Source organism: Aquarana catesbeiana, linkage group LG06 (genome assembly GCF_042186555.1).
Source record: "Aquarana catesbeiana isolate 2022-GZ linkage group LG06, ASM4218655v1, whole genome shotgun sequence".
Lineage (NCBI taxonomy): Eukaryota > Metazoa > Chordata > Amphibia > Anura > Ranidae > Aquarana > Aquarana catesbeiana.
The window spans coordinates 33,338,049-33,410,137 of record NC_133329.1 but is presented as its reverse complement, the minus strand read 5'-3'; the positions used below and the strand labels follow the sequence as shown (position 1 = coordinate 33,410,137).

The window sequence follows — 72,089 nt, the reverse complement described above, 5'->3', positions numbered from 1 at the left end:
ATACAACTTCTTCATCCATGATGATATAGAAGGAGGAAACCTTGAGAGGAAAATATCTGAAGGACTTGTGGAAATATCTTGGTATTTTCGCTGCAGTAAATCTGATATTTTTCCAGTACCCTTTGCAGTGGCCAACCTACATGGAGACCTGGAGACCAACTGGGACCAGTTCACATTTCTGAGTGAAATCTCATCAGCTGTGTTCATATTTATGGAGACAATCAATGAGCAAGAACTCCAACTGTTATCAACATGCAGTCAGTGTGACACCACATTTTACTTTGCTGTTATTTTACTCCTAGTCCAGAAAAAGATATAAAGAGACATTAAGTATTCTTCAGTGTCTATTACCAGTATTACAATGTGAGAAGGAACATGTTGTCTTGAGAAGCAAGTCAGAGAATTATGCAAGTTTCATAATAAAATCCAACCAAAACTTCAAAATATTTTAAATAAATGCTCCAAAAAAATCTCCCTAAATTCTTTAATAAACATAATGTTGTGGTGGTTGAAGATACAAATGAATGCCACAAAGCACCTTGCCAATAAAATCACTTGAGAAATTCAGAATATAGCACAGTATCAAAAGCAAGTAATGAAATTGCAAGGAGATCTCTGGAAACAGTCGTCCAAAATAAAAAAATAACTTTGCAGAATGTAAAATCAAGGAGAGAAACATTCAGAAACATATCAGGCTGATCTGCAAAATAAATGCAATAACCTGCGCTCAGAGCAATATAGACACCAAACTGCAAAAGGTATACAGATGTTTACAAATGCCCTTACTGAGTTGTCTAAGAAACAGAGACAACATTTTATAAAGTGAATGAAATTTCAGCTTGATGCAATTGCTAGACACAATCTGACAGAACTTCAAAGTGCATATAAGAAGAAATGTACCAACACTGCACATAGAAAAGAACTTCAGGACTTTGATCAGAAACTTTCAGATAGCTCTTTAGGGATAGAACACTTTCTACGTGAACTGGGTCAGCTCTATGAAGCTGAAAGTTCAATGACAAATCAAAAACAAATTGAGAGACATCAAAAAAAGTTTTCTAAACTTCCAGGAGTAGCACCCGATCTTCTGTTAGATGAATTTCCTTTGGAGCTTATTGATGGCGATACCTCCAACATCACCCTGCAATAGATAACATGTTTTAACTGAGTTGGACATCAGAACAAAGGGACAATGTAAATTGAGAGTTATAACTGTGCTGGGATTGCAGAGTACAGGAAAATCCATCCTTCTCAACACCATGTTTGGTCTGCAGTTCCCCAATGGCCAGTGGAGGATTCACACGAGGAGCCGTCATGACTCTTCTAAAGGTAAAAGAGAACTTTCAGGAAAAGCTGGGCTGTCACTTCATCCTGGTGATTGACAATGAGGGGCTGAAATCTCCAGAGTTGGCCTCTCCAGAGGGCAGCTATGAACATGACAATGAACTGGCCACACTAGTGGTTGGGCTGAGTGATATCATCATAGTCAATATGGCCATGGAAAACACAATAGAAATGAAGGATATTTTACAAATTGTGGTCCATGCTTTTCTTAGAATGAAAGAAATTGGAATGAAGCCCAACTGCCAGTTTGTACACCAAAATGTCATTGATGTATCGGCTCCTGATAAGAACACGAGACACAAAGAAACTTCTGGAACAGTTGAATGAAATGACAAAGGAGGCTGCCAAAATGGAGAATAAAAATGAGTTTTCAACTTTCACTGATGTGATAAAGTACGATATTAAAAAGGACAATGGGTACATTCCAGGCTTGTGGCAGGGAGACCCACCAATGGCTCCAGTAAATCTTGGCTACAGCTCAAATGTGCTTGAGCCTCAGATGTATTTGTTTGCTTGGATAGAAAGTTTGTGGTGGTCTGTGAAACACGAGAAATTCATCTTTAGATTTAGAAACAGCCTTGTGGCCAAAGCCTACAATAAATTGTCTTCATAATATTCCTTGTGGTAATGGGGTTTCTGTAAAATAATTCACAACTGGGTGATCAGCGCAGAAAATGAAAATAGAAATCAGTCCAGAGAAACATATGAAATCAATAAACATGAGCTGCAGAATATTCTTCTGGAGGAAGAAAACAAGATGACTGAATCACTAGAAAAATATTTTGAAAGCTCAGAAAAATGTTAATCTCATAGAATGACACAGAGAATAATTCAAATTAAGTATTTAAAGAAAAGCTCTTGAAAGAAACGCTCTTAGCAAGTTTCATAGGCTGTTTCTATGCAGAAAGGGAAAATAAAAATCCAGGACATTCAGAGTAAATCGCAGACATTGAAGATAAAATAACACATCTCCTGCAAAGATATAGACAGAATAATATTGAAGTAAGTGAAGAAGAAATTCAACAAGAATTTGAGTTGATGTGAAGAAGACGTTATCAGATTTGCAGTTTGAAGAACTTAAGAGATGTGATGATGATGATTCCCTTCTTCACCTTCTCAAAAATGACATGAGCAATAAAGGACCTGAGATAAATAGAGCATTAATTAGGATTAAAGTTTTAAATCAGTATGCAAAGAAAGGTGTCAGGTTTTGTATAGATGATAAAAAGCACTTTGATCACTCCATTATATCTGTTTTAGTATTTAAGCAAGAACATATTAATGAGGTTAGCGATCTTATTGCTTCAATAATTCAGATCAGTGATGAGTATATAAACAAGAAGTTGTCTTCCAGTTATGATTACAATGTAATGTACTCCAAGGAATTGCTACACAAGATGAATAATATGCTAAATTATAAAAATGTGAAAAAACTTAACTTTAACAAACAGTTTGAGCTGGATATCAAACTTTTCATTTTTGGAAAAGCCTCTCAAACTTTCCAGAAGTTACATGACACGTTCATTCATGAGAATGACCCTAAACTTTGCTTAGAAAAGCTAAAGCCTCAGTACTTGTCTACATTTATCAGTATCTTCCACAACAAAGATGAAAATCGAAGCAGAGCTAGACAGTTTTGTAAACTGTGCCTAAAACCAGCAATGGATTATGTTTTCAAACATCTTGGGCAAAAAATGGTGGATGAGCAATTGTGAAAATGTGACATTTAGCAGCCAAAGTTTTTTCCAGTGTACCATATTAGAGGAGCTTCTAGAAGACTTGTCCTTCCAACTGTATGTTGAATACATCAGTTCATTTGGGAGCTTTACAAAAAAATTGATTTTAACTTACATCACAAACAAATATCGCCGAGCATCAACTTTACAGACATTGCAGGGATTTATTTTGTCTTCCATTGACAAGAAAATAAAAAACGCTCTTGAGAAAGGAAAGATGTTTGGAGGAAAACTCTGTGTCAGGTTTTTTGGAGCAGTTCTGTGAATTGCTAAAAACAGAATTGGTGATTTCACAGACAGAGTTGAAAGTCATCGCATTTCACAACTTGGTGAATGTTCAGGAGTTTTCGTCAGAAATTGAACACTTTCTCACGGGGACACAACAACAAATCCTATCAGAATTTAGATCCTTTGATATAGAGTCTGTTCTTACCAGGGTGACGGTGAAGCCTCTGGATGAATTGTTCAGGAAGGTGGTAGCTCTATTTGTGGGAAAAGGACATCAATTTTGTTTGGGAGCCACGTCGCACGACCTTGCAATTGTCAGTTAAAGCGACGCAGTGCCGAATCGCAAAAAGTGGTCTGGTCTTTGGCCAGCCAAATGGTCCGGGCTGAAGTGGTTAATGCTAATTCACTGCCCTATAGTGATTCATAGTAAAGAGAATATTACTAACTGCTTTTCAATGGGGACAAATGAGGATTCACAATATTTTTACTGCTCAAAAGGTCTGCTGCTTAAATAGTAACATACCAACCAAAATGTCATACTGTGTAGGAAATCTAAAAAGATCTTGATGGGACTCTATTGGATTTATCAACTTCATCTGTCAAGGAAATGACATGCCTCTACAACCCATGCGACTCCACATTTACAATAATGTCAATGGTATACACTTTTCTTGCTGCATTTTACCTAAACAATAATAAACTATTACAAAACGCATTACATTACTGGTTACTTCTGTGCCAGTCAAGATAGATTTATATAGAGCCTTTTTATTTCATCTTTTTGGGGACTTTTGTTTTATTGAACTTGAGTTTTGAGTCATGTTGATTACAGTTGATTTATTGAGAGATTATTTACTTGCAATGTAAATGCTGTAGTTGATGGGGTCTGCTATAACAAGTTTATTATGACTGGTATATGTCATGGGTCCCCTTTGATAAATGTAACCATTTGACTTGGTAGAAATAATAAGATTAAAGCCTTTGTACAAATGGTTTTGTGTGTATTTATACTAACTGCCTACAATTAAAATGTTAGGGATCTGTTTATTGTTTTTTTCCCAATATTTATACAACTTTCACCTAAGATTCACAGTTTTGTAATTGGATTCAATTTGGAGAAATGTGTAAATCTTGGGTGAAAATATTTATAATTGGACAATAAGTGTGGTATTCTCTGGTTTGGTGGCTAGCTTGTTAGTAATGATTTAAATGAGAAACCATACACCCAATAATCTTCCTGATACACCCAATAATCTTCTTGATACACCCAATAATTGCACATACTTTTGCTCAGAAATTAACAGGTATGAGTGAAATTAGGAGTTTTAGCGTTGCTGACATTTCAGAAAAATGCTGGCAATTTTTTTGCAATTTCGGGTGAACATCAATGGACTCTATACAGAAGGCAAAGTTAAGGGAAAAAATCCAAAATACAAAAGGACACTAATGCCGCGTACACACGATTGGAATTTCAGCCAGCAAAAGACCGATGAGAGCTTTTCTTCGGAAAATGCGACTGTGTGTATGCTCCATCGGAATTTAGCTGGCCGAATTCCCGCCAGCAAAAATTTGAGAGCATGTTCTCAATTTTTCCGACGGAAAAACTTTTGATCGTGTAATTCCGATCGTGTGTATGCAATTCCTATGTGCAAAAACGCACGCATGCTCAGATTCAACTACGAGACGGAAGCTATTGGCTATTGGGTATTGAACTTACTTTTTCTAGTCCAGTCGTAAGTGTTGCACGTTACCGCGTTCTTGGCGGTCGGAATTTGGTGTGACAGCGTGAATGCAAGACAGCTTGAGCGAAATCCCATCGGAATTCCATCAAGAAAACCATCAGAGCTTTTTCCGACCAAAAGTCCGATCGTGTGTACGCGGCATAAGGGGTGAATTTATAAATATTTTCATCCAAGACTCCCACAACATTTTTTAATTTGATTAAATTGGAAAATATTGAGAATTCTGGGTGAAAATTGTATAAATTTTAAGTGAAAAATCTATAAATAGCCCCCAAAATTATATAAACTAAGCAAAACTTAACCTCCTTAGCAGTATTCCCGAGTGTGGCTCAGGGTTCATTTCCAATGGCAAAAACGGTAACCCCCTGAGCCACACTCCGGATTGCATAGCAGGATCCATGTACAGCTTACTTACCTTGTCCCTAGGATCCTTCGATGTCCTCCTGCTGTGTTCTCCGCTGGATCATCCGTCCAATGATTTACTATTCAGGGCTCCGTTCACCTGGTCTTGAGAAGGTTAAAAAAAACTTCTTCGGGAGGGGATCTCCACCATAGATTCCTCGAGAGGGAAGTCTGGTGGATTTTTCCTTGAATACTAGAGAAAATTGAGTACTGTCCGTGATACTTTTTTTATTTGCACTAACATACAATTTTTCAGGACAAGCTTTCGGGGTATGTCCCCTTCTTCAAGGTCCAAGCAGTACTGATTCACAAATTTTTAAGCAGAATGTTAAAGAAGAAAAAAAAAAAAAAAAAAAGAGAAAACCAAACACATACAAATCAATGATAATCAAATCAAGTATCCTTGAATACTAGAATTCCCGCTTGCATCTTCTATAGCCATAGCTTTCTGAGTATGTTTTAGTTTGAGGCTTCTTTGTATCACTGAGGAAAGTTGTTTAGATAGATAATAATATAAAATTATGTTTTCTAGATGGGTGACATTTCTCAATTTTTGGTACTTCCTTTCCCCAGTATGGGTTACATACCATGTGATTACCATTTAGTGCTGATTTTTTCCTCTGTCCACTGACTAGATTTGATTTTTTGTAATTTATTAATTGTTTTATTGTAGTATCCACCCTCAAATGAGGTGTGTAGTGTCATATATATATATATCTTTCATTTGTAAAAATATGCTGTAATCAAGTCTTTGTGCCGAAACATGTAAGCTGTTTTTATCCACCTACAGTATCTCACACAAGTAAGTACACCCCTCACATTTTTGTAAATATTTTATTATATCTTTTCATGTGACAACACTGAAGAAATGACTCTTTGCTACAATGTAAAGTAGTGAGTGTACAGCTTGTATATCAGTGTAAATTTGCTGTCCCCTCAAAATAACTCAACACACAGCCATTAATGTCTAAACCGCTGGCAACAAAAGTGAGTACACCCCTAAGTGAAAATGTCCAAATTGGACCCAATTAGCCATTTTCTCTCCCCGGTGTCATGTGACTCGTTAGGTGTGAATGGGGGAGCAGGTGTGTTAAAATTGGTGTTATCGCTCTCACTCTCTCATACTGGTCACTGAAAGTTCAACATGGCACCGCATAGCAAAGAACTCTCTGAGGATCTGAAAACAAAAATTGTTACTTTACATAAAGATAGCCTAGGCTATAAGAAGATTGCCAAGACCCTGAAACTGAGCTGCAGCACAGTGGCCAAGACCATACAGCAGTTTAACAGGACAGGTTCCACCGATTACAGGCTTCACCATGGTCGACCAAAGAAGTTGAGTTCTGCATCATATCCAGAGGTTGTCTTTGGGAAATAGACGTATGAGTGCTGCCAGCATTGCTGCAGAGGTTGAAGGGGTGGGGGGTCAGCCTGTCAGTGCTCAGACCATTCGCCGCACACTGCATACTGGAATCATGTCCTGTGGTCTGATGAGACCAAGATAAACTTATTTGGTACAGATGGTGGTGTCAAGCGTGTGTGGTGGCAACCAGGTGAGGCATGGTGGTGGGAGTGTCATGGTCTGGGGCTGCATGAATGTTGCCAGCACTGGGGAGCTACAGTTCATTGAGGGAACCATGAATGCCAACATGTACTGTGACATACTGAAGCAGGGCATGATCCCCTCCCTTCAGAGACTGGACCGCAGGGCAGTATTCCAACATGATAATGACCCCAAACACACCTCCAAAATGACCACTACCTTGCTAAAGAAGCTGAGGGTAAAGGTGATGGACTGGCCAAGCATGTCTCCAGACCTAAACCCTAACGAGCATCTGTGGGGCATCTTCAAATAGAAGGTGGAGGAGTGCAAGGTCTCTAACATCCACCAGCTCCGTGATGTTGTCATGGAGGATTGAAGAGGACTCCAGTGGCAACCTGTGAAGCTCTGGGGAACTCCATGCCCAAGAGGGTTAAGGCAGTGCTGGTAAATAATGGTTTCCTGTGCTTACTCCAATAGAAAGGAAGGCAGCAGTATGGATTCCTCTACTATGCTTTAATTCACAGATCTACACAGTGGTTTACGTAACAAATCTGGTTTACATAACAATATTTCAGGGATTTATCGATCTGGGACAGGATCAGACAAATTGAACAAAGAAACAACATTGTAATCCACCCTGCGGACAAAGGGGGAGGTATTGTTATACTAACCAAAGCAGTTTATGATAAAGAAATGATGCAGATTTTGAGTGATGATAGCACCTATAAAATCCTATCAAAGAAGCCCACCCAAGATTCAAAATTCCAACTACAGGAATTGGTGAACCATGCAGTAGACAATCATATTCTCAAAAAAAAAAAAAGGAACAAGATATCTAATTCCAGACACCCCTATTATGCCAGTATTGTATCAAGTTCCAAAAATACACAAGAATGCTACCAATCCCCCAGACAGACCTATTCTGAGCAGTATTCATTCACTTTTTTCCCAACTGGGGGAATCTTACCTGAAAGATAGCAAAGATGTTATTAACCACTTACAACATGTGGAAATAAACTAGACTAGTTTTTTGGTTACAATAGACGTTAAATCTTTGTACAACCAGATGTCATGAATGCAGTCAAATGGGCCCTAAATAGGTTCACTAATTTAAAATACAGACAAAAACAGTTCATCCTCAAGTGCCTGAGACTCACCATGACCAATCATTTCTTTTGGTATGGGGGACAATATTATAATCAAACAAAAGGTGTCTCCATGGGGGCTAAATATGCCCCAAGTGTTGCAAACCTTTTTCTCAATAAATGGGGAGACGAGGTTGTGACGGATCCTATCCCACACTCCGCTGAGTGCTTCCGCCAGTAATACCGCTTTCTCCAGTCTGACCATCAGAATGATATATTATTATAGCTGCATTGAATACAAGTCTAGCCGAAAATAGCTTGTAGAATCTTGAATGGTTTATCGGACAGAATACAGCCTTTTTATACACTTTTAACAAAAGGGGTTAGATAATGAGATAGGGCTGGCTCATGGATACTCCCCCCTCCCCTCTAGCAAAAACTTAAAAGACAATTATATAATTAACATGTTAATTAACACAGCACTTAAGGCAGCCTAGGTGGCCAGACAGTTCATCTCCGCAGGTCAATGTGATCAGCTCTTTCAAGGATCATGTATTGTTCAGAATTAACAACCAAGAATAGTCTTTGGGCAAGTCCAAGAAAACAGTCTCTCAAAAATGTAAAAAAAAAGATTAATATAGCATTACCAAATAACAGGGTGAATGTGGACAGAAAAAGGTCCTTGCAGCCAGTGTCCACAACAGAGGTAATTTATGGCAATCTTTGGCCAAAGTGGCAGATGTACTGCAGGTACATAGATGCCATTTTGCTGGTGTGGAAAGGAACAGAGTCCACCCTAGGAGCATTCATTGACCACATCAACAAAAACGTCTATGGTATGAAATTCACGGTAAAAGTCCACTGACAAAACATAGACTTTTTGGACCTGCATATTTTTAAAACAGAGGGCAAGCTGAACACCAAAACATATTTCAAAAGCATGGACAGAAATTATTGCATTCCTACTAGGAGTTGCCATCATCTCAGGTGGAAAATGGCCATTCCTAAAGGGCAATTTGTGCATATAAAAAGAAACTGCACTCTATATCAAGACTATAGAGAACAAATGGATATCTTGATTAAACGGTTTACAGACAAAGGTTATCCTCATGATATATTATTAAAATTAAGAGAACAGGTAGGAGATATGGACAGACAGGCACTGCTAACAACAAAACAAAGAACAGAAAAAGAATATGATCACGTTCATCACAGGTTTTAATAAACAGTTAACATTTTTGGAACAAAGTATTAAAAAATACTGGCCCATTTTACAGAAGCATCCCATTTTAAACAAAGTACTACCAATTAAACCTAGATTTATTTATCAAAGAGCACCAAGGTTAAGAATAAGAATAGTAAAAAACATACCTGAACCCCCGCAAGAAAATAGCTACCACTATGTTCAATCTAGAAGGGTTTTATAGGTGTGGAAGATGTGGACCCTGTAGAAGTACACAGAGGGCTCCTAGGAAAAGGACATCTTTTACCTCTCATTAAACTCATAAAGAGTACCCCATTAAACCATTCATAATATGTGGTACTAGACATGTTTCCTACATCCTGGAATGTACATGTGGCTACCAGTACGTAGGCAGGACCACCAGGACATTAACTAAAACAGTTAGTCAACATATAACAAATATCAGTAATGGATTTCCTAAACATAGTGTGTCCAACCACTTCAGGATGGTACATAATAAAGACCCAGCTGGTCTATCATTTTATGCAATTGACACCATCAATAGACCCTGGAGGGGTGCCAATATGACCCAGAAGATATCCCAGAATGAAACTAAATAGATTTTTGAATTGCACACTTTGACACCATTAGGGTTAAATGTAGAATTAGACTTAAATTGTTTCATTACAGATTATTAATGGTGGAGGTCACTTCCATTTATTTTATCAGTATTGATTTCCCTCAGCACAATTTTTAATCTGTTTTAGTAACCATCAATATTCAAATGTATAGTTTTTAATATATGACTAGTCAGTTATTTTATTTCTAGTCCACTCCCAACAAATTATTACATTTAATTTTTTAAATATTCTGGTAATACCCAATTTTTAATATCTAATTTTGCGAGTGTTCATATGGGTCACCTTATTCACTTAACCTATCCATCTAACACTAAATAATATGTCACGTTCTAATATGTAATATTATACCACTGATTTTCACTTAGTAATTTGTCCCACAGCATCTACCCTTATCTCTTCACTTTATGTCTAATGTAATATCACATCACTCCACTAGATGGCCTCTTTAATGTGGTTGAGCAAGAGCTCCTTTAATGTGGTTGAGCAAGAGCTCATTTCCTGCCTGTGACCAGCAGAGGGCCTTGTATTTTTTACCACCTCACTCGTCCTATTTTCATTTTCACCTTTTTATTTTTATTTTCATTTTTACTTGTTTCTCCATATGGACATACATTTTTTAAAATAATCTTCGTTTGGTAGATATCAATGTCAGCCCAGTCCTTATAGACATTGTTTAAACCAAGATTGTACGCTCCCCGAGTATGCAGCAAGTGTTTATATTGATTCAACCAATCAGACCTGTAGTAAGGGTATAAATGCCCACAATAAATATGGCAGATTGACCACTTCCTAATGATGGCTGTCATAGGCCAAAATGTCAAAGGTTACACAGCGTCATCGTGTTACTTCCGCCCAAAAATGAACTTATCATTTTTCCTTCCCCGTGTGCCTCTTCCCCTGATCTCTCGATCAAAATTGATGGTACAACTATCAGCCCATCCCCACATGCCAAGGTCCTAGGTGTAGTCCTGGACTCTGAACTCTCCTTTAAGCCCCATGTCCAATCACTGTACAAATCTTGCCACCTCAACCTCCAGAACATCTCCAAAATATGCCCCTTTCTAACCAATGACACAACAAAGCTCTTAATTCACTCCCTGGTCTTCTCTTGCCTCGATTACTGCAACTCCCTCCTCATTGGCCTACCTCTGCATACTCTATCCCCTCTCCTGTCCATCATGAATGCTGCTGCCTGACTCATCCACCTTACCAACCGCTCTGTCTCTGCTATTCCTCTCTGTCAATCCCTCCACTTTCTTCCGCTCACTCAACAAATTAAATTCAAAATACTAACTACCTACAAAGCAATCCACAACTCTGCCCCCAGCTACATCACTGACCTAGTCTCAAAATACCAACCTAATTGTTCTCTTTGTTCCTCTCAAGACCTCCTGCTCTCTAGCTCTCTCATCATCTCCTCCCATGCTCATCTCCAGGACTTTTCCAGAGCCTCTCCAAGCCTATGGAACTCCTTACCCCCAATCTGTCCGTCCATCTCCTACTCTATTAGCTTTTAGACGATCCCTGAAAACCCTCCTCTTCAGAGAAGCCTACCCTACCCACACCTAACAACTGTATTTTCATTTTGTCCATCTGATCATCCCCCACAGCTATTACCCTTTGTTCCACTTGACCCTCCCTTCTAGGTTGTAAGCTCTAACGAGCACGGCCCTCTGATCCCTCCTGTATTGAATTGTATTGTAATTGTACTGTCTTCCCCGATGTTGTAAAGCACTGCACAAACTGTTGGCGCGATATAAATCCTGTATATTAATAATAATAATACTTATGAGGTTCATTCATGTATGAGACGTCATTTCAACAGGCTCCCTAGGGGTATCCCCACATGCCTATTAGACCATACTAGAGATAGTTGGTCAACATCCAGGGTGAGTGTACATCTATGTGGGGCACCCAGTCTGAACACCATTGCACAGGAGATGTCAATTTAACCACAAGCGCTTTGTTTCATCACCTAATGGGACTTTATTCATTTTTTGTGTGTTCTGCATGTTTACATGAATGTGATCAACCCTAAACATAGCAAACTGTTTTTATATGCCTATTCTCACATTTGGCCTCCTGCAGATGATGCTGATATACAGTATGAGCAATTGGCTGAGCAGAGGAAGAGGAGAAGGGCATTAAGTCAATATTGGGTACATCCAATTGTCTCTCAGAGATATTCTAAAGGGCACTTTTATGCCCTGTATCATGATTTATGCACCTACCCTCAGGGGTTGATGTCAGCCATCTTCAAGCAGCACAAACAGGAAGTGCACAGAAGGAAGTGACTGCAGGACACTCTATGCTCTCCTCTATCATTACAGAGCATTGTGGGCCTCCTGCACGATTTTTTTTTTTAAAACAAATTTTAACACGCTGAAACTGCACCATAAACTCCTGCCAGTGCATTTGCGGAGCATTACTATAGACTTGAGTGGGAGGCATTGAAAGGCTTCAGGCCTCCAGACTCGACATGAGGTTTCAATTTTGAAGCGACGCAACACCAACACTTCATGTTTTCACCAAGTGAATCCATAGTATCATAGGCGTTTGAGGAGCGTTAAAAAAGCCCCTCAAACACCTGCTTTCAATGCCAGTGTAAGAAAATGGGGGGTGATAACACAAATAATAATACAGACATTAATAAATAATATCAATATTAATCCACGTCCACTTTTCACCGTTCTTTTTTGGAGTAGGTCAGCAATGAAACAAACAATACACACTGTAGGTGAGATAGATTATATTGCACAAAGAATTACCCTGAACAGCTTTCTCACAGACAAGGAAATATTACATAAATCTCTCATTGGCGTCGCACACGTGCCTTCTATTCCATTTAAAGCGGCTGACGTACAATGAGGTTATTTTCCTTAAGTGATTTAATGTTAAAGTGCTAAACGCTCATAGTGGAGTTTAGCAGCTTTTAGTAGTGTCAAGAATTTTTTCTGCCCAAACTCTGCTGCTCCTGGATGCACTGGCAGTGTTTTTTTTTTTCCTGCTTCTAAAAGTCTCTGCCACTAAACACTGCTAAAAGCCTATGTGTGTATGGGCACAGAGGCTAACATGATGGGGAGTTTAGAGACAGGGGAAAAAAAATGACAGATGCCCCTATGAGCAGCTGTAAAAACGTTCGATGTGCATTAGACTTTATCTGCAGTAACACTATTTCTTTTTAAATGAACATTGCTCAAAAAAAAAAGAAAAAGTGTGTCTTGCTTGGTGTCGTTCCATTTTGTTGTCTAAGGATTGCAAAAAAAACAAATCATTGCTGTAAGACAAGCAATGTATGTATTACATTGTTTTCTTAAGTAATGACAAAGTTATTGCAGAACAAACAGGCCCATAGCTGAAATGTAAAAATTGTTCTGCACCATAGGGGGGGGACAGGAGTGAGAGGCGAAGGGGTTAAGTTGAACAAAATCAAAATTGATGTTTTGATCTAAGAATGTCGTTGAACCGGGCATTATACAGTATCTTTTTCATTAAAGTTTCTGGGAACTCACGCAACAGAGGGGGTCACATTATAAGAAAGAAATGTTCTGCATTCTTGTGCTGAATACAGAAACTTCCGTGTGTATTAAAGAGATTCTATAAAGTATTAAAATAGAACCAGGAACAGAAATAGAGAAAATTTCAATGGATGATGGATGACGGCTCTGTCATTATTTTAATTTAAAAAAAATCTAAGTACCCATTTCCTAACAGATATACAGCTGTGACCCAGCTCTCTCCCAGCCTGTCTGCAGGGAAACACTAAGAGCTTCTGGTCCTCTGCTGCTGGTCACATGTTCAAAAAAAAAAATCAGCCTTTGAAATACAGAGTAAAAATAAATAATATTAATAAACAGTGTTAAATCGTCATACAAATATATATTTGAAATTAAATCTTTATTATTTTATGGAAACAACATGGTGCGAGCAGATTTCTGCCAGTCACAGGCTGTGTCACTCCCCTCCAGCCTGTGTCTGAATAAGAGGGAGGTGAAGCCTCCATTAATCTACATTTTATATCCTGCCCCCCATTGTGTTTAGCTGGTTAGTGGACATGGAGGAGGAGGGAGGGAGTGGGCTGTCATTTACCATTTTGTATACGCCGACATGTGTGACTTTATAGTCACATGGGCTGCTCAGATGTGATAGAGAGGAAATGCTCAGCATAGAAACTCACTGAAAACTGAGGATGTGCAGAGCTGCCAACACTGCACTGCAAAATACCTAGCTGCATTGGGGACATGGACAGAAAACTCACTGAAACCTGAGCATGTGCAGAGTTGCCTCAGCAGCTGCAAAATCCCTAGCTGATATGGGCAGAAGTTGGAGATAGAGAACAGCAGGATCAACCAGGTTTTTTTTTTGCAGAATACAGAAAACAAATCTTATAGTGACTGGGTGAGTCTAAACAGCATGTGACCATTTATTCATAGTTTTTTATGATGTGGGTTTAATGACACTAAGCCTTGATGAAGGAGGAGAGTGTTTGGTTCCATTGGCTTTATACTGGTATGAATTACTTTTATCATTAAATTACCTTGGACTATTGGTCATTTGTTTAGTGTTCTCATTGGATTGTATATGTGGATTCTCAAATCTGGGTACTTTCCCTTTTTTCTTAGGGTGGCCCCCATTATGTGCTGTGCTGCTGAACCAGAACCTGTGTTTACTATGCTTCAGTTTATGACTGAGCAGGAGCCTCTGTATCCTGTTCATTCATCTGCGTCTGCAGCTGAGGCCGCAGAAAGGAACCGGGAAATGTGTCACCTCAGTCCCTTTCTCTGTTTCAAAAGTGAGACTTCAGCGATCTGCTTATATACTTGATATTTTATAGACCCCCCTCCCCCCACAGCATTGTGCAAAAATATATAACACATTTTAACAAATTGTAAAAAAAAAAAAATTAAAATAAAATTGTAAAACAATCTGACTAAAATTTTTAATTAGACTAAAAAAGCCACACCCAATATGTAGTATAATTTAGCCACACTCACTGTTTGCCATCCCACCATCTCCCTGGTAGGGGCCCCAGTGCATAACTTTGCCCAGGGTTCCATGATGCCCTTAAGGTGACACTAGTGCTCAGTGATAATTTCAGTAACCTTTAGAAAATACGAATCCAACGTCCTATTTGTTCTTGTGTTTAGAAATGAAATAAAGACAGCTTAGAAAGGAATGAGGAAAAATGTCCCATTGGGCTTATGGCCAAAACATGGCTGCAGATAAACTGCGCTGATTAGAGAAATTGATATTTCTTGACACATAGTTTTACTTTCACTTTGAGAGCAGCATACTTTTAAAAATCTAAAACGCCCCCTCCTCACTCACTCTACTTCACTCACACCACAACTTATGGCTCACCATTGCACGTAGCAGCAATACACCTTCATCTTCTTGAGGCCGAAGCCTTGAAAGCAACAAGCAACTCTAGAAGCCACCGCACCGGAACTCACTCATACAAGGTTAGTAATACTTAAAACAAATCAAGACAGACATGGACAGACATTTTAAGACAAACAACCAACAAACATAAAAGACTACCTACAGAGTTAGATATGATGATGTGCAAACCTGTAGATTGTATACATCCTCTAACAGCAAGATTCTCTAGACATAATAATGAGAATACTCATCAAGGTGTCTTTTTCTGAATGTCAAGGATGTTATAAACGTTAGGGCTTCAACCATCCAAGTCACCAAGATATATACTGCAAATATATATATATACTATATATCATATGTAAAATTGATGATTCAATTATTTCACTAATGTACATTAGCCTATACCTAAAGCCAAAACTTGTTTCTGTAGTGTGGTTTAGAGAATTAGACCCCCTGTCATGTTTTTTTATTGCTGTGTGTGCCCCTGCTGAGAAGGCTAAAGGGAGGATTTTGTGAATGTCTGTGCAAGCATAACAAATACGTGTGTGTTTAACAAATAACAACAAATGTGTAATCGCTTCCTTATCCCACTGAACGTAACAACTCTAGCATTCGATCCTATGAGAAAAATAGATTAAGAACATTTGACCCTATTAGTTAAGCAGGGTTCCCCACAGAGATGGGACTAGTTAATCATTTCTGGGTGCAAGTAGAGTAATCCTCCATGCCAAGGGATCACGACTAGGGCCTGCTTTAATATCCATTGAACCCTGGGCAAACATTTTCTTGGGCCCTCCCGAATCCACTTATAAACTATTTTCAGGCAGTGTGGGCTCAAGGAGCAGCTGCTTTGGGCCTCAAAACAGTGACTGGGTCGGGGGCAGCTGCCCCTTTTGCGCTGCATTAAAGACGGCCCTGATCCCGACCATAAACCTCTTCATGACTGGAGGTTAAACAAATCTTACTTAATGCCTGCAATTCGGCAACTTTGACATGTGTTAGTAAAACTGTACATATCATCACAACTACTTAGCATGTCCAGGTGTATTATAGTGCATTTTTTCAGGACAAATTGGATCTTTATTTGATAGTAAATAGTAATGGATATCTCCTCAATTTGTATTATCAAAAGAAAAAACTGTCCCAAAATATACAATATATCATTTTTGCTGTCCCCTCAAAATAACTCAACGCCCATTAATGTCTAAACCGCTGGCAACAAAAGTGAGTACACCCCTAAGTGAAAATGTGCAAATTGGGCCCAATTAGCCATTTTCCCTCCTCGGTGTCATGTGACTCGTTAGTGTTACAAGGTCTCAGGTGTGAATGGGGAGAAGGTGTTTTAAATTTGGTGTTATCGCTCACTCTCTCATACTGGTCACTGGAAGTTCAACATGGCACCTCATGGCAAAGAACTCTTAGGATCTGAAAAAAAGAATTGTTGCTCTACATAAAGATGGCCTAGGCTATAAGAAGATTGCCAAGACCCTGAAACTGAGCTACAGCACGGTGGCCAAGACCATATAGCAGTTTAACAGGACAGGTTCCACTCAGAACAGGCCTCGACATGGTCGACCAAAGAAGTTGAGGTCACGTGCTCAGCATCATATGCAGAGGTTGTCTTTGGGAAATAGACTTATGAGTGCTGCCAGCATTGCAGCACAGGTTGAAGGGTTGGGGGGTCAGCCTGCCAGTGCTCAGACCATACACCACACACTGCATGAAATTGGTCTGCATGGCTGTCGTCCCAGAAGCCTCTTCTAAAGATGATGCACAAGAAAGCCTGCAAACAGTTTGCTGAAGGCAAGCAATCTAAGGACATGGATTACTGGAACCATGTCCTGTGATCTGATGAGACCAAGATAAATTTATCTGGTTCAGGTAGTGTCAAGCGTGTGTGATGGCAACCAGGTAAGGAGTACAAAGTGTGTCTTGCATAGAGTCAAACATTGTGATGGGAGTGTCATGGTCTGGAGCTGCATGAGTGCTACCGACACTGGGGAGCTACAGTTCATTGAGGAAACCATGAATGCCAAAATGTACTGTGACATACTGAAGCAGAGCATGATCCCCTCCCTTCTGAGACTGGGCCACATAGCAGTATTCCAACATGATAACGACCCAAAACACACCTCCAAGAAGACCACTGCCTTGCTAAAGAAGCCGAGGGTAAATGTGATGGACTGGCCAAGCATGTCTTCAGACCTAAACACTATTGAGCATCTGTGGGGCATCCTCAAACAGAAGGTGGAGGAGCGCAAGGTCTCTAACATCGACCAGCTCCGTGATGTTATCATGGAGGAGTGGAAGAGCATTCCAGTTGCAACCTGTGAAGCTCTGGTGAACTCCATGTCAAAGAGGTTTAAGGCAGTGCTGGTAAATAATGGTGGCCACACAAAATATTGACACTTTGGGCCCAATTTTGGCATTTTCATTTAGAGGTGTACTCACTTTTGTTACCTGCGGTTTAGACATTAATGGTTGTGTGTTGAGTTATTTTAAGAGGACAGCATATTTACACTGTTATATAAGCTGTACATTCACTACTTATTACTTAAGGGGCAACCACCCCTTATGGGAAGAATACATGCTTAGCAACTAAATATGACCCCCTAATTAAAGAGAAGTCAACTGAACTTGCAATCGAGCACCCAGCTTTAGATCACCATAGAGCAACTCCTCACTCTCATCTTGCTGGCTGATGGTTATCAGTCGGTTCTCAATCAGGTATTGTATGTGACCCTGTAGCTTACGCAGCAGGAAACTACGACAACTTGCTGTCCACTTGCTTTGATCAGTTGCAGGGTAGTGTGCTGTCCTTTATCTTCCTGCCAAAATATCGTAATGTTGTTGTCCTACTAAAGCTAATGCTGCAATATGGAGGATCTGAGATCCATATTTGCCTACTGATATTTAAAGGAGTAGTGAATGCAGCTTATTAATGATGGTGTAAGGAGTTCACAGAAGGAAAATACATCAGGTATGTTTGCATGTTTTCATCTGAGCGTTTCCTCATTCTCCTCAGCCAGGACATGCTCAGATGAAGACATGCAAATACTTGATGTATTTTCCTTCTGTGACCTCCTCACATTAATAAGCTGTATTCACGACTCCTTCTTTAAAAATCATCAGGCAAATATGGATCTTAGATCTTTCATATTGCAGCAATATCTCTAGTAGGTATATTCTGATAAGGGACAGCACACTACCCAGCAAATGGTCACAGCAACTGGAGGGAGTGGACAGCAAGTTGTAGTTTTCTGCTGCCAAGGCTATGGGGTCACCTACAAGACAGGGGAAGACACAGAAAAGGTGAAGAACCACTTTAAGCTGCCTGTGGATGGTGCCAAGTCAGCAGGTGATCACACGGTCAACTGGGTTTAAGGAGATTAACTTTCTGGGGTGATGCCTGATTGAGAACTGACTCATAACCATTTGCCAGCAGGGCCAGACAGGCCTACCGGGATAGCGGGAAATTTCCAGGTAGGTCGCTTGCCCTGGGGCACTTTTAGCTGTGTCTGCGACCGCTTCATAGTCTGGAAAGCTGGTGATTCACCTCTAGAGGTCTAACAGCGACATGCAGTGTTTGGGAGTCTTTTAAACAGAAGAAACAGACAGCGCAAAACCTACTTACTAAAACTCAGCAGCTGGACACTGTAGGTCAATATACAAAACCTAAAAAGACATACACAAAATATAGCAGTGCAGCGCTCAATACAGGTCAGATATATACACATAAAATGTACATATTAAATGTACATAAATAAAATGCATAAGGCAAAGTCTCAAAAAGTATATCTTAGTCCGGGGAGATCAAAAGCTGCCCACTTGCAGAAGGGGGATCCCTCAGTTGGCAAGGAAAGGGTGCAGTGATAGGATAAGATTGTATTCGTTGTATCACCACCAATATGAACCTCCACCAAGGGTCTAGGCTGCTCACCTTATTGAGTGGACCTTCTGCGTTAACAGCAAGGTCACTCATGCATTCCCCTCCACAGGGTAGATAATGGAGATAGGGGTCCACAGGCAGGTATAAAATTTATTAAATAAGAAAAATATTACTCACAAAGCAAGCACTGTTTCCCAGTGCAGGAGTATACAGCATAAAATGAACCAGATGGGTGGCTATACTGACATCACAGAGCCCCTCGCACGTGTATCATCCATGTGGACTTCCTCAGCGAATCTGATTGGGGGCCCGTGTGTCAGCTCTTATATCTAATCCTGGTTCCACATACAATTCATGATGATACTGGAAACCCCGCCCACTCTCCAATAATACACAGGTGAATGGACTTAACTACTAAGTAGTAGAGAATCAGGAGTGGCTACAAATCTAATAGGGCACAAGCAAGCTGAATACACTGATAACTTACTGATAGGCAGCCACCATTCCTCCCATGTTATGAGCTAAAGAATTTCCAGGTCAAATCCTTATCTTCCAATAGCAGTGAACACTGTTGTGTCCTGAAAGACAGCCCGCCCCCATTTCCGGGTCAAAAAAAAAAAAAAAATTAAAAAAAAAAAGTTTTTAACCCTACTGCACCTGGTATTCCCAGGCAGTCTCCCATCCAGCTACTGACCAGGCCCCATCCTGCTTAGCCTCCGAGATCAGACAAGATCGGGCGCTTTCAGGGTGATGAGGCTGTAGGCAAATCTATCTCGTTCAATGGCAGCTAACGCTGCTGAGTCCTGGGAAGAAGCCCGCCCTCTAAAGGGGCGTCCATACGGAGACGGGGATGGGGGGCGGGAGCACAACAAACAAACCTCCCCTTTCATACACGTCGCTCACAGACTAAGTGAACAGCAACAGGGAACGCAGGCGCAATGCGCGCTCCGCCCCTCCCTTCCACGTCACCCCCTGGACAGATCGAGATGCAAACTCCATTCTCCTTGGCAATGACATGAAATCACTCCCAAGAGCGCCTCCTTCATTCCTCTGGCCTGTTAGCGTGGGTAAAAACACCATTCACCCACAATGGCAAGCAGGCTAACATAAAATTAGCAACTAATCAGAGACATAGGGAGCAGAAACAAGGCTAACGTTAATAAAAAAATTATTATAATAAAGTAAAAATTATTATAAAAATAATGTAATATAGTTATAAAGCTAAGAGGAGGGAGGCTACTCAAAAAGTACCTATGGTGATACCCCAAAGAGGCTATAATTGAAGCATATGGGGGAAGTAGGCATGTGCATTTCGTTTCGTTCCGAATCAAAATTCGGACAAATTTTTCATTATTCGGAAATTCGGATGCATCTGAATTTCCGAATTACAAAAGTAAAGAATTTAAACGAATCCGAAAAAAAACTAATGAATTCGAAAACATATTTGAATCGAATTCGAAAACATATTCGCATCGAATTCGAAGACAATTTGAATCGAAAACGTTTTTCTAAAAAAAACAGTAAGATATAATATAAAATAATAAAGCAATAGAATATATATATAATATATATATATATATATATATATATATATATATATATATATATATATATATATATGTTATTATTATTCTCTTCTGTTTTTTTTATGCTTTTCTTTTCTATTATTTTATATTCTATAATAGTCTTTTCAATTTAAATTCAAATTCATTCTATACGAAATTCGAATTTCGGAACATGGCTTCTGAAGTTTGAATTTCGTATAGAATGAATTCGAATTTGAATAGAAAAGATTAGAACAGAAAATAATAGAAAAGAATAGACTAGAAAAACAATAGAACAGAATAGAAGAAAATATAATATATATATTATATTTTCTTCTATTCTGTTCTATTGTTTTTCTAGTCTATTCTTTTTTATTCTATTCTAAACTTTTCTATTCGAATCTGAATTCATTCTATATGAAATTCGAATTTCAGAAGATGGCTTCTGAAAGTGGAATTTCGTATAGAATGAATTCGAATTTGAATAGAAATTTTATATTCAAATTTGATTTCGGTCCATATGAAATTCGAATTTTGGAAGATGTTTTATATATATATATATATATATATATATATATATATATATATATATATATATATATATATATATTCGCATTTCGGAAGATGGCTTCTGAAAGTGGAATTTCGTATAGATTTTTTTTGGAATTTGAATAGAAAAGATTAAAATAGAAAATAATAGACTAGACAAACAATAGAACAGAATAAAATATAATATATATATTTTATTCTATTCTGTTCTATTGTTTTTCTAGTCTTTTCTCTTCTACTCTATTCTAATCTTTTCTATTCAAATTCAAATTCATTTTATAAGAAATTCAAATTTCGGAAGATGGTTTTATATATATATATATATATATATATATATATATATATATATATTTTTTTTTTTTTTTTTCTTTTTTTTTCTATGCTGGTGTATTGTTTTTCTATTCTTTTCTATTATTTTCTATTTTGTTCTAATCTTTTCTATTTGAATGCGATATTCATTCTATACAAAATTTGAATTTCTGAAAATGGTTATACAGAAACAGAATGAAATAGAATAAAATCGAATTCTAATAGAAAAGACTAGAACAGAAAAACAATAGAACAGAATAGAAAAAAATTATATATATATATATATATGTATATACATATATATATATATATATATAACCATCTTCCGAAATTGGAATTTGGTACAGAATGAATTCGAATAGAAAAGATTAGAATAGAACAGAAAATAACATAAAAGAATAGCATAAAAAAAAAACAGAACAGAATAGAAAAAAATATAAAATATTCTATTCTAATCTTTTCTATTCGAATTCATTCTGTACCAAATTCCAATTTCGGAAAATGGTTTTATATATATATATATATATATATATATATATATATATATATATAATATTTCTTTCTATTGTTTTTCTATTCTATTCTGTTCTATTAGAATTTGATTTCATTCTATTTCTATATAACCATTTTCTGAAATTCGAATTTTGTATAGAATGAATTTGAATTCAAATAGAAAAGATTAGAATATAATAGAAAATAATAGAAAAACAATAGAACAGAATAGAAAAAATATTATATATATATATATATATATATATATATATATATATATATATATAAAGCCATCTCCTGAAATTCAAATTTCATAAAAAATGAATTTGAATTTGAATAGAAAATATTAGAATAGAGTAGAAAGAATAGACTAGAAAAACAATAGAACAGAATAGAATAAGATATAATATATATATTAAATTTTATTCTGTTCTGTTCTATTGTTTTTCTAGTCTATTCTTTTCTATTATTTTCTATTCAAATTCGAATTCATTCTATACGAAATTCGAATTTCAGAAGCCATCTTCTGAAATTCGAATTTCGTATAGAATTAATTCAAATTCGAATAGAAAAGTTTAGAATAGAATAAAAAAGAATAGCATAGAAAAACAATGAAACAGAATAGAAAAAAATATAATATATATATTATATTCTATTGTATTCTGTTCTATTCTTTTTCTAGTCTATTCTATTTCTATTATTTTCTATTCTAATCTTTTCTATTCAAATTCAAATTCATTCTATACGAAATTCTAATTTTAGAAGCCATCTTCCGAAATTCGAATTTCGCATAGAATTAATTCAAATTCGAATAGAAAAGTTTAGAATAGAATAGAAAAGAATAGCATTAAAAAACAATGGAACAGAATAGAAAAAAAATATAATATATATATATAACCATCTTCCGAAATTGGAATTTGGTACAGAATGAATTCGAATTCGAATAGAAAAGATTAGAATACAATATATTATATTTTTTTCTATTCTGTTCTATTGTTTTTCTATGCTATTCTTTTATATTTTCTATTCTATCCTAATCTTTTCTATTGGAATTCGATTTCATTCTATACGAATTTCAAATTTCGCAAAATGGTTATATATAGTTTACTTGTTCAAATTCCGTTTATTGTTTTTTACGAATGCGGTAGAATTTTTTCAATTTTATAGTTTTGTTCGAATGTGGTAGAATTTTTTTGAATTTGACAGTTTTTTTTCAAATGTGGTAGAATTTTTTCGAACTCGATAGTTTTTTTTCGAATGTAGTAGAATTTTTTCGAATTTGACAGTTTTTTTCAAATGTGGTAGAATTTTTTCGAATTTGATAGTTTTTTTCGAATACGGTCAAATTTTTTCGAATGCGTTCGAATTTTTTCGAATACGAAACGAAACGAATTCCGAAAACTAATGTAACGAATGCAACTAATTTAACTAAACGAATTTAGTTAAATAACGAATCGAAACGAAACAAATTTTTCATCCTGCACATGTCTAGGGGGAAGTTCATAAAGTCACCCCCCTCCCTTATGGCAGAATCCATCCTAAGGTGTCCTACACACTCTTCCAGATGGAGAATGAGGGATATATGAAAAGTGAAATGGAAAAAGTCAAACAAAATACATATATTGCCACCCCATGTAATATCGTGTAGGACCTACAGGGGTTAAAAATATGAATATAAATTTGATAGAAAAATTATAATAAAAAGACATCAGTATAAACACCTCATCTGTACACAAATACAATTAGAATGTATACATATACCACAAACAAATATACATTATAGACCAATATTCTAAATGGTAAGGGGCTAGAAACCAACATAAACTAACGGTCTGAAATAAAACAATTAAGGTCAAACTCAACGTTCAACCCTAAAGGGACGGAAGTGCCCTTCCACGAAAAAGAAAAACAAGAGAGGAAGGAGAGGGGGTATCAGAACTCAAAAGAATAAAACCCCACTAGGTGCGGGATATACAATCTGAGCGGAATACCCCTAAGCGAAGAGAAAGTTAAAGTACTGGATAATGGTTTAAAATTCGCTCCCACACTCAACCTGAACAAGTTTCAGACATATGTTAACTTACAAAAGTTCATACGTACACTGAACATCAAAAAATATTTTTTACACACCCCGTCAGTTAGAACTACCATTATTAGTTCCCAGGGGGGCCATCATTCCAACCTGCGGAATAAGTCAGTGTTCAACCCCCCAGCTACTGATGCTGAGCACCTAAAAGTGTTTAGGAATATGGTGGTGAAGGATTTGGATGCACTTAAGGTTAGGAAAGTGAATGACCCTCTATACATTAGTAGAGGTATTAAGGCATTGTCTGACAGGAACGATTTGGTCATCCGCCCCACTGATAAAGGGGGGGGGCTGGTTTTGTTGAGTAAAACCTACTATAGGAATGAAATGAATAATTTGTTAAGTGACAGTAACACCTATAGTATCCTGACCAAGGACCCGATGTTGGAATACAAGGGTGAACTTCACTCCCTTGTGGAGAGAGGGAAGCATATAGGAGTACTTAGTGCTAAGGAGGCCCAGTATTTGGATCCCTTGTTCTGCCGTACACCAATTAACTACTTTCTCCCCAAGATTCATAAGAACAGTGTCAACCCACCGGGTAGACCTATAGTCAATGGTATTGACTCTGTCTCTTCCAGACTGGGTCAATACATTGACACCTTCCTCCAACCGATGGTCATGAAAACGAATGCATACCACAAAGATACAAAACACGTCATACAGATTTTAGAGTCTCTGACCATTACATCTTCCTGCTTCCTCATTACGGCGGATGTGGGCTCTTTATATACCATCATCAGCCACGAGGATGCATTAACCTCAGTACAGTGGGCCCTGGGGTCCTCGGACCTATCTAGGAGGCATCGTAATTTTTTGATTGACAGTTTGACTTTCTGTCTGTCAAAGAACTACTTCTGGTATGACAAGCAGTTCTTTCTCCAAACCAGAGGGGTAGCCATGGGGGCACGCTTCTCTTCCAGTGTTGCCAATCTATTTATGGCTCACTGGGAGGAGAAGGCAGTCTATAAGAACAAACCCCCGGAACTGATCTGCTACCAGAGGTATATTGATGACCTTATCATGGTCTGGGAAGGGGACAGAGATAGTCTGGACGTGTTTGTATCCAGGCTTAACGACAATAACAAAAATATAGTCTTCTCGTGGAATATCAGTACAGAGAGGGTGGTATTTTTGGATCTTGAATTGTCAAAAAGGGGTGACCGCATCAATATGGTCACCCATTTTAAGGCTACTGACCGAAACGCATTTATCCCTGTTGAAAGCTGCCACCACAGTAAGTGGCTGTGCAATATCCCTAGAGGACAGTTTATTCGCCTCAGGCGGAATTGCACAGAGGTGGGGGATTTTCTGTCACAGACTCTTATCTCTAGGTTCACCGAGAAGGGTTATGATAAAAACAAGCTAGTCCAAGAATTGGATAATGTTGTGACTCTTGATAGGAAGGTACTGGTGTCGAATGCCCCTAGAGTAGCCCAGGATGAGCCTAAACAGATCAGGATGATCCTTGATTTTAATATTCAGCACAAGCAATTTGAAAAGATAGTACAGAAACATTGGCCCATTTTAAAACTTGACAGAACCTTGGGTCCGGTCCTCCCAGACCGACCATTGTTTATTTACAAAAGAGCTCCTTCTCTTAGAGATAGACTTGCGCCAAGGGTGATAGATCCCCCGGTTACCCGGTGAATAGAATGCTTGAATTCCTTAATGGCTTTTATGCCTGTGGACACTGTCCGGCGTGTAAACAGGCTAGAAACAATTTAAAGAAGAGGAAGGAATTTGTGGCTTTTTCCATGGGTAAAAACTACACAATCAAGGATTTGATTACGTGCAACACTGCCGGGGTGGTGTATATGTTGCAATGTGAGTGTGGCTACCAATATGTGGGTAGGACTTCTAGGCCCCTCCATGTAAGAGTCGGAGAACATGTTAACAACATTAAACGAGGACTCCACACACACAATGTCTCCAAGCACTTCCGACTTTTCCATAACCGCAGCTCAGTCGACGAGAATCTTTTTGGGTATTTGAGACAAAGGTTGGGGTCCCTTTAGGGTTGAACGTTGAGTTTGACCTTAATTGTTTTATTTCAGACCGTTAGTTTATGTTGGTTTCTAGCCCCTTACCATTTAGAATATTGGTCTATAATGTATATTTGTTTGTGGTATATGTATACATTCTAATTGTATTTGTGTACAGATGAGGTGGTCACTTTTCATATATCCCTCTGGTGACAACTGGGAGGGAATAGCATTTGTTTTTGGTACACATTCTCCATCTAGAAGAGTGTGTAGGACACCTTAGGATGGATTCTGCCATAAGGGAGGGGGGTGACTTTATGAACTTCCCCCATATGCTTCAATTATAGCCTCTTTGGGGTATCCCCATAGGTACTTTTTGAGTAGCCTCCCTCCTCTTAGCTTTATAACTATATTACATTATTTTTATAATAATTTTTACTTTATTATAATTATTTTTTTATTAACGTTAGCCTTGTTTCTGCTCCCTATGTCTCTGATTAGTTGCTAGTTTTATATTAGCCTGCTTGCCATTGTGGGTGAATGCTGTTATTACCCACGCTGACAGGCCAGAGGAATGAAGGAGGCGCTCTTGGGAGCGATTTCATGTCGTTGCCAAGGAGACTGGAGTTTGCATCTCGATCTGTCCAGGGGGTGACGTGGAAGGGAGGGGCGGAGCACGCATTGCGTCTGCGCTCCCTGTTGCCGTTCACTTAGTCTGTGAGCGACGTGTATGAAAGGGGCGGTTTGTTTGTTGTGCTCCCGCCCCCATCCCCCTCTCCATACGAACGCCCCTTTAGAGGGCGGGCTTCTTCCCAGGACTCAGCAGCGTTAGCTGCCATTGAACGAGTTGGATTTGTCTACAGCCACATCACCCTGAAAGCGCCCGATCTTGTCTGATTTCAGAGGCTAAGCAGGATGGGGCCTGGTCAGTACCTGGATGGGAGACCGCCTGGGAATACCAGGTGCAGTAGGGTTAAAAAAAAAAAAAAATTTTTTTTTTTTTTTTTCACCCGGAAATGGGGGCGGGCTGTCTTTCAGGACACAGCAGTGTTCACTGCTATTGGAAGATAAGGATTTGACCTTGAAATGCTTTAGCTCATAACATGGGAGGAATGGTGGCTGCCTATCAGTAAGTTATCAGTGTATTCAGCTTGCTTGAGCCCTATTAGATTTGTAGCCACTCCTGATTCTCTACTACTTAAGTCCATTCACCTGTGTATTATTGGAGAGTGGGCGGGGTTTCCAGTATCATCATGAATTGTATGTGGAACCAGGATTAGAAATAAGAGCTGACACACGGGTCCCCAATCAGATTAGCTGAGGAAGTCCACACGGACAATACGCGTGCGAGGGGCTCTGTGATGTCAGTACAGCCACCCATCTGGTTCATTTTATGCTGTATACTCCTGCACTGGGAAACAGTGCTTGTTTTGTGAGTAATATTTTTCTAATTCAATAAATTTTATACCTTTTCATATGGAGAGCACTATGTCCTGTTATTTTTGTTTTTAACATGATATATATCAACCAATGAGACTGAATTTGGGATACTGCCTGTGGACCCCTATCTCCATAATCTACCCTGTGGAAGGGAATGCATGAGTGACCTTGCTGTTAAGGCAAAAGGTCCACTCAATAAGGTGAGCAGCCTAGACCCTTGGTGGAGGTTCACATTGGTGGTGATACAACGAATACAATCTTATCCTATCGCTGCACCCTTTCCTTGCCAACTGAGGGATCCCCCTTCTGCAAGTGGGCAGATTTTGATCACCTCGGACTAAGATATACTTTTTGGGACTTTGCCTCATGCAGTTTATTTATGTACGTTTAATATGTACATTTTATGTGTATACATCTGACCTGTATTGAGAGCTGCACTGCTATATTTTGTTAATGTTTGGGAGTCACCGCCATTTAGTTGTAGCCACCGGCTCACTGTCGGAAACGCAAAAGTTTATGCGGCTGTAAAGGCTCTCTGCCGCGTGGTATTGTGAGAATCTTGAGAAGCCTGAAGGGCTTGCAGGATGTGGTACAGGAGTGAGGACACTTCTGGTTAAGGGCTCAATTCCTGGAAGGCATGCGGAGCACTCGGCTTATGCGGCCATCTTCATGGGTAGTCACCACGCCCCCCTTCTGGGAACTATTGAAGGAGCATGGAATTCAAACTCAAATTGGGTCCGTAAAATCAGTAAACAGGCATTTTTTCTAGAAGGATTAAGAAACAAAAAAGAGCCACCATCTCCTAGAATGCTACCAGATGTCCTTACCTACCCTAGGGAGAATAACTAAAAAAGCTATAGCTTCATACACTTTCAATGCTTAGCCACTTAGCATAATAAAATAAATGCATATTAGCATATACAGTACAAAATATGTATGTACCTATGACCACCTCCTGTACCATGTCAGCACAGACTATTACCACCTCCAGCACCATGTCTGCACAGCCTATGACCACCTCCTGCATGGCTGCACAACCTATGACCACCTCTTGCACCATGTCTGCACAGCCTATGACCACCATTTGCACCATGTCTGCACAGCCTATGACCACCTCCTGCACCATGTCTGCACAGCCTATGACCACCTCCTGCACCATGTCTGCACAGCCTATGACCACCTCCTGTACCATGTCTAAGCTTGCCACCTGTCCGGGATTCACCCAGACAGTCCAGGTTTTAAATCACGTGTCCAGGTTTCAAGTGGACTGAATCTCGGACACATTAAAGACCGGGCTGTTTTCCCCAAGTAACCAAGATAGTCACACACGCAAATCTGTTGCTGGAGCTGCGGGCGGCTGTCTGTGGGCAGGTGCAGCATCACTGGGGGGCAAGGCGATAATGTCAGCAAGAGTTATTGGGCCACACCCACTGTTCGCTGTGGCACGCTATGCGCACCGCAATACTACTCACCTTTGCAGCACCCAAAGGTGTCCCAGGCTGCTACAGTGTTCAGGTTTGGCTTGAAGAAAAGGTGGAAACCCTAACCATGTTTGCAAAGCCTATGACCACCTCCTGTAACATGTCCGCACAGCCTATGACCAGCTCCTGTACCATGTCCACACAGCCTCTGACATCTCCTGTACCATGTCCGCACAGCCACCTCCTGTACCATGTCCACCCATGTCCACACTTTTACAACTTTTAACTTGAAATTTGCTTTTATATATATATATATATATATATATATATATATATATATATATATATATATCCTATGTGCTTTCATATCTGTCTTATCTATATATAATACACTCTTCAAATGTGCAAATGTGCTTTAAAATGCATGATTTTCACTTTTATGAAGAGAAAAATTACGTTGTTGCTTTTGGGCTGGTATAATAATGCTATGGGGCTGGAAAAAAATTATTTCCATGGCTGGTTTTTATTCCCAGTCTGGACCTGACTGTGATCTATACCTGGGTGCTCGATTGCAAGCACTGTTGACCTCTCTTTAATTAGGGAGTCATATTTAGTCGGTAAGCGTGTATTATTCTTATCACATATATGAGAATATATGAACACTTCAAAGGGGGACTTTTTCTTTTGCGTGTGGACTTTCTTCCTTTTTTTAATATCTTTTTGAATTTTCCTTTGCTTTATATATATTGTACATAACTTGACTCTTTCTGGCAGTACGACTCCTGTTGATGTCAGATTATATATCAACAGTATTATTTTTAGGAAAAGTGCCATCTGTTCTCATTAAAAGGTATTGATGAGCTCCAGTCATTGACTTTGCCTAGGCTGAGATGATGTCATCAGTCTTCTGCAAGCAGGAGTAAGAATTTTCTCAGTCCCCCCCCCAGTGATCAGACTGAACATTGTAACTTTGTAGCAAATTACAAAGTGAGAAGCTGCAGCAGTGGCTGAATTTTTTCAAACATTAGTCAATATGGGCAGCACAGTGGTTATTATGGCTGCCTGGCAGCACTATGGTCATCAGTTCAAGTCCCAACCACAGCACCACCTGTCTGGAGTTTGCATGTTCTCCCTGTGTAGGTTTCCTCTGGGTACTCTGGTATCATCCCACACTCCAAAGACATGCTGGTAGGTTAATTGGCTCCGATCTAAATTGGCCCTAGTATGTGTTTGCATGAATGTGAGCTAGGAACCTTACATTGCAAGCTTCTTGAGGGCAGGGACGGATGTGAATATGCAATATATATGTAAAGTGCTGCGTAAGTTCATCGCTCTATGTAAGTACAATATATAAAATACAGCAGAGAACTGCAAAAGTGGCAGGATTTATTTGACTGTGTCATCCCTGAAGCATGCAATTGACTTACTAAAGTATTAGAGCATGCTGACTTAGTAATTAAGGTCATGCCGGTATAATTTTGAATACCCAATCATGTCCAAGGAAAATTTTAAGGATATGTGCTTGCACCTGATTGGATAAGTAAAGTGAACAAAGTAAATGAACATTCACTTTGCAAAGTGCATATTCACATTCCTAAATGAACAGCTTCGGGAACATAGGAAAAGAGATTAGCAAAATGAAAATACAATTTTTGGGTGTATATACAGTATTTATAGAGAGATACAAAGATCTATAAATAAGTATGTTCTGCTTTAAATCTTTTAGTTCGTGGATGTGGATCACGGAAGATAACTTCACACCTTCCAGATGGCTATAACAGGAGGTATGTTTTGTTCTCAATTAGGATGAGCTTCAGGCTTGGGTCTTCCATTGATTGGAGGCTAATCCAGCAAATTCAAGGATCATGCTCCTCGAAAACAAATGTAACAATCTGATCACCCAAATTCTTCATAACATTAATGCATTGCATTGGGTCAGCTGACTTAGAAGGGCTAATAATGGGGGCTTTGCTTTGTGCCAGACACCTCACTATAAAGGGGGGCGCAATGTGGTAGATACCGTTTCTATGGTATTATTATCAATATTCTGTAAATTATATTGATGAGGAAAGTTCCAAGTCCATTCGGTTCTTGTGTAAAAACTCAAAAATTGATTTAATAATAAAATAGCAAAATATTACAAGAACAATATCAAAATGTGGAATGTAAAAATAATATCAATAGTGTATTATATTCTTAAGATGAAAATTTAATCAGATATGTGTCTTTGTGTGTGTGTGTGTGTGACAGAAGCAAATCTGAATTAATCAGTCTTTCTGTTTCTAGCTTTTACTCCTAAAATCTGACCCCCACTTTAACCACTTGCTTACTGGGCAATTAAATCCCCTCCTGTCCAGACCAATTTTCAGCTTTCAGTGCTCACACAATGACAATTACTCAGTCGTGCAACACTGTACCCAAATTATTTTTTTGTCCTTTTTTCATACAAATAGAGCTTTCATTTGGTGGTATTTGATCACCTCTGGGATTTTTATTTTTTGCGCTATAAATGAAAAAAGACCCAACATTTTGAAAAAAATGCATTTTTCTTCGTTTCTGTGATAAAATTTTGCAAATTAGCAATTTTTCTTCATAAATGTTGGCCACAATTTATATTTACTGCTTACAATTTATTTATACTGCCACATATCTTTGGTAAAAATAACCCAAATTAGTGGATATTATGTGGTCTGTGAAATTTATAGAGTCTACAAGCTATGGTGCAAATCATAAAAAAATTATCACATCTGATGTACTGAGGCCTATCTCATTTCTTAAGACCCTAACAAAGCCAGGAAAGTACAAATGCCCCCCAAATGACCCCTTTTTGGAAAGTAGACATTCCAGGGTAATTAGTAAGAGGCATGGTGAGTTATTTGAAGTTGTCATACAGAGGCCCAACATGCAAGGAGCACCATCAGGTGTTCAAGGAGCATAAATTACCCATCTAACTTGTTGACTACCTATTACACTTTTGAAGGCTCCAGAACATCAGGACAATGAAAACGCCCACAAAATGACCCCATTTTGGAAAGTTAACACCCCAAAGTATAATCTATGAGGCATAATGAGTCTTTTGAACGGTTCATTTTTTTCCAGAAGTTTTTGGAAAATTTGGAAAAAAATGAGAACGCATTTTTTTTTTTTACACAAAGTTGGATGTTTATAGGATATATCCAACACATAGCATTTACATAGCAAAAATAACTCCCCAAAATACATTCTGCTACTCCTCCTGAGTATAACGATACCACATGTGTGACACTTTTACACAGCCTGACCACATACAGAGGCCTAACATTGAAGTAGCACCTTCAGGCAGTCTATGAGCATAAAATACACATCTCATTTCTCACCCACCTAATACACTTTTGAAGGCCCTGGAGCACCAGGACAATGGAAACGCCCACAAAATGACCCCATTTTGGAAAGCTAACACCCCAACGTATAATCTATGAGGCATAATGAGTCTTTTGAACGGTTCATTTTTTTCCAGAAGTTTTTGGAATATGTGGAAAAAAATGAAAATGCTTTTTTTTTACACAAAGTTGCCAGTTTATAAGATATTTTCAACCCATAGCATTCACATAGCAAAAATAACACCCCAAAATACATTCTGCTACTCCTCCTGAGTATAACGATACCACATGTGTGAGACTTTTACACAGCCTGACCACATACAGAGGCCTAACATTGAAGTAGCACCTTCAGGCGTTCTAGGAGCATAAATTACACATTTCGTTTCTCAACCACCTATTACTCTTTTGAAGGCCCTGGAGCACCAGGACAATGGAAACGCCCAGAAGCTAACACCCCAACGTATAATCTATGAGGCATAATGAGTCTTTTGAACGGTTCATTTTTTTCCAGAAGTTTTTGGAAAATGTGGAAAAAAATGAAAACGCATTTTTTTTACACAAAGTTGTCCATTTATAAGATATTTCCAACAGATAGCATGTACATAGCAAAAATGACACCCCAAAATACATTCTGCCACTCCTTCTGAGTATGGAAATACCACATGTGTGAGACCTTTAAACAGCCTGGCCACATACAGAGATCCAACATGAAAGGAACACCGTCAAGTGTTCCAGGGACACATAGCATGCACATACCAAGAATTACACCCCAAAATACATTATGCTGAGCAAAGGGTAAACAAAAGATTACCTGTGGTTTTAGTAGCACAGTTGTCCACAGGAGGATAGCACTCGTCCAGGCAGCAGGCAGGGTCAGCAACAGTGAACACAATTTTTCAGGTAGCAGGCAGGGATATTGTCCATATACAGTCCAGGGTCAGTGCAGGCAGAGATATTGTCAGCAGTGCCAAAAATATTGGTTCTGGTAGTAGGCAGGAACATGGTCCATGTGCTGTGGTCAGTGCGACAGACAAAGGCATGATGGCAGTAAGTCCTACAGGCAGCAGGCAGAAGTAGGGCCTTGTTCAGGACAGAATGGGGACAGGGGTAGAGGCTTATCCCACCCAAATCTCTTTGAAGCCTCCAAGTCTCCAGACCCTAATCTAGGAATGAGAAAACAAAGAAAATAGTTTTCTTCATCCAGAAAAACTATTCTGGAGCCCCTCACATATGTGAGACCCCTGTGTTGAATCCCATTAGTCCAGTTGCAGGGTACAAGATCAGTCCAAGAGGCAGGCAAATAACATAGTCAAACAGTCCAAGGTCAGTTCCAGATCAGGCAGCGGTATGTACAGAATTGGCAGGCAGAAGCGTGGTCGAATAACAAGCCAGGGTCACTTACAGAGCAGGCAGTGGCATAAGGGGTGTGAAGGTGTGTGAAGGCAGGAACTGAGGATTACATTTACCATACTTCACTAATAATTTATTGAAGTATGGTAACGACCAAAACATTCACCTATGCAGAGGCCTGGTTGGGAAGGACATTGTACACAATAATAAGATGTGTCTCTTTTGACTCCTCTACTGGTACACACCCTACATCTTTTTTGACGTCTTTGGCCTGTTGGTTTGGGGGGGATTTTATCGGGAAAGTGACGTTCGGAGAGTCGACTAAGAACATCTGATTGGATGTTTTCTGGTGTTCAGGAATATAAGGGCAGTGTAAATTTCCTCCTGGTAGCCAAGGAAGGATTGGGGGTTTTGGGTGGAGTTGCGGTAAATGATTTAGGAATTGAATATGGCCAATTGAAAAAAATAAATTGCTACTTTTTTATACCAATGGTATGTCCGTCTTGTGGCATGGTATGGTTCGAGCATTTGGTCGTTGAAGTTGACTCCCCCCATAAACAAATTGTATTCATGGATGCATGTTGGTTTTTGGATGGGGCCATTTCTTCTGGGGATTTCCATGTAGGTGTTATTGTGGATCGAAGACAACATGTAGACATCCCTTCTGTCCCTCCACTTCACTTCCAGAATATCCTTGTTTCGCAGACTTTCTCAACTTCTTATTGACAAGACTTTGAGGAAAGCCCTTCCAGTTCTTTTTTACCATGCCACATGCTGGCGTCTTCTTCCGGTGAAGGTTGTGGAACAGGAGCAGAGATGTGTAGAAGTTGTCTACGTATAAATGGTAGCCTTTCTCCAGTAGGCGGTATATGAGGTCCCTAACAACTTTCCCGCTGGATCCCAAGAAGTCTGGGAAATTAGAGGGCTGCAGCTGGGTGTCCTTCCCTTCATAGACTATGAAGGAATATGTGTACCCTGTGGTTCAGTCACTTAATTTGTACACCTTCACCCCATAACGGGCCCTTTTGCTGTGGATAAATTGCTTAATTTTAAGCCTGACACTAAATTTAACAAGGGACTCATTCACACATATGTGTAGGTCCGGGGTAAACAACTGGGGGAATATTTTTGAAAAATAATTTAGTATTGGGCGAATTTTGTAAAGCCTGTCATAATTTGGGTAATTTCAGGGAGGGCACTGGGTATTGTCACTGAAATGTAGGAACCTCATGATCATCAGATACCTGGTTCTGGGCATTACCGCAGAGAAGAGCGGCATGTGGTGGATGGGGTGGGTTGACCAATAGGAACGCAATTGATTTTTTTTGGTGAGTCCCATATCAAATGTGGGGCCCAAAAAAACCTTACACTCCTCCATTGTTAGGTCTCTCCACTCGTAGGGACGGGCATAATATGATGTTGGATTTTGCAAAATAAATTGCTGTGCATACAGGTTGCACTGGGCCACAATTGACGCCAGCATATCCTCTGTAAAAATTAAATTAAAAAAATTAATTGGGGTAAAATTCTCTGTGTCCACCTGGACTCCTGGCTGGGCAGTGAAAGGGGGAATGTTAGCTTCTCCTGAATTAGGAGGAAGCCACAAGGGGTTCTGAAAGGCATAGGGAAGGCTGGCATGGGTCCTAACCCTTTGGGGCTGAGGTGAGACCCCATTGGTACTTGGCCTTTCTTGCCAAGTTTCTGCGGTGCTGGTGGATGGCACTGCGGTGCTGGTGGATGGCACTGCGGTGCTGGTGGATGCCACTGCCTCCTCAACAGAACGCCTTCATTTGGCGGGCCAAATGTCTTCCTCCTCTGAGTCTGTCAGTGTTCTACTACTGAGGACTGGCTCATAATTTACGTCAGACTCAGAATCCGAATTTGAAAGGGAATTTGAAAAAGAGAGCTCTCATCGGACGTGGAAAGAATTTGGTATGCCTCCTCGGCTGAAAAGAATCTTTTGGACATGGTTGCTGGTGGTGATGAGACTGCACAGGTGTGTGCTAAGCCTGAACTGATGGGCACTGATGAGGTGGCACTGATGAGCACAGATGCACTGATGTGAAGAACAATGTGTGAAACCATTTAATGTATACAATATAGGCTTCCTTTAAAATTGAAATCAAATACTACATAAATTAAGTATGTATATTATATTTATTGAAAACCCAATGTTCTTATTAATATCCTAATCAAGAAATATTGTAGTATAAAGAACTTAAATTCTCATATATACACAAACTTTTGCATCTTAAGAAATATGAAACCTAAGAGTCTATATAATTTCACTTTTTCAATAACTAAAAGATATATATATATATATATATATATATATATATATATATATATATATACAGTCAGGTCCATAAATTTTGGGACATTGACACAATTTAAATCTTTTTGGCTCTATACAGCACCACAATGGATTTGAAATGAAACTAACAAGATGCACTTTAACTGCAGACTTTCAGCTTTAATCTGAGGGTATTTACATCCAAATCAGGTGAACGGTGTAGGAATTACAACAGTTTGTACATGTGCCTCCCACTTTTTAGGGGACCAAAAGTAATGGGACAATTGGCTGCTCAGCTGTTCCATGGCCAGGTGTGTGTTATTCCTTCTTTATCCCATTTACAAGGAGCAGATCAAAGGTCCAGAGTTAATTTCAAGTGTGCTATATGCATTTGGAATCTGTTGCTGTCAACTCTCAATATGTGATCCAAAGAGCTGTCACTGTCAGTGAAGCAAGCGATCATTAGGCCGAAAAAAGAAAACAAATCTATCAGAGAGATAGCAAAAACATTAGGTGTTGCCAAATCAACTGTTTAGAACATCCTTAAAAAGAAAGAACGCACCGGTGAGCTCAGCCACAACAAAAGACCACGGAAAACAACTGTGGTGGATGACTGAAGAATTCTTTTCCTGGTGAAGAAAACACCCTTCACAACAGTTGGCCAGATTAAGAACACTCTCCAGGAGGTAGGTGTATGTGTGTCAAAGTCAACAATGAAGAGAAGACTTCACCAGAGTGAAAACAGAGGGTTCATCATAAGATGTAAACCATTGGTGAGCCTCAAAAACCGGAAGGCCAGATTAGAGTTTGCCAAACAACATTTAAAAAAGCCTTCACAGTTCTGGAACAACATCCTATGGACAGATGAGACCAAGATCAACTTGTACCAGAGTGATGGGAAGAGAAGAGTATGGAGAAGGAAAGGAACTGCTCATGATCCAAAGCATACCACCTCATCAGTGAAGCATGGTGGTGGTAGTGTCATGGCGTGGGCATGTATGGCTGCCAATGAAACTGGGTCTCTTGTATTTATTGATGATGTGACTGCTGACAAAAGCAGCAGGATGAATTCTGAAGTGTTTCGGGCAATATTATCTGCTCATATTCAGCAAAATGCTTCAGAACTCATTGGACGGTGCTTCACAGTGCAGATGGACAATGACCCGAAGCATACTGCGAAAGCAACCAAAGAGTTTTTTAAGGGAAAGAAGTGGAATGTTATGCAATAGCCAAGTCAATCACCAGACCTGAATCCGATTGAGCATGCATTTCACTTGCTGAAAACAAAACTGAAGGGAAAATGCCCCAAGAACAAGCAGGAACTGAAGACAGTTGAAGTAGATGCCTGGCAGAGCATCACCAGGGATGAAACCCAGCGTCTGGTGATGTCTATGCATTCCAGACTTCAGGCTGTAATTGACTGCAAAGGATTTGCAACCAAGTATTAAAAAGTGAAAGTCTGATGGATGATTGTTAATCTATCCCATTACTTTTGGTCCCTTAAAAAGTGGGAGGCACATATACAAACTGTTGTAATTCCTACACCGTTCACCTGATTTGAATGTAAATACCCTCAAATTAAAGCTGAAAGTCTGCAGTTAAAGCACATCTTATTTCATTTCAAATCCATTGTGGTGGTGTATAGAGCCAAAAAGATTAGAATTGTGTTGATGTCCCAATTACAATATATAAATAAATATATATATATATATATATATATATATATATATATATATATATATATATATATATATATATATATATATATATATAAACTCAATTATTCTGTAAAGATCTAATCCATTCATTCATTCGTTAATATTTGTTAATTGATGTATATTATATTAAAGAAACCTTCTAACATTTCCCTCTCAAAATGATTGATTAAACAATCTTAATCATTTTCTTATCTAAATCCATTTACAACTGCATCTCATTCATATCCATACATGCTTTTAGATCTTAAAATAATTGATTTGAATATATTTTCAATTTTGATTCTATATGGGAAAAAGTGAACTTAATAAATTTTTTGCTTCATATACCATAAAAAATATTTTCACCCTTATTATTTTCTTTTTCTTTTACCAAATAATCAATCCCCTTAACATTGATAAATGTAACATTGTAGTACAATACTTTGACGTATGGATGTCACTTCAAAAATATATATTTCACTTTCCCTCCAAATTGTGTTTAGCATAAATCTACAATCCATACAAACTTTCAAATAAGCTTGTCAAAATTTTAACCTAAAATATGTTTCTTAACTTTAATTCATTCATATATGTGAGATGATTTTAAAAATAAATACATATTACAATGTAAAGTTAGTCCTAACTTGTCTATATGTACTTTAGGAAAATGTACTGTTATCTTAATTAACACCAGATGTTCCTCCTAACTAAAGTGACTCTATTGTGAAGAGGTTTAACCCTTTGAACTCTGAAAATACACTATATGTGATTATAAAATTTGATGTGTAAAAATGATCTCATCTTGATATTATTCTGTGTATTTTAAATATAACAGTACACAATTTCTCCTTTTTGTCATGATTCGAAACCTTGTTTTCACAAAGAAAGGTATCAAATCAACACAGAAAACTGAAGTGAACTATGTCTATTTCCTGATTTAGAGTCATGCGTGCTGTACTCTAATTTTTGTCATCTTCCAGTTCAGCATTTTCTGTAAAATTTTTGCTGAATAGCATAACCATTCTTTGGGTAACACATAGAAAGAGCTACTGAACAAGTCTTGATATTATTAACAAACACTGGCTTAAAGCCTCTCTCAGCACTTGTTCTAAAAACACCATTTACATGTTTTATGAATACATTTGTACAAGCATTATTTTGTACATATTGCTGAGAATGTTCTGTTACCAAATCTACCTGTATAGATTTAAATTGTAAAGGTTTAAAAAATGGGCAATATTTGTCATATAATTCTCCTGAATTAATTCTCTCTAGAAGAAGTATTAGTGATAGATCAGGTGTCTGTAATATGATCTTACTAGATCTCACAATCTTTTCTGTTACTTTGACTGCAAAATAAACACTTAACAATTGCTTAATATGTGTGTCAAAGGTCTTTTCCATATTTGTCAAACCTCTGGAGAAAAAGCCTATTATTTTCTGATCACCTTTTTTTAATTGAGACAAAGTTACTGAAATCAAATTCTCAGATACATTAGTATGCGATACAACAGGAATTGATGAACCAACTTTTCAACATTTCAAAGACATCTGTCTGGGTTTGACCCCATTGATCAAACACAACATCTTTTTGTCTCAAAAAATCAAATAATGGTTTAACTTTACCATCACATTTCTGTAAAAACTCTTTGCAACGATTTACTTCTATCAAAAATTGATATAATGCCTTGTAAGATGTTGGAATTGGAATAGCAGAAATGTTTCTAACTTTTTCTTGTGATAACTGTCTCTGTCTTGACTAATTTGCATGTGAAGGAATGCTACCTGCCTTTTCATCAACTGAACTGACTCTGTGTTCAGTTTCAGGCCTGCTGTTTGTAACAGACTAAATAACTCACTCAAAAGAGTGACATGTTCCTCTATACTCTGTGTAGACAACAAAAACTTGTCCACATGCTGGAAAATACAATCTGGTCTAGAGAATTTTGATAGAACAAAAAATTTGCCCTGGGAATTTGAATGAGGTGATAACTGTTTTGTCAATACACATAGTAAGTAGTAAGTACAATAAAATATGAAATATAAGGATTTATTCAAGTATACAGTCATGCATAATTGATGTCACCAACAATGGCCAGTTTGGAAATACATTAAAATGGAAGATTCTCTCCTTTTGTTAGAGAATTTTGATAATACTTTCTTTAAACTCTTGTGCACTATACTATCACGATTTTCCAATCCTGGAATTATTCTAGTGAATGCATAGGTTTCTTTATTAAAGCTGAAGGCAAGTTTATATTGACAGCTTTTAGCTAATAATAAAGAAAAATGACTATTGGCGATTTCCAGTACAGAAAATACTTAGGCCTTGGCATCCAGGTGTGACATTAAATTTAAATTAGGAACAATAGGTTTGTTATTTGTAATGCATTTATTCAGTGATCTTAAATCAACTGATAAAGAATACGAATCATCACCATTCCTGATAGGCCAAATACAATTATTTACCACTGATTGTGCTTTCTTTAATATTCCTTGTTGTAAAAATTCTTGTACAATGTCAGAAACTGGATCTATTGATTCTTGTAGCAACTTATATTGAATTTGTGGCTTAGGATCTTTTCCCTCAATATCTTTAAACAAACCTGTATCAATTTTGGTCTGACTCCAAAGACTTTTATGTGATCAAACCAATTGTTCCAATACGAGATTGGTTCCTGTATGTGGCCAATTATAAACTGAAGACATGTCAGCTGCTGTACAAAAATTTCCAACATTACTGTACATGGAGGGATCTATTAACATACATTTGGGCCTAGATGAATCTTTCCATATAATGGAATTACTTAAATCATTACCAGTAATCCAATTTAATTTACTAATCACATCTATGCCTAATACATCCCTGGAATTTCAAAAGTCACATCAGAAACATGAGCGTGAGGAGAAAAAAAAAGCCGATCACCAGCGACTGTCAGAGGGATATCGGTCCTGATCAAGGAGAGCTGCCGCCAGCTCATCTGTGCCCACCTGTGCCACCTACCAATGCCACCTACTAGTGCACAACATTGCCACCTACCAGTGCCACCCATCAGTGCCCACAGTGCCACCCATCAGTGCCCACAGTGCCACCCATCAGTGCCCACAGTGCCACCTATCAGTGTCACCAATCAGTGCCTCATCAACAGTGCTGCCCATCAGTGTCACCTACCAGTGCCCATCAGTGTCACCTACCAGTGCCCATCAGTGTCACCTATCAGTGCCCATCAGTGCCATCTATCAGTGCCATTCTATCAGTGGTCATCAGTGCCGCCTTATATGTGCCCATCAGTACCACTTTATCTGTCACATCAGTGCCGCCATATCTGTGCCTATCAGTGCCGCCTTATCTGTGCCTATCAGTGCCTATCAGTGCCCACCAGTGCAGCCTATCAGTGCCCACCAGTGCCGCCTCATCAGCGCAAATCAATGAAAGAAAAAAATTACCTGTTTGCAAAATTTTATAACAAAATATGAAGCATAATTTTTTTCTTCAAAATTTTCCATCTTTTTTTGTTTGGTTAGCAAAAAATAAAAACCCCTGTTGTGATTAAATACCACCAAAAGAAATGTCTATTTGTGTGAAAAAAATGATAAAAATTTAATTTGGGTACAATGTTGTATGACCACGCAATTGTCATTCAAAGTGCGTCAGCGCTGAAAAATTATTATTATTATTATACAAGATTTATATAGCGCCAACAGTTTGCGCAGCACTTTACAACATGAGGGCAGACAGTACAGTTGCAATTATAATCAATATATGAGGGATCAGAGGGCCCTGCTCGCTCATTAGAGCTTACAATCTAGAAGGGAGGGTCAAGTGGAAACAAAAGGTAATAACTGTGGGGGATGAGCTGATGGAAAAAATGAAAATAGTTGTTAGATGTGGGTAGGGTAGGCTTCTCTGAAGAGAAGGGTTTTCAGGGATCGTCTAAAAGCTAATAAAGTAGGAGATACAGACAGATTGGGGTAGGGCATTCCCAGGGGCGGACTGATAACTCATGGGGCCCCCGGGCAATAGGAGATTATGGGGCCCCCGGGCAATAGGAGAAGATTATGGGGCCCCCAGGCAATAGGAGATTATGGGACCCCCAGGCAATAGGAGATTATGGAGTCCCCAGGCAATAGATTATGGGGCCACACAGTATACACACACATACAGTATACACACACAGACACACAATATACACACACAGTATACACACACAGAATACACATACACACACTGAAAAGGTACTGGAGAGGCGGGGCAGCTATGATCTTGGGATTTTTTAAAAAAACACAGATTTTTACATACTGTCCCTGGTTTTATTGAGGCTGGAAACTCTGAAGGGGCCCCTTAGTGGCATTGGGCCCTCGGGCAATGCCCGAGCGCCCGAATGGTCAGTCCGCCCCTGGGCATTCCATAGGATTGGAGAGGCTTTGGAAAAGTCCTGGAGGCGAGCATGGGAGGAGGTGACGAGGGCGCTAAAGAGCAGGAGATCTTGAGAGGAACAAAGAGAACGAGTAAATTGGTATTTAGAGACTAGGCTAGTGATGTAGCTGGGGCGAAATTGTGTATGGCTTTGTACGTAGTTGTTAGTATTTTGAATTTAATTCTTTGGCCAAGTAGAAGGCAGTGGAGGGATTGACAGACAGGAGTACCACACACAGAGCGGTTGGTAAGATGAATGAGTGTGAAAAAATGAAAATTGGTCTGGGCATGAGGGGGGTTTAAGTGCCCAGTAAGCAAGTGGCTAAATTACATTTTGGAAAATTAATATTCACAGGTAATTTGTGTTTAGTTAAACTGAGTTCAGCTAATAAATCTATTAACCATTTAGTTTTCCTACCATTTAATAAACCATGTAACCATGACCTTCCACCTCCATCTATTAAAATTGGAGCAACATAATTTAATGTTGGAGGAGTCTCAGAAACTTTTTTTAATCCTGATGGTGATGGAAGTAATCCATCTCTCTCATTGTCAGCATTGTTTGTCATATTGATTGAACTGTCATTAACAGTTAGTATACTGATCTGTTTGACTTCTGAGGCATAAGGCAAATCAATCAACCTATTGTTTGGACAAGGATGAATAAATTGTTCAGAAATTTCCTCATTTTCTAATTCCAAAGTTTTCCTTTGTGAATCTAATTTATATTTTCAACATTCTTTCTGTACATGGCCACATTTCTTACAATGTATGCAAATAATATTTCTGCTCTGAAACCTTGGTTCTGCCTGTGACATGTATCTCACCATATCTGGGAGTGGCCATACACGTGGCAACTCTCTGGTCACCATTTTGCCTGTCTTAACATTGTGTGCATACTGCATCTTTATTCATTAATTTTGTTTTAAGCAAAATGTCATGATCTTGGTCATCAATCTCTATAGACCACATATCTGGTACAAAAGACTTCTGTTTAGAGTCTGCACTATCATTAATCTCTAAACTCTTGCTTGACTGTGCTTTTAGAATTTACACAAATCCTTTTTACATTATTCTGTAATTCAGACAAATGAATATCTTTTATTGAATTGCACTTTGCAAATCATCTATTCCTTGGACAATTAACACATACACTGTTATTTTGCTGAGTCTTTGTTTTCCCTTTTGTACAAACAACATTCCTTTTAGAAACTCCTAATATCATTGTGTCAAAAACTTTAACTAACTTTATCACATTTCTAACCTGTTTGCTGAATCTCTTAAAATTAAATTCTTAATATTAGCCTGTAAGCATTCATTGATCATGTAACACCATAATTCATCATCTTTAACAAATTTTGACAGATTTTTGAATTCTAATTTACTCTCACTAGATAATTCATCAATAAAATTCATTACCAATTCGAAACAGACTTCCTATATGTAACACACGTTCCCTCTTTTGGCGGGAAATAATGTCATCAAAGAACAGAGTTTTCTTGCACGTGAGCAAACGTTCCACCAATTTTGATGATTCTATGATTCCAGGTTCATTCGATGTTGCTGATCTGAGGCTTATATCAGAGTGACAATACAGGAACATAGTTAAGAGACATTTGTCAGCTTATAATTACATAGTTGGTCAGGTTAAAAAAAGACACAAGTCCACCCAGTTCAACCATAAAAAATAAATAAATAAAATAAAAAATATCGTACAATCCAATATACCCAATTCTATACCCACAGTTGATCCAGAGGAAGGCAAAAAACCCCAGCAGAGCATGCTCCAATTTGCTACAGCAGGGGAAAAAATTCCTTCCTGATCCCCCAAGAGGCAATCGGATTTTCCCTGGATCAACTTTACTTATAAATGTTAGTACCCAGTTATAATATGTACATTTAGGAAAGAATCCAGGCCTTTCTTAAAGCAATCTACTGAGCTGGCCAGAACCACCTCTGGCAGGAGTCTATTCCACATTTTCACAGCTCTTACTGTGAAGAAACCTTTCGGTATTTGGAGATGAAATATCTTTTCCTCTAGATGTAAAGAGTGCCCCCCTGTCCTCTGTGTTGACCATAAAGAGAATAACTCAACACCAAGTTCACTATAGGGACCCCTTATATATTTGAATATGTTGATTAGGGATGAGCTTCGAGTTCGAGGCAAACTCATGTTTGACTCGAACATCGGCTGTTTGCCAGTTCGCCGAACAGCGAACAATTTGGGGTGTTCGCTGCAAATTCGAAAGCCGCGGAACACTCTTTAAAAGTCTATAGGAAAAATCAAAATTGCTCATTTTAAAGGCTTATATGCATGGTATTGTCATAAAAAGTGTTTTGGGACCTGGGTCCTGCCCCAGGGGACATGGATCAATGCAAAAAAAAGTTTTAAAAACTGCCATTTTTTCGGGAGCAGTGATTTTAATAATGCTTAAAGTGAAACAATGAAAGTGTAATATTCCTTTAAATTTCATACCTGGGGGATGTCTATAATATGCCTGTAAAGGGGCGCATGTTTCCCATGTTTAGAACAGTCTGACAGCAAAATGACATTTCAAAGGAAAAAAAATCATTTAAAACTACTCGCTGCTATTAATGAATTGCCGGTCCGACAATACACATAAAAGTTCACTGATAAAAACTGCATGGGAATTCCCCACAGGGGAACCCCGAACCAAAATTAAGAAAAAATATGACGTGGGGTCCCCCTCAAAATCTATACCAGACCCTTCAGGTTTGGTATGGATTTTAAGGGGAACCCTGCGCCAACATTTTTTTAAAAAATGGCGTGAGGTCCCCCCAAAAATCGTTACCAGACCCTTATCCGAGCACGCAACCTGGCAGGCCACAGGAAAAGAGGGAGGGAAGAGAGAGTGCCCCCCCTCCTGAACCGTACCAGGCCACATGCCCTCAACATTGGGAGGGTGCTTTGGGGTAGCCCTCCAAAACACCTTGCCCCCATGTTGATGGGAACAAGGGCCTCATCCCCTTGCCTGGTGGTTGTGGGGGTCTGCGGGCGGGGGGCTTATCGGAATCTGGAAGCCCCTTTAACAAGGGGACCCCCAGATCCCGGCCCTCCCCCCTGTGTGAAATGGTAAGGGGGTACAAAAGTACCCCTACCATTTCACAAAAAACTGTCAAAAATGTTAAAAATGACAAGAGACAGTTTTTGACAATTCCTTTATTTAAATGCTTCTTCTTTCTTCTATCATCTATCTTCTATCTTCAAAATTTAAAATTCTTCCTCCATCTTCTTCCATTTCTGGTTCTTCTGGTTCTTCCTCCGGTGTTCTCATCCGGCATCTTCCTCCACGGTGTCTTCTTCCCTTCTTCTTCTCGGGCCGCTCCGCATCCACCAAGATGGGAGGCTCCAGCTGTGTGACGCTTTTCCTCTTCTGACGGTTCTTAAATAATGGAGGGCGGGGCCACCCGGTGACCCCGCCCCCCTCTGATGCACGGAGACTTGATGGGGAATTCCCTGTGGCATTCCCCGTAACATCAGAGGGGGCGGGGTCACCTGCAGAGACCTCAGACTGGACCAAAGGTTTACCTTCCAACAAGACAATGACCCTAAGCACACAGCTAAAATAAGGAAGGAGTTGCTTCACAACAACTCCGTGACTGTTCTTGAATGGCCAAGCCAGAGCCCTGACTTAAACCCAATTGAGCATCTCTGGAGAGTAGGGATGAGCTGAACACCCCCCCCGGTTCGATTCGCACCAGAACCTGCGAACGGACTGAAAGTTTGCGCAAACTTTAGAACCCCATTAAAGTCTATGGGACTCGACCGTTCGAAATCAAAAGTGCTAATTTTAAAGGCTAATATGCAAGTTATTGTCCTAAAAAGGGTTTGGGCACCCGGGTCCTGCCCCAGGGGACATGTATCAATGCAAAAAAAAGCTTTAAAAATGGTTGTTTTTTCGGGAGCAGTGATTTTAATGATGCTTAAAGTGAAAAAAAGTGAAATATTCCTTTAAATATCGTACCTGGGGGGTGTCTATAGTATGCCTGTAAAGTGGCGCGTGTTTCCCCTGCACAAAATTACATTTTTAAAGGAATAAAAGTCAATTAAAACTGCTTGCGGCTTTAATGTAATGTCGGGTCCCGGCAATATGGATGAAAATCAGTGAGACAAACGGCATGGGTACCCCCCACCCCCCAGTCCATTACCAGGCCCTTTGGGTCTTGTATGGATATTAAGGGGAACCTTGCACCCAAATTAAAAAAAGGAAAGGCGTGGGGCCACCAGGCCCTATATACTCTAAACAGCAGTATACAGGCGGTGCAAACAAGACAGGGACTGTAAGTTTGTTTTCAAGTAGAATCTGTTTGTAATTTTGAACTGGTACATTTTTAAAGTGAAGCTCCAGCCAAAAAATCTATTTTTAAGCTTTTTGGAAAACATAGGGAAAGGTTATCACCCCTGTAACATTTGTTTTGCTGTCTGTGCACCTCTTCAGAAGATTTCACCTCACTTTCTGTCCCAATGACAAATGTTTTTTGAAAATTTGGGGTTTTTAGTGAAACAAGGTTGGTGATAAAGCACCAGTGAAGAGGAGACATGTTTTTTTTCCCATATTAACTCTTACAGGAGGGAATTTCCCTTCCTAGGGGTATATTTCATCTCACTTCCTGTTGTCTCCTTCCATTTGCAAGTAGGAGTCGTTTGTAAGTTGGATATTTGAAAGTAGGGGCCTGCCCTATATACTCTGCAGAAATTGGGGCCTTAGGTGTTGGTAATGCCACAACACTGTAAGCCCTCACAGTTACTCTTGGTGGGCGCAGGAACGGGCCCTGCTGTGAAATATTAGATCAAGAATTGTAAATACATGCCATTGTTGAACAGTGGTAGAAAAATTGGGCCTTTGATGTTGGTGGTGGTGGTGTTGCCACAACACTGTAAGTCCTCACAGTTACTCTTGGTGGGCGCAGGAGCGGGCCCTGCTGTGAAATATTATATCAAGAATTGTAATTACATGCACCTGTTGAACAGGGGCAGAAAAATTGGGCCTTTAGTGGTGGTGGTGTTGCCACAATACTCTGCAGAAATTGGGGCCTTAGGTGTTGGTGTTGCCACAACACTGTAAGCCCTCACAGTTACTCTTGGTGGGCGCAGGAACGGGCCCTGCTGTGAAATATTATATCAAGAATTGGAATTACATGCACCTGTTGAACAGGGGCAGAAAAATTGGGCCTTTAGCGGTGGTGGTGTTGCCACAACACTGTAAGCCCTCACAGTTACTCTTGGTGGGTGCAGGAATGGGCCCTGCTGTGAAATATTAGATCAAGAATTGTAATTACATGTCCCTGTTGAACAGGGGCAGAAAAATTGGGCCTTAGGCACTGGTGCCACAACACTGCAACCCCTCACAGATGCTATAGTTGGAGCGCAGAATTGAGCCCTGCTGCAAAGTATTGCATCAAAAATTGTAATTATAAGCGCCTGTTAAACAGGGGCCTTGGGCACTGGTGCTGGTGCCACAACCTTGCAACCCCTCTCAGACAGTCTAGTTGGAGCGCAGGAATGAGCACTGCTGCAAAGTATTGCATCAAAAATCGGAATTACACACCCCTGTTAAAAAGGGGTAGAAAAGTTGCCACAACACTGCAACCTCTCACAGATGCTATAGTTGGAGCGCAGGAATGAGCCCTGCTGCAAAGTATTGCATCAAAAATTGTAATTATATGCCCCTGTTAAACAGGGGCTGAAAAATTGGGCCTTGGGCACTGGTTCTGGTGCCACAACACTGCAACCACTCACAGATACTATAGTTGGAGTGCAGGAATGAGCCCTGCTGCAAAGTATTTTATCAAAAATTGTAATTACATGGCCCCTGTTAAACAGGAGCAGAAAAATTGGGCCTTGGCCACTGGTGGCGGTGCCCAGAACCAAAAATGTTCTTACAAGCTTTCAGCATGAAAATTGAGGAGAAAGAGGATTGTGACTCAGCATAACAGGATAGTCACTCAGCATCAGCATAGGCAGTCTTGAAGGGATCTCACATTTAAAAAAAATCAATCGGTTACATCAGCATCAGGTGCTTGGTTGCTGGTGATCTAAGACTGATTCATTTTTATGAAGGTCAGCCGATCGACCGATTCGGTGGACAGGCGCACCCTGTGATCGGTTACAAAGCCTCCAGCAGCACTGAATGTGCGTTCTGAAAGAACGCTGGATGCAGGACAGGCCAGTAGCTCAATTGCATACTGTGCAAGCTCTGGCCAGCGATCCATCCTCAAGACCCAGTAACCAAGAGGATTTTCTGTGGGAAAGGTTTCCAAGTCTGATCTAGCCCCTAGGTAATTCTGCACCATGTTAATCAGACGCTGGCGATGGTTGCTGGAACCGATCAGACCTTGGGGCTGCGGACTAGAAAATTGTCTGAATGCATCGGTCAGACGACCACCTTCTCCACCACTCCTTCTGTGACTGGCCGAAGCCTTAGCAACACATTGTCCAGGAGGACCAGGAAATTGTAACCTCCCAGGCTCTGGAAACGCGTTGCACAAACCTTTCTACAAGGCCTCCTGAAGATGTTTCATCCTCTGCTACCTCTGCGACGGCAAGATAAGGTCCACAACCTTACCCTTGTAACGTGGATCAAGGAGGGTTGCCAGCCAGTAATCATTCCTCCCCTTGATACCATGAATATGAGGATCCTTCCACAGGCTTTGCAGGATCAGGGAGGCCATGCAGTGTAGGTTTGCTGAGGCATTCGGCCCAGAGTCCTTTGGGTCACTAAGGACGACATGATCCACAGCCACCTCCTCCCAGCCACGTACAAGTCCATGGGTTTCTTCAGATTGTAAATGATTCCTTGAAGACTACTGCTGATGCTGAGTGCAAGGCTCAACCTCCATGCTGACACAATCCTCCCCCTCCTCCTCGTCCTCTTCCTGTGTAATCGGCGGGCCTGTAGGAACACTGTCTGGATAAAGGGGGCTTTGAGAGGAAAGGAAATCCTCCTCTTCCTCACTCTGTTCTGCCTCAAGTGCCCTGTCCATTATTCCATGCAGCGTGTGCTCCAACAGGTGGACAAGAGGGACAGTGTCACTGATGCATGCACTGTTACTGCTCACCATCCTCATGGCCTCCTCAAATGGTGACAGGACAGTGCATGCATCCCTGATCATGGCCCACTGGTGTGGGGAAAAAAAACAAGGTCCCCGACCCTGTCCTGGTGCCATAGTCGCATAGGTACTCATTTATGGCACTCTGCTGCATGTGCAGCCACTGCAGCATGGCCAATGTTGAGTTCCACCTGGTGGGCATGTCACAGATTAGGCAGTTCTTGGGCAGCTTAAATTCCTTTTGGAGGTCAGCCAGCCGAGCACTGGCATTATATGACCTGTGGAAATACACACAGACTTTCCTGGCCTGCCTCAGGACATCCTGTAAGCCCGGGTACCTGCCCAAGAACCGCTGCACCACCAAGTTAAGGATGTGAGCCAAACAGGGCACATGGGTGAGTTGTCCCTGTCGGAGGGCGGAGAGGAGGTTGGTGCCATTGTCGCAAACCACCATACCTGCTTTAAGCTGGCATGGCGTCAACCACCTCTGAACCTGCCCCTGCAGAGCTGACAGAATCTCTGCCCCAGTGTGGCTCTTGTCCCCCAAGTACACCAGCTCAAGCACCGCATGGCATCTTTTTGCCTGTGTGCTTGCGTAGCCCCTTGAACGCCTACGGAGCACCGCTGGTTCTGAGGACAAATCAGCACAGGAAGAGGTAATGGAGGAAGAACAAGAGGAGGGGGTGGAGGAGAGAGGTGCGGCAGAATCACCACTAGTAGAATTTTGGAGGCGTGGTGGCAGAACAACCTCCAACACTACTGCACCCTGTCCTGCATCTTTCCCAGCTGCCAGAAGAGTCACCCAATGCACCGTGAAAGATAGATAATGTCCCTGTCTTTGCCTTCTGGACCATGAGTCAGCAGTAATATGCACCTTACCACTGACCGCCCTGTCCAGCGAGGCCAAGACATTGTCTTCAACATGCCGGTAGAGAGCTGGAATCGCCTTCCCTGAGAAAAAGTGGCATTTGGAAACCTGCCACTGAGGAACCGCATATTCCACAAACTCATGGAAGGGGGCAGAGTCTACCAATTGAAAAGGCAGCAGTTGAAGTGCTAGCAATTTAGCCAAGCTAGCATTCAACCGCTGGGCATGTGAATGGCTGGGAGCGAACTTCTTTCGGCGGAGCAGCAGCTGGGGCAGGGAAATTTGCCTGGTACAATCTGATGTTGGTGTAACGATAGCAGTTTACCCGCAAAATAAGAGACGATGGTTCCGCGCTTAGGAAACAAATAGGAAAAAAGAACTGCAGCCCCCCTAACACAGAATATCACCTAGGTGAGATTCAAATCAACAAAAATTCTATAATGAGGGAATTGGCGCTGTTCAACTATGTATGCACTGGATATTAATGGTGTATAAAAAAATATATATAAAATATATTAATGAGTGCAACAGATATATGTGTGAGAAATTGTAGTGAAATAAGGAGCTAAATATAGGTGAAATGCTCCTACAACAATACACTATACAATAAAGTGCAACGTGCTAGAACAAATATAATCAAATATATCAATAAAAGTGAAAATCTGCAAACATTCCAAATGTGTGATAAAAAAGATGGTACAAAATTATAAAAACATTCTGAACCACTATGGTAAAGTCCCCAGCTAAGATGTATAAAAAATCCAATTCATAAACCGAGTGATGAAGAAGTAATAAAAAGTGCTGAAAACTGGTGAAAAAATGATGAAAAAATATATAATAAAAACAATGTCCCAAAAAATGAATATTCAGAAAAAACTGTGGTGTGTCCTTTCAATACAATGGCAATATTCTTAGTGTGGCAAGTACTTCCCGTCTTCCACTGCAACCCCACTCGTGCCCTCACTCACCAGAGTGCCCAACCCCTGCAGGAGTAAAAGGCATGTAGACCAAATCCAGCAGTGATGATCCTTGGTGACAGTCCTCAGCCCAGTGGCCGTCCTTCCCTTCTCTGGTATCGCGGTTTTCGATACTTGGCTGTGACACACCTAATTCTACACCTTCATTCCTCTCAGTGCAGGTTTCAGAGAGGACTGAAGGTATAGTGGGGTTGGAGACCCCAGCTGATGAGGAGCAAGGAGAGGTCCGCTTTGTTCTTTGGTGTGGGTCTTTTAGGTACGCTTGCCAACGAACTGCATGGCAGGTCAACATATGTCTGGTCAAGCATGTGGTGCCCAAGCGGGTGATGTTTTGGCCATGCGAGATACGCTTGAGACATATGTTGCAAATAGCAGCGGTGGGATCTGATGCACTCATCTCAAAAAAGGCCCACACCAAAGAACTTTTGGAATAACGCTCTGCGGTGTGATGCAGTTGGTGTGCTGCCCTTAAGCTGGCCCCTGGAGGGCATCCTGCCTCGTTGGAGATGTGCCTCCTCCTCCTCTCTTCTATCAGGCACCCACGTGGAGTCAGCGACCTCATCATCCCCTCCCTCCTCATCACTGGAGCAAAGCTGGCAGTATGCTGCAGCTGGGGGAACATGACTGCCAGATTGCTGTCCTTCTTGGGCACCCCCTCTCTCTGGGCTCACGTTACTGCCTTCCTCTAGCTGGGCACCATCATAATGCTGGGCATCTTCCTGCAGCATATACCCAACACTGTGGTCAAACAGTTCTGGGGACTCCTCAGGAGGACATGGTGGGGCTAGGGAAGGAGTGACTGATGCCATTGAGCCGAGGGAAGAGGCAGCGTTGGCAGCTGCTTTGCCAGACAAAGTACCCGGAGCCTGGGTGAGAGAGGATGAGGAGGATGAGGATGGCTTGGTCATCCACTCTACCAAGTCTTCCGCATGTTGCGGCTCAACATGGCCAGCTGCCGAAAAAAAGGACAAGTGTGTCCCACGGCCACGTGCTGATGAGGATGCACCGTCTCCATGACCAGCACTGTTGCCTCTAGACACAGAGCCTGCTTGCCCTCTTTTATTGGCTTGTGACTGTCTGCCTCTCCTTATTGGCCTTCCAGACATACTAATGGCCTGCAGTGAGATGTAGCTGCACAAAGCTGGGATGTATATATATACTGATACTGCAGCTAGCAGAATCAACTGCCTGTCTGTGGTACAGTACCTGACCGCGAGATTGTGTTTCCAGCGCGCTGGTTCTCAGTGACAGGCTACTGTGCATGTCGCGCTGGCTCACTCATCGGGAAAGGAAAACTTTGTTTTCCTTTCCCGATGAGTGACAGGCAGTGCTGACAGCTGTCTGGTATGAATCATGAGGGGGAACGCCGTTCCAAATTTTAAATGAAAAAAACGGCATGGGTTCCCCCCAGGGGCATACCAGGCCCTTAGGTCTGGTATGGATTGTAAGGGGAACCCCGTACGCCGAAAAATCTGCGTGGGGTCCCCCCAAAATCCATACCAGACCCCGATCCGAGCACGCAGCCTGGCCGGCCAGGAAAGGGGGTGGGGACGAGCGAGCGCCCCCCTCCTGAGCTGTACCAGGCTGCATGCCCTCAACATGGGGGTTGGGAGCCTTGGGGGAGGGGGAGCGCCCTGCGGGCCCCCCCACCCCAAAGCACCTTGTCTCCATGTTGATGAGGACAAGGGCCTCTTCCCAACAACCCTGGCCATTGGTTGTCAGGGTCTGTGGGTGGGGGGCTTATCGGTAATCCGGCTCCCCACCCTCTGTGAATGAGTATGGGGTACATGGTACCCCTACTCATTCACCTAGGGAAAAGTGTCAATAAAAAAAAACACAGTACACAGGTTTTAAGAGTAATTTATTAGGCAGCTCCGGGGTCTTCTTCCGACTTCCGGGGGGGGTTTCTTCCGACTTCTCCTGGTGTTCCGCCTCTTCTCCCGAGCCCCTCCGCTATCTTCTTCCAGCTCTTTTGCCAGCGAGGGGCCCGGTCTGCTGCCGCTGTCTTGTCGCCACTGTCTTGCCACCGCTGTCTTGCCACTGCTGTCTTGCCGCTGCTGTCTCGCCGCCACTGTCTCGTCACTTCTTCTCTTCTTCCGATGTTGACACGACGCTCTCTCCGGCTGGAATGCTTTGTGCGAGCTGCGGAGCCATTTATATAGGCGGTGACCCCACCCCCTTGTGACGTCACGGTCCCAGCATGCGCAGGGACTCTGGGGTCACACCCCCTTATGACACCAGAGTCCCTGCGCATGCTGGCACCGTGACGTCACAAGGGGGTGGGGTCACCACCTATATAAATGGCTCCGCAGCTCGCACAAAGCATTCCAGCCGGAGAGAGCGTCGTGTCAACCTCGGAAGAAGAGAAGAAGTGACGAGACATCGGCGATGAGACAGCGACGGCGAGACAGCGGCGGCAAGACAGCAGCAGCAGACCGGGCACCTCGCTGGCAAAAGAGCTGGAAGAAGATAGCGGAGGGGCCCGGGAGAAGAGGCGGAACACCGGGAGAAGTCGGAAGAAACCTCCCTGAAGTCGGAAGAAGACCCCGGAGCTGCCTAATAAATTACTCTTAAAACCTGTGTACTGTGTTTTTTTTATTAACACTTTTTCCTAGGTGAATGGGTAGGGGTACCATGTACCCCACACTCATTCACACAGGGTGGGGGGCCGGGATCTGGGGGCCCCCTTATTAAACGGGGCTCCCGGATTACCGATAAGCCCCCCGCCCGCAGACCCCGACAACCAACGGCCAGGGTTGTTGGGAAGAGGCCCTTGTCCTCATCAACATGGAGACAAGGTGCTTTGGGTTGGGGGGGCCCGCAGGGCGCCCCCCCTCCAAGGTTCCCACCCCCCCCATGTTGAGGGCATGCAGCCTGGTACAACTCAGGAGGGGGGGGCGCTCGCTCGTCCCCACCCCCTTTCCTGGCCGGCCGGGCTGCTTGCTCGGATAAGGGTCTGGTATGGACTTTGGGGGGACCCCCACGCAGATTTTTCAGCGTAGGGGGTTCCCCTTACAATCCATACCAGACCTAGGGGCCTGGCATGCCCCTGGGGGGAACCCACGCCATTTTTTTCATTTAAAATTTGGCGAGGCGTTCCCCCTCAGGATTCATACTAGACAGCTGTCAGCACTGCCTGTCACTCATTGGGAAAGGAAAACAAAGTATTCCTTTCCCGATGAGTGAGCTATCTCGGCGCTGGCTCCCGTGATGGGGCTCGCAGGTGTCACATCTCGCCGAGAAATGTGGCGAGATTGACACAATATCGCGGTCACCTACTGTACTAATAGGATCAGTAGAACACCACCAATTTTCTTCAGGTAGCTTTAGGTGCACACTGTGCAGAGGACACAGTACACTAACTGTAAATACTGTAGCTGCCTGCCTGTGGTATTAATAGGAGCAGAACAACAGCAATTGTCTTCAGGTAGCTTTAGGTGCACACTGTGCAGAGGATGCAGTACACTAACTGTAAATACTGCAGCTGCCTGCCTGTGGTACTAATAGGTTTAGAAGAACACCACCAATTTTCTTCAGGTAGCTTTAGGTGCACACTGTGCAGAGGACACAGTACACTAACTGTAAATACTGTAGCTGCCTGCCTGTGGTACTAATAGGATCAGAAGAACACCACCAATATTCTTCAGGTAGCTTTAGGTGCACACTGTGCAGAGGACACAGTACACTAACTGTAAATACTGTAACTGCCTGCCTGTGGTATTAATAGGAGCAGAACAACAGCAATTGTCTTCAGGTAGCTTTAGGTGCACACTGTGCAGAGGACACACTACACTAACTTGTAAATACTACAGCTGCCTGCGGTACTAATAGGATCAGAAGAACACCACCAATTTTCTTCAGGTAGATTTAGGTGCACACTGTGCAGAGGATGCACTACACTAACTTGTAAATACTGCAGCTGCCTGCGGTACTAATAGGATCAGTAAAACACCACCAATTTTATTCAGGTAGCTTTAGGTGCACACTGTGCAGAGGATGCACTACACTAACTTGTAAATACTGCAGCTGCCTGCGGTACTAATAGGATCAGAAAAACACCACCATTTTTTTTCAGGTAGCTTTAGGTGCACACTGTGCAGAGGATGCACTACCCTAACTTGTAAATACTACAGCTGCCTGCGGTACTAATAGGATCAGAAGAACACCACCAATTTTCTTCAGGTAGCTTTAGGTGCACACTGTGAAGAGGACGCACTACACTAACTTGTAAATACTACAGCTGCCTGCGGTACTAATAAGATCAGAAGAACACCACCAATTTTCTTCAGGTAGCTTTAGGTGCACACTGTGCAGAGGACGCACTACACTAACTTGTAAATACTACAGCTGCCTGCGGTACTAATAGGATCAGAAGAACACCACCAATTTTCTTCAGGTAGCTTTAGGTGCACACTGTGCAGAGGACGCACTACACTAACTGTAAATACTGTAGCTAATAGGACTAATAGGATCAGAAGAACACCAGCAATTTTCTTCAGGTAGCTGTAAATATTGTAAAAACACCTGCCTGCCTCTCAGTAGGAAGAGAATAACAGGAACGGATCTAGCTAAACTGAATTAAGTGTATACATATATATATATATATATATATATATATATATATATATACATATAACGTGCCCCTGGACGACATGACCTATCACGGAACACGGCGTAGGGCGAGCGACGCGCTGACGTCACCACGTGTCTTCCACTGATCATTTAGCAGGATGCGTTAGTCTGTGTGCTACCAGCCGGCACACCAGACGAACAAGGCTTGCTAAATTTTGAATTGATGTAAGTGTTTATTTTACTTTACCTATTTAATAAACCAAGAGATTTTACACTATGGAGCGCCTGTGTTCTCTCTTACTATGTACATCCATGGTTGAGTCCATTGTTCTATGAGGAGAGCTGGGAACATCAGGAGCCTTGCTGAGGAGGTTTAGAAACAGCCATCATCCCTTAATTAGCCCAGCAGTTGTCTCGTTGGTTATACTCTGCAGAAGTGTTTACATACCAGCTTCCCCTGATCCTCTGTAGTGGGGGATCATGGGGCTCCGGTAAGCAGTCACCCCTTCTTTACCGGTGGTGGATTCCTCCTTCTCAAGACCTGACTTGCACCAATCACCTTATTTAAAGGGACTTTTCTATTCACGGGGATCAACCCCTTGTTTTTTCTATTATTGTTTATTGGATTTATATCAGTTTCCCATATCTAGCACCTTTTATGGCACAGTACTGTGACATTACACATGAGTGAGTGGGTTGTCTTAAATTCTATAACTGCATTTATTATATGTTTGTTCATATACCAATATCACAGTTTGATTTTTTAATCCACATTCGATTATTTATTTAGCACGATTCTATTGTTCTTCTTATATATATATATATATATATATATATATATATATATATATATATATATATATATATATATATATACAACACCTAGGATGTATATATATACACAATACACTGTAAGTGCAGCTAACTGACTCGCCTGCCTACTCTATCTAACTTAAGTCAAATTACACTGTCTCTCTCTCTCTATCTCTCTCTCAACGCTGGAACACACTACACAGGGCCGACGTGCAGGCGGCCTTATATAGCGTGGGGTGTATACTAAACCCCCTGAGCCATAATTGGCCAAAGCCACCCTGGCTTTGGCCAATTACAGCTCTCTGTACAGAAGGCGCTGTGATTGGCCAAGCATGCGGGTCATAGTGCATGCTTGGCCAATCATCAGCCAGCAATGCACTGCGATGCCGCAGTGAATTATGGGCCGTGATGCTCCACTCGAATTTGGCGCGAATGGCCCATATCGTTCGCAATTCGACAAACGGTCGAACATGCGATGTTCAAGTCCAACATGGGTTCGACTCGAACTCGAAGCTCATCCCTACTGGAGAGAGCTTAAAATGGCTGTCCACCAACGTTTACCATCCAACTTGACAGAACTGAAGAGGATCTGCAAGGAGGAATGGCAAAGGAACCCCAAATCCAGGTGTGAAAAACTTGTTGCATCTTACCCAAAAAGACTCATGGCTGTATTAGGTCAAAAGGGTGCTTCTACTAAATACTGAGCAAAGGGTCTGAATACTTAGGACCATGTGATATTTCAGTTTTTCTTTTTTAATAAATCTGCAAAAATGTTAACAATTCTGTGTTTTTCTGTCAATATGGTGTGCTGTGTGTACATTAATGAGGAAAATAATGAACTTAAATGATTTTAGCAAATGGCTGAAATAAAACAAAGAGTGAAAAATGTAAGGGGTTTGAATACTTTCCGTCCCCACTGTATAACACAGCTGCTGCTATCTCTAGGATGTTATCACAAAACAACAATGAATAAATATCTAAAAAATGTGATAGCGCTGCTGCAATCTGACAAATAATACATACAGTCAGGTCCATAAATATTGGGACATCAACACAATTCTAATCTTTTTGGCTCTATACACCACCACAATGGATTTGAAATGAAATGAACAAGATATGCTTTAACTGCAGACTTTCAGCTTTAATTTAAGGGTATTTACATCCAAGTCAGGTGAACGGTGTAGGAATTACAACAGTTTGTATATGTGCCTCCCACTTTTTAAGAGATCAAAAGTAATGGGACAATTGGCTGCTCAGCTGTTCCATGGCCAGATGTGTGTTATTCCCTCATTATCCCATTTACAAGGAGCAGATAAAAGGTCCAGAGTTCATTTCAAGTGTGCTATTTCCATTTGGAATCTGTTGCTGTCAACTCTCAATATGAGATCCAAAGAGCTGTCACTATCAGTGAAGCAAGCCATCATTAGGCTGAAAAAACAAAACAAACCTATCAGAGAGATAGGAAAAACATTAGGTGTGGCCAAATCAACTGTTTGGAACATCCTTAAAAAGAAAGAACGCACCGGTGAGCTCAGCAACACCAAAAGACCCGGGAAAGACCACGGAAAATAACTGTGGTGGATGACCAAAGAATTCTTTCCCTGGTGAAGAAAACACCCTTCACAACAGTTGGCCAGATCAAGAACACTCTCCAGGAGGTAGGTGTATGTGTGACAAAGTCAACAATCAAGAAAAGACTTCACCAGAGTGAATACGAAGGGTTCACCACAAGATGTAAACCATTGGTGAGTCTCAAAAACAGGAAGGCCAGATTAGAGTTTGCCAAACAACATCTAAAAAAGCCTTCACGGTTCTGGAACAACATCTTATGGACAGATGAGACCAAGATCAACTTGTACCAGAGTGATGGGAAGAGAAGAGTATGGAGAAGGAAAGGAACTGCTCATGATCCAAAGCATACCATCTCATCAGTGAAGCATGGTGGTGGTAGTGTCATGGCGTGGACATGTTTGGCTGCCAATGGAACTGGTTCTCTTGTATGTATTGATGATGTAACTGCTGACAAAAGCAGCAGGATGAGTTCTGAAGTGTTTTGGGCAATATTATCTGCTCATATTCAGCAAAATGCTTCAGAACTCATTGGACGGCGCTTCATAGTGCAGATGGACAATGACCCGAAGCATGCTGCAAAAGCAACCAACAAGTTTTTAAGGGAAATAAGTGGAATGTTATGCAATGACCAAGTCAATCACCTGACCTGAATCCGATTGAGCATGCATTTCACTTGCTGAAGACAAAACTGAAGGGAAAATGCCCCAAGAACAAGCAGGAACTGAAGACAGTTGCAGTAGAGGCCCGGCAGAGCATCACCAGGGATGAAACCCAGCGTCTGGTGATGTCTATGAGTTCCAGACTTCAGGCTGTAATTGACTGCAAAGGATTTGCAACCAAGTATTAAAAAGTGAAAGTTTGATGGATGATTGTTAATCTGTCCCATTACTTTTGGTCCCTTAAAAAGTGGGAGGCAGATATACAAACTGTTGTAATTCCTACACCGTTCACCTGATTTGGATGTAAATTCGCTCAAATTAAAGCTGAAAGTCTGCAGTTCGTTTCATTTCAAATCCATTGTGGTGGTGTCTAGAGCCAAAAAGATTAGAATTGTGTCAATGTCCCAATATTTATGGACCTGACTGTAAATCCAATAATATGCAATAAACGCATGTGCTGAATAAAATATACAATCCAACAGTAAATGTATAAAAAAGTTGATTGAAACAAAAAATCTTATTATTATAGAATGTGTTTAAAATTACACTGTGAGAAAAAAGTAAACACATCTAAATATTTCCAATAATGATGTGCAATAAAAATGTGCTGAAAAAATGAAAAGTCCAATATCCAAAGTCCAATATCAAATATATATGAAAGTTAATTGGAACACAAAATCTCCTTATTTAGAATGTACTTCAAATGTGAAAATAAAGTGCTTCTCAAAGAGGTAGAGCCTGGCGGTGACATGCTCGAGACTTGTTAGATTTTAAATATGTTATATGCTGTTTTTTATTGAAATAAATGTGAGTTTAATAGATGAAGCCGGGTGTGTGAGGTTTATTCTATTGAACACCTGGTACTGCACTATTGGAGGCACTTTATATTTTTGCATGTTGGTCTGGAAGTGCTGGTGATCATCACGGAGGCAACTTTTAATGGTGAAGTATACGAGGTGCAAAGCGTTTGATCCCTGCAGGACCTTGGTGGGAACCATTAAAGATCAGTGTGAAGCCTTTTTTCCTAATGGGAATTATCATTAGTTGTGAGTGAGTTTAACCCTTTCAGGGTCTAAGAAGGAGGTTAGCTGCCATTTCACCTGGTCAAGGGAGCACTAGTCACAGATTGTTGGTTTAGCACTCTTTTCTCACAGTGGAATTTGAAGCACACTCTATATAAGAAGATTTTGTGCTCTTTTGTGTGCTGCCATTCATTCAGTCTTAAAAATCATAGAATTCAGCCAGCATTCCTTAAACAGGTCATGCACTGAAATGCAGTGAGGCCCCCATTTATAACAGAGAGTAGATGTTGTTGCCTTTTCATGCATTTTAGGAGGCATTTCCTCATTACTTACCATGCCATGTTCTACACAGTGTTACTGTGTAGGTGGCCATCTTGATTGAGGCAGGGCTTTGCTTCCTTTTGTTAGAATTCCCCCCTGATGTTTTAAATAAGAAGCAGTAGGGGAGGTGGAAGAAGCACAGGCCCACAGAATGAATAAAGCAGAAGCAGGCAGATCCTTGCACTGCAGGTCCCACATACAGCTTCCTTTCCTGCAATGAAAACAGTGAGCAGCACAGTGGTCACATCACCAAATCTCAAGCAGTCGGAGGCAGCAGTGCCTTAGATGACATTATACTGCAGTTATACAGCTATGAGTCTACAGAACTGGTGTGCCTGGGCAAAGGAAATGCACAGCTTTTTTTTTAAGAAGAATTCCATTTAAAAGGTAGAATTTTCAGGGTACTGCTTGAGCACATTCACCATTTCTAGATGTCCCTATTGGATAGCAAATTGTCACTTTCTAAGTTTAGGTCTATTTCATTATTGAATTATTGTTCTTTTTTTTTCTCATTACAGAAAAGGGAGAGGCCTTTAAAAACCTTGTTGTCCAGCTGAAGATGGAAAGCTGTTTAGTTTCAAAGCTGACATTAAAGGCCATTCTAGATATTGAACAACAGATCCCAAAGAACAAGCCCCAGAAAATAGAAAATGTACCCTGGTGTACTCTGAGGAAGATAATGGCTCTGGACAGTACAGCAAGGAACACTCTGTTCAAAACAGATTTGTCTGGCCTGGATAAAGATGAAGGTGATCTCTTTGACATTGATAAGTATGAAGATACACAAAACGCAAGTTCCATCCACCCCTTGGATATCCTCTGTGTTCTCCTGCACTGTTCAGATAATTTTCTACAACAAGAAATTGTAAACAAAATGGCCATGTGTCAGTTTTCTGTCCCTCTATTGCTCCCCCCAGCTGGTAATGGATCACCATTCATCTTCATGCTGTGGTCAATGAGAGACATTGTGAAGAAGTGGAGACCTCAGTGTTTAGCTGACAGTAAAGGGTTCAGAGAAGAAAATGTGGTGAATATTTCCATGCCAGTCATTTCCTTTGTAAGATTGGGGAAAACCAAGTTGTCAAAATCTAAAATCCTGAATCTAGTTCTTAATCCAGTCCAGCAGCATCACAACGTCTTCATCCATGACAATGTGGATGGTGGCAACAATGAGAGAAAAATATCTGAGGGACTTGTGGAAATGTCCTGGTATTTTCCCTCTGGTAAATCTGATGTTTTTCCAGAACCGTGTGCAGTTACCAACCTACGTGGAGACCTAGAGTCCAATTGGGACCAGTTCACATTTCTAGCAGAAGTTTCATCAGCTATGTTTATATTTATTGAAACAATCGATGAGAGAGAATTCCAGCTGTTATCCAAATGCAGTCAAAGTGACACCAAGTTTTACATTGTTTTTACGCCAAATTCAGGAAAACATATTGAGAAAGAGACACAAAAACTTCTAGGGGACCTTCTTCCAGTGTTAAGAATTGATAAAGCAAATGTTATCCTGAAGAAAAGAACAGAAAATGATGTTATGTTAACTAACAAAATCCAAGAAAAAATTAAACAAATTCTAGAGAGCACCTCCAGATCTATTTCACTGAAAGATTTACCAAGATATTTCAGTGGGCATCCTTTTGTGACAGATGAAAGCACTGATGAATGCCAGAAAGGAAGAAACTATGCAGATAAAATCACTAGAGAAATAAAAGATGTGGCAGAGTATAAAATGACAACTATGAAATTACAAGGACATCTTTGGAAACAGTTGTCTGAAATAGATAAAGAACTTTGTAGAATGAAAAACCAAGGAGAGAAAGATGCAGAAACGCATCAGTCTCATCTCCTACTAAAGCGCAGTGCCCTTCATGCAAAACAATCTGAACATAAATTTCCCAAGGGTATAAGGCTTTTTACCCAAGCTTTAACTGCTTTGTCTCATAAAGGGAGACAATATTTTCTAAAATGGATGAAATTTAACCTTGATGCAATAGCTAGAGACAATTTGTCTAAGCTACAAGAAAACTACAAGGAGAAATGTAACAATCTGGCACAAAACAAAAAAGAACTCAGGGACTTAGATCAGAAAATCTCTGACAGCTGTTTAGGAGTGGAACACTTTCTACGTGAAATGGGCCAGTTTTATGAAGCTGAATGCTCTATAGTAAAACATACAGTAATTGACCAAAACAAGAAAAAATGTGTTGACCTTCCAAGAATAGCTGCTGATCTTCTGTTGGATGGGTTTCCATTAGAGCTGATTGATGGAGATGCCGGCAACATTCCCCTGCAATGGATAACGGATGTCCTTACTGAGCTGAACAAGAGAACAGGGGGGCAATGCAGACTGAGAGTGATAACTGTACTGGGAGTGCAAAGTACAGGAAAATCCACCCTCCTCAACACCATGTTTGGTTTGCAGTTCCCGGTGGCCAGTGGAAGATGCACACGAGGAGCCTTCATGACTCTTCTTAACGTGAAAGAGGACTTTCAGGAAAAGCTGGGCTGTCAGTTCATCCTGGTGATCGATACAGAGGGACTGAAAGCTCCAGAGTTGACCTCTTTGGAGGGCAGCTATGAACATGACAATGAACTGGCCACATTTGTGGTGGGGTTGAGTGATATCACCATAGTCAATATGGCCATGGAAAACACAGCAGAAATGAAGGATGTTTTACAGATCGTGGTCCATGCTTTTCTTAGAATGAAAGAATTAGGAATGAAACCAAACTGCCAGTTCGTACAGCAGAATGTCAGTGATGTATCTGCTAATGATCAGAACATGAGACATAGAAAGTTATTACTAGAAAATCTAAATGAAATGACAAAGGTAGCTGCTAAAATGGAGAAAAAATATGGGATATCAAATTTCAATGATGTGATGAAGTATGATCTAAATAAAGACAACTGGTACATTCCTGGCCTGTGGCAGGGAGACCCACCAATGGCTCCAGTAAATCTTGGCTATAGCTCAAGTGTACATGAGCTTAAAATGTACTTATTTCAATTTATGGATGCTCAGAAATCAAAAAACAATCCTTTGAACATCTCTGATTTCATTACTTGGATAGAAAGTTTATGGAGATCTGTCAAACATGAGAAATTCATCTTCAGTTTTAGGAACAGCATGGTGGCCAAAGCCTACAATGAATTATCTGTACAGTATGCCTCGTGGGAATGGGATTTCTGTAAAACAATTCACAAGTGGATGGTCAGTGAAGAAAATAACATAAAAAATCAGTCTGAAGATAAATGTGAAAGTAACACAGAAGATCTGCAGAGAATTCTTCTGGAGGAAGAAAACAAAATGATTGCATCACTAGAAAAATATTTTGAAAATTCTGAAAATACTAATCTCATCGAAAGACACAAAGAAGACTTCAAAATAAGTATACAGAGCCTGAGAAAAAGACTTGAAAGAAATGCTCTTAGCAAGTGCCATGAGGCTGTATGCATCCAGAAAGTGAAAATTAAGATCCAGGACATTCAAAAAACATCCCAGACATTGATTGAAGAAAGAATAACAAATCTTCTGCAAAGATATAGACAGAATAATCATGAAGTAAGTGAACAAGAAAGACAACAGGAATTTAATTTGATGTGGCAGAAGACGTTATTAGATTTGCAGTTTGAAGAACTAAAGAGATATAATGTGGATCATTCTATTCTTCTCCTTCTCAAAAATGACATGAGCAGTAAAGGACCTCATATAAATGAAGCATTAATCAAGGTTAAAAGTTTAAGTCAAAATGCAAAGAAAAGTCTTACAAGGGATATACGGTATGTTAATTGTGCATATACCTCATTTCCACAAAAATCAATATTTGTTCAGCAAGAGCTTTTAGGCAAGATTGACGTTCTAGCAGATTCCATCATTAAAATGAGTGACAAGTATGTAAAAGAGAAGATTTCTTCCTCCGGGGATTACAATGAAATGTACTCTAAAGAGCTATTACACAAGATCAATAAAAAGCTAAACAGTAAAGATGTACAAAAGCTTCACTTTACTTCAGAGTTTGAGCTGGATCTCAAACTTTTCATTTTTGGAAAAGCATCTCAAGCATTCCAGAAGCTACATGACAAGTTTATCCAAGAGAACGACCCTAAACTATGCCTTGAAAAACTAAAAGTTCAGTACTTGTCCACATTTCTCAGCATTTTCCATAAGAAAGATCAAAATTTGAGCAGAGCTAATCAGTTTTGTGAGCTGTGCTTGAAACCAGCAGTAAAGGATTATCTTTTCAAACATCTTGGACAAAAAATAGTGGATGAGATTTTAGGTGATCCAGAAACTGTCACATTTACTAGCAGAAGTTGTTTTCAGTATACTGTTTTGGAGGAGCTACTAGAAGAAATGTCATTCCAAAATTATGATGAATACATAAATTCTTATGAACGTTTTGTAAACAAATGGATCCTGACTCGCATCATGAGAAAATACTGCAACTCACCAGCTTTAGAAATCTTGCAAGGACATATTCTGTCATCTATTAACAAGAAAATAAAAACAGTCCTTAAAAATGAAAGATGTCGAAAAAGTCAAACAGTGTCAAGTTTTTTGAAGAATTTCTGTGAACTCTTAAAAAAAGATTTAGTGATTTCACAGGAAGAGATGAAAGTCATCGCTTTTCACCACACAGGGAATGTTGAGGAGTTCTCATCCGAAATGGAACACTACCTCAAGGAGACACAACAACAAATCCAATCAGAGCTTAGATCTATGTCTCTGAGTTCTATACTTTACACAGTGACCGTAAAACCTCAAGATGAATTGTTCAGGAAGGTGATTGGTTGTAGAAAGCAGTGTCCCTTTTGCAAAGTCCCCTGTGAGCTCGGAGGTGAAGACCATAAGATACATGAAGCATCTATGCACAGATCACAAGGGCTGGGGCACTTAAAATGGGATGCTGATAAGAGCCTCATTGTTAGCATCTGTTCCACTCATGTTGTAGCTAACTGTACATTTAGAAATGAAGACACAGAATGGGAATTGTGTCCATGCAAAGAATATAGTGATATATATCCAAATTGGAATATTCAACCAGATGCCAGTATTGAGAGCTCAGATTACTGGAAGTATGTCTTTGTGCAGTTTAATGAAAACTTTGCAGAACTGTATGAAGCAAAACCAGCTGAGCTTCCGGAGGTCTGGAAGCAAATAACCAAAGAGCAAGCTCTTCGCAGCTTGAAGAAAGAATTTAACATTTCAAGCTCCTCTACAACAGTTTTGGTGGTGTAGAAGAACAGAAGCATCACATCAAAGGTTTTAAAGTCTAAAAATATGTATTGTCATAAAAATCCAACCCATTTTGAGGGCTATAAAGTACACCCTTCAGTACTAAAAATGCTGTTCATGGAAAGGTGGACTCAAATGGATTTTGCAATTGTGAAGTAAATTAAATTTGTAATATTATTGAGCCTTTGAGAGCATGCAACTTACCAGTCTTGTTTTATTTTGTACAGTTAAGGGTTTTGCACAGAACGGCCCGATCCTCCTCTTCTGGGGTCCCCCAGCAACGCTCCTGGCTCCTCCACGCATGGACTGCCCCACGGAGAAATGCATTTCACTCGTCAATACTGTCCTAATGACAACAAGCTCACCAAACAGGAAATGAGGAAAAAACACAGACAGAAATTAATGAATTGAAATTGGAGATTTTTCCTCACTTCCTGTCTGAGATTTTCAGGGAGTGTCAGATAGCAGTAAAAACCCAAAAGAGTTCTTATCATTACTTGCCATATCCAAATGAAAATAAAATGTTTGATTGGGCATTCAGTTCAACTTCAGAGTTTCTTAATCTGCATGAATCCACCATTTCATCATGCATGAGGATAAGCTCAAGGTTTGATCCAAGCAAAAGTTCAGACCCCACTTTGGCTGTTTGGGCATTAGTCTGACTTTTTTTTCCATGGGAGCTTAAAGTCATATATAGTAGCGGTATTTCTTCCCCTAACACATATGATAGCTTCCTTCCTGTCAAAGGTTTTTAAGGAAGCAGCAGGTGCCGTGTCCTTAGCAACGAGTGACATCACCCAGTCCCATACATTTACTGGCTGGGAATCCCCAGCCGTACAAACAAAGGGGCAGGAATAGTGGCGGCATCACTCACCAAATGTAGCCATATGTCACCCAGGATACCCCGCCCCTTTGTTTACATTTAACCTAGGGGCCTGGGAGAGATCATTCAGTGAGAGTGAGCCAGGTTGATGAGCATTTTTCATCATGATTGGTGTAGATCAGCATCACTGGATGCCATGATTGGCAATGGATTTACATCTTGGGACATTTTTACTGTTATTGTTATTAGACTTGCAAACAATTCTCTGAATCTATTTGCTGTTTGCACTTTGTTTGTGAATGAGAAGGGGTTGTATGTACCTCTCCTTTATATGGGGGCAGTATCTAGGGGCCTCCTTATCTTAAACAGAGCCAGGATTGTGTGGAAGAGTTCTTTGTCCTCATCAACAAGATATCCCCCAATTAACATCTATTCCAGACCCTCATCTAAGCTAGGGAATCCCCAGATGCTTTTTTACAAACAGAAGTAAAGCAATTGGGAGCTGTCTCATTCACCCACAATTTAAATATTAACATTTTTCTTCCATTTTTCAATTTTTTCAATAGGTATTTTTTAAAAATGGTAATTTGTTTTTGGCATGGTACAATTCCCCCAGGGCAGTCCCCAACCCCTGTGCTATTTGTTTTACAATTTCTCACCTATTTACTTAAAAAATTATCATGACTGTTTTTTAACATTCAGCTCCTATGGACTTCAACGAGGTTCAAATTTTGCACTTCAGTAAAGTTTGTGGAACCTCCCTCCAACTGTACTCAGATATGCCCAGCTCATCCATAATCATGAACATCATTATGAACCCTGATGAAGAAGACAATGTATAGCCTCTGAAACATGTTGGCTTCTTATCTAGGATTTCTAGAAATAAATGAATCTATTACCATGGACTCTAAAATCATTGGTGTTAAAACTGAAGTTTGGTTAAAAGCAAGTTCTGGGATAAAGTTTCAGTCAAATATGTTACCTTTATTGAGGTACGCCCTGCTGATTGCTGCTTACTGTAGAAATTATCCCCAATAGTGATGCTGGGTCCTTTTCACAGTGCCGAACTTTCAGAGGTGCATGAGTTAATTTCCTTAGCTCTAGCATTGATGTACATTGAAGGAGTCCATCCCTGCCCTCTCCTCCATTTACATCAGCCTTTGCATTGTTTTTACAGAATGCGATATGTTCTGTGAATGGGAGAGAGAGGATGAATGACAGGATCCTCACCACTCACAGAACATGTTGCATTGCGTGAAAGCAATGCAAGATCTTTGGTGAATAGCAGAATAGACAGAAGGGAAGGTGGCCATCAGGACCCCATCAGGACTTTAATATACTTCAGTGTCAAACCCCTAACAGCCAACTTATTGTGAAGAGGACCCAGTATCACTACTTGGGAGATATCTAGATATATGAATGGGGATATATTTCAATGAAGGCAAGTCATGTGACTGAACTTATATCCCAGAAAAATATTTTTAACTAAACTTTTGCTTTGTTTAATGCTGATGGCACTCTAGGAGGAGAGAATGTTCCAATGGGAGCAGAGGCTGCCCACTTAGGTTATTTTCTATTTGAAAATCAGGCAGCACATGATAGTTATTTGGGTGTGCAAAAACAAATGAAGGAATAACCAATGTTCTTTATATAAAGTATATGCAAAGTGAAAGCACAAAGATTTATAACATTTCAAGCAATCACAATTTTTCAGAAAGTGTTCTGCTTCAAATGCTGCGTTATACATTTAAACATACTTTCTGATTGCCAATCTATGGAGACATAATAGCAAATTGTTGTCCTGAAAGAGTCCACAGGCTGCATCAAATCACCAAGAAGAATCAGAGTAAAATCTAATGAAGTCCTTATGTGACGGTTCTCCCGAAGGTAGGGAAAGACTCTCAGTGCTGTGACAGCTACAGACCCATCTCCCTCCTTAACTCTGACACTAAGCTCCTGGCTAAAATTCTGGCCCTAAGGTTACAAGATCATATAGTTAAATTGATTCACCCAGATCAAACAGGGTTTATGAAGGGCCGAGAGGCTAGAGATAATACTATTCGGGCCCTGCATGTATTGCATTGGATGCATAATGAACAGAACCAGACCCCGAGTGTAGTAATTTCAATGGATGCTTAAAAAGCATTCAATAGGGTGGGGTGGGAGTTTATGGTCTGAGTTTTGAGGGAGATGGGCCTGAGAGAGAGGATGATGGGATGGGTATGCAGATCCTAGAGCAAGGGTTAAAGTTAATGGTAGACTATCAGATTATTTTGAGATACGGACTAGGCAGGTATGCCCATTGTCCCCATTGTTATTTGCTCTGGTGCTGGAGCCCTTTCTGCATATGATTAGGGGAACTAGGAAGATCAAAGGGATTTGTATTGGATCAACGGAACATAAGATCTCAGCTAACGCAGATGATCTACTGTTGTACCTCTCCTCTTCTCAAGAGTCTTTGACGAAACTGATTTTGGAAATAGACAGATTTGGCCTTATATCTAATTTTAAAATAAATATTGAGAAATTAGTGTTGATGCTGAGCCATGTGCCTTTGAAGATGAAGACCACCTTGCAACAAACTTTTCCTTTTGTTTGGCGCCTTGATTCTATATTCTATTTAGGGATCTATATCTCTTCAGATATAAAGTGCCTATATGATCTATACTATGGACCCTTGATGGTATTCATAATAAAACACTTGCAAAAGTGGAGAAGTCATACTCTGACATGGTTTGGCAGGGTAAAAGCGCTTAAAATTAGTGTAATTCCCAGGCTTATTTACGTTTTACATACCGTACCCAAAACACTCCCACAAACATTTTTTTTTTTTTTTTAATATTCTTTATTTATTCGAAAGGAGGCAGGTAATCCAGTATCATATCACTTTCCATATACACATTTGCTTTTAACTACCATACATTTTGTGCCAAATTAAAAATCCATAATTATATAAGCATGTATATATACGTCTTCATTTACTTATACTTATATGTGTATATCCACTCAAAAGAAGAAAGGAATCCTCCCTTTCTTTTTATATTGTACCAAAAACAAAAACCTACAAAAGTAAATAAATCAGTAAACCCACAAACCCAAAAAACAAAAACAAATCAAAAACGAAAGAACCAAAAAAAAAAAAGGAAAAAAAGGGGGGAAGGGGTCATTCCCCATTCCCCGAGGAGACGGGCGTACAAGGTGAAAACACACCAACATAGGGCCCATCATTCCCCAGACGCACTCCCCATTAATCTCCTCCCCTCTTCTGAGTATACAAATTGATCCCAGTCTGCCCATGTTCTAGTGTATTGCTTTTTTCTGTCTTGTGCTGACTTTACAAGATCCTCCATAATCCCAATGTTCCTTACCCTATTTAGCCACTGAGCAATAAAAGGAGGTTTGGGATCCCTCCAGCTAAGAGTAATACAGGCTTTAGCTGCATTCCACAGACATTTTTTAATACGAACGGCTTTTATGACCTTTGTGTGGGGAGATAAACATCCCATGTTGGCACATGAGATTTTGAGAAAACCAAAATGGGAGGGTGGGGTGGGACTCCCCGATATAGCGTTTTATTACAGAGCCATTTCTCTGGTTCATATAATGAACTGGTGCCATGACTCTGTTAGTAAAATTTGGGTGCCCTTGGAGAAAACATTATCAGGTAGGAACTTGGCCGGAGCCCCCTGGATTCCGGTTTCTTATAGGGGGTTGTCAGAATATGCATCACCACTGATAAAGATAACACTATTCATTTGGGATAGAATGAACACGGGAAAGTTTGCCCCCCCAATATCCCCTTTAACACCATTGGAAGGATTTCCTTTGTTTTCCCCAGGGGAAGAGAAAGGGAGTTTAGATCGCTGGGGAATGGACAGGAAAGGTAATTGCGCTGGCGTGGCCCTACAGGGTAAATTGCTTTCATTGGTGGATTTGGTTCAAATACTGGGGGAAGTACCAATGGCCGTATGGAAATACCGTCAACTGACAGACTTGTTCAATAAGTGGAAGCGCCAGATTAGGCCAGTGAACCCATTTACTACTTTTGAGGAATGGTGTGTTAACTTATCAGAGCCGGGTCATAAGTTGTCTCGAATGTATAGGCTGGTTCTGAGCACCCAAAATATGACAACTCTCTATTTCATTCGAGAATGGGAAAGAGAACTGGACTATAATTTTACATCAGAGCAGATTAAAAGGCTGATGGGAGCAACACACCATACTTCAATAAGTTCCCATATACAGGAGATGTCTTATAAGTTCCTGACAAGATGGTATCGTACACCTGCCCGATTGGCTCAGATATATCCATCGGTGGATATTAACTGCTGGGGGGGATGTAACCAAAGGGGTTTATTATTATGTCTGCATTTACGGTGGCATTGCCCAAAGATTAAAGTTTTCTGGGAGGAGATGGCCCCTTGGATTAAGAAAACGACACTTAGACCTATAGAATTCTCTCCATTACATTCTCTTTTTCATGGGATGCCATCATCTGCTAGGTTTTATAAGAGAAGCATTACTCCCCATTTGCTAAATGCAGCCAAAATATTGATACCTAGATTTTGGAAACTGTCTGGACGTCTCACTATAATGGATTGGAAAAGGGAGGTAGAAAACATAATGGAAGCAGAGAGATGGACACATATTATAGACCTACAGAATAAATTTAAAGAAGATACATGGACAGGATGGCTGTATTACTCCTCAGAAATAGGGTTGTATTAAACCCTTTTGGGGGCAATGCTGCGCTATGGATCGGATAGTCTGATGGGGGGAATTGGGAAGAGGTGGGGTGGAGAGATGAGGCACAGTGGAGAGATGATTGATGTCATTAAAGGAAGATGATAAGTTATAATAGTAAATTAGGCATGGGATGGGCAACACATGTTGGAATCACATAAAGAAGGGTAGACTGAAATGAGAAGAGGTATAAAAATGAAATGGTGGAGTAAGATTATATTGAATTTAAACACTAAACATAATAGAACATAGTCATTTGAAATTATACACTTTTTTTTGTGTGTATTGTTGGTTGTTTGACACACTGTAAAGCCCCCTTCTTAATTACACTTTGAATAATGTTTTGCACAAATTGAGTTTTGGTTATGGGTAGGCAAGTGGGTGGGCTTTTTCCTTTTTTTCTCTTTTGAAGATGACATGATCAAGGATCCGGTGTGTTTTCTCGGGGTGGGGGGGGGGTTAGTGTGGTGTATGTTAATGAAAAGACTTATATAGATATATTGTGCAATGTGTTTTTCTATCTTGTATGTTGTAATTTGTCCTAATAAAGAAAAAGTGATCATGAAAAAAAAAAATCTAATGAAGTCTTTGCAGGTTACATGGACATTTTTCATTTCTTGAAGGTGAAAGAGCATCACGGAACAATATACTTTCTAATTGTATAGGTGGGAGTTCTTTACAATATAGGTAACTAGAGAACATAGGGAAGCAGAGAGTGTCTATGCTGTGTAACCAGTGGTGGCCCGTAATGCAGGGCGTATGGGTGCCGCCCCCCCTTATCTATGCGTCCGCCCCCTAATCTACATGCAGGTGCGCTGGACACATGGATTCCAATTGGGTTTTTTTTTTATTTGAAGCATATGATTAGAGCCTGAGGCTCTAATAGGCTTCAGAAAAGGCTCGGTGCGCAGAGCACTGCACCCTGGGGCCACCCAGTTGGGTGACAATAGCGAATGAATATTCAATATTGTCTTCCTGCTTCTCCTCCCAGCGTTTTGTCAGATTAGATGTCCCATCAGATTTTGTAACATCTTGGTACACCCCACACTCATCCACAGTAAGGATACAGTGAGAAGGCGGCAAGCAGACATCTTGTTACACCCACCGGAGTCTGGCATTTCATACCTATTTTTACCAGTAAACTCAGCTTATATAGTGAAATGCAGTATTTAAAAATCCGTCTGGCTGTTTAAGATTAGCAGGCTTGCCGCTGCTTTTAAAATTCAACATCCAAACAGTCAGACAGATTTTTAAATACTGCATTTCATTTCAATCAGGGTCCCCATTGAAAG

The 72,089-nt window shown here is 40.4% G+C and overlaps 1 protein-coding gene and 3 pseudogenes across 1 annotated transcript; 3 read left to right on the top strand and 1 right to left on the bottom strand.

Annotated features, from left to right (window-relative positions):
* The window catches only part of LOC141147938 (up-regulator of cell proliferation-like), a 4,163-nt pseudogene extending 532 nt beyond the window's left edge, over window positions 1-3,631 (top strand).
* An 11,598-nt stretch (window positions 3,632-15,229) lies between these two features.
* LOC141148287 (up-regulator of cell proliferation-like) lies at window positions 15,230-66,955 on the top strand. The gene is made up of 3 exons (XM_073635577.1): window positions 15,230-15,366; window positions 30,728-30,785; window positions 60,511-66,955. The coding sequence occupies exons 2-3, from the start codon at window positions 30,770-30,772 to the stop codon at window positions 65,232-65,234; spliced, it is 4,740 nt and encodes a 1,579-aa protein (XP_073491678.1). The 5' UTR covers window positions 15,230-15,366; window positions 30,728-30,769; the 3' UTR covers window positions 65,235-66,955.
* LOC141101957 (5S ribosomal RNA) lies at window positions 19,821-19,939 on the bottom strand (annotated as a pseudogene).
* LOC141101960 (5S ribosomal RNA) lies at window positions 26,996-27,114 on the top strand (annotated as a pseudogene).
* Window positions 66,956-72,089: the final 5,134 nt, after the last annotated feature.